Here is a 72,089-nt window from a genome sequence, read left to right on the forward strand (position 1 = left end):
CGACAGTTGTACTAAGTAATAGGGGTGAGAAATAAGCAAAGTGTTTGTATAACAAACTGCAAAGGATCTAAAAGTACAGCAGTATTGGAAAGAACCCTAAATACAGAAGGGAGTAAGAATTGCCTTTCACCACTGAAGTAAATGCTGTCTTGAATATACATTTATACAGGAAAGCTCAGGATTTCAGATTAAGAAATGGATTTGTGTGGATCATTTTATGTGTCATACAACATTTATTTAGAGAAAACATCAAATTAAAGTATTATCTCTCAAAAATTGCAAGTTCAACAGTATGGATGTTCCTTAAAAATCTAAAACTAGAACTACCATACAAACCAGCAATCCCACTACTGGGCATATACCCTGAGAAAAGCATAATTCAAAAAGAGTCATGTACCAAAATGTTCATTGCAGCTCTATTTACAATAGCGAGGACATGGAAGCAACCGAAGTGTCCATCAACAGATGAATGGATAAAGAAGATGTGGCACATATATACAATGGGATATTACTCAGCCATAAAAAGGAACGAAACTGAGTTATTTGTAGTGAGGTGGATGGACCTAGAGACTGCCATACAGAGTGAAGTTAAGTCAGAAAGAGAAAAACAAATAGCATATGCTAACACATATATATGGAATCTAAAAAAAAAAAAAGGTCATGAAGAACCTAGGTGCAAGATGGGAATAAAGATGCAGACCTACTAGAGAATGGACTTGAGGATACGGGGAGGGGGAAGGGTAAGCTGGGACAAAGCATGGACATATATACACTTCCAAACGTAAAATAGCTAGCGAGTGGGAAGCAGCTGCATAGCATAGGGAGATCAGCTCGGTGCTTTGTGACCACCTAGAGGGATGGGATAGGGAGGGTGGGAGGGAGGGAGATGCAAGAGGGAAGAGATATGGGGACGTATGTATATGTATAACTGAGTCACTTTGTTATAAAGCAGAAACTAACACACCATTGTGAAACAATTATACTCCAATAAAGATGTTAAAACACACACACACACACACACACACAAAGGCATGTTGTAAAAAAAAAAAAAAAAGCAAGTTCAGAGGCTTTCTTTATGAATAAATGTATAGCTATAGTATAGCTATACCTATAGTATAGCTATAGGAGAATGTTGTTTTATGAAGAGACTCCAGAGCTAAATCTCAGAAGCTAAACTGAACAGCAAAACAGATGTTACTCATCTCATTACAAATAGCTCAATTTCGTTTCTTTTTATGGCTGAGTAATATTCCATTGTATATACGTGCCACATCTTCTTTATCCATTCATCCAATGATGGACACTTAGGTTGTTTCCATCTCCGGGCTATTGTAAATAGAGTTGCAATGAACATTTTGGTACATGACTCTTTTTGAATTATGGTTTTCTCTGGGTATATGCCCAGTAGTGGGATTGCTGGGTCATATGGTAGTTCTATTTGTAGTTTTTTAAGGAACCTGCATACTGTTCTCCATAGTGGCTGTACCAACTCACATTCCCACCAGCAGTGCAAGAGTGTTCCCTTTTCTCCACACCCTCTCCAGCATTTATTGTTTCTAGATTTTTTGATGATGGCCATTCTGACTGGTGTGAGATGGACAGACCTAGAGTCTGTCATACAGAGTGAAGTAAGTCAGAAAGAGAAAGACAGATACCGTATGCTAACACATATATATGGAATTTAAGGGAAAAAAAATGCCATGAAGAACGTAGCAGTAAGACAGGAATAAAGACACAGACCTACTAGAGAATGGACTTGAGGATATGGGGAGGAGGAAGGGGGAGCTGTGACAAAGTGAGAGAGAGGCATGGACATATATACACTACCAAACGTAAGGTAGATAGCTAGTGGGAAGCAGCCGCATAGCACAGGGAGATTAACTCAGTGCTTTGTGACTACCTAGAGGGGTGGGATAGGTAGGGTGGGAGGGAGGGAGACGCAAGAGGGAAGAGATATGGGAACATATGTATATGTATAACTGATTCACTTTGTTATAAAGCAGAAACTAACACACCATTGTAAAGCAATTATACTCCAATAAAGATGTAAAAAAAAAAAACAAACAGATGCTACTTCACTGACTAGTGATAGAGATGAAATGGTTATATTTAGCTTTAAAGTTCTATAACAAAGCATTTTAATTTAAAAATCTGGCTTAGTACAGTAACTTTAGAGTTATATAAATTAATTTTTATGCAGAAAAATTGTCTTTCAAAAACAAAAAATTGTTTTATTTTCTGAACGATTTTATTATACTGCAGTCTTCCTTTTTTCATTCCATTTTTTGGAATTTTAATTGACTTTGTTATCCACACATTAATACAAATTTTATTTTTAGTTGAATAAAAATAAGTTGGATAAAATAATAAGAATAATTTGCATGGAATTTAAAAGTCATAGGGTTTCTCTCTTTCATATATCACCAACAAGTTTGTTTAGTCATGACCCATGCGTTGATCACTCACATGTATGGATAGACTTGACTGCTATCCGGAAGTGTAGGCATTTAATTTTTCTGGTCCACTTCCATAAGTGTGAAGCACATCTTGTCCCCAAGGGGCAAAAATGCAGAACCACGATGTTGACAGTGTACTGGTAAAGCTCCCATGACAAAAGTGATGAGCCTACTCATGACAGCTATCACACTTGCTTCTGGAAATATCTGTCCTGTCTAGTAGGTGTCTGCCTCCGAGAGAGAAAAATACAACTGTATAGTTATAAGAGAACAGTTGCATTTATTTATCTTCCCCCAAGAAAGCTTCAGTTTCATGAAGATTGTCTAGGAGAGCAGGCAAAATAGCAATTGCAAATGCTAAAAATAATAGTTTTTATTTTCTCAAGATGTAGCAATTCTTTAGCATCTATTATATTCTATTAAATACCATAAGTATTCAGTTATTGTCAGTCTTTGTATCTCTTCTTACATAGTTTATTGTAACTGAAATATACATTTTTAGTTATGTAATGTAGTTATGTAATGTAGTCTTGCTTGCATTTTTATTTTTATTTGTCTTTCTATGAATAGGATACAAATTGCATGTATATCTATATATACACCCATGTAATACATTCTCTCTCTTTGTATACACACACACAGAGAGAGAGAGAGAGAGAGAGAGAATAAAATAAAGCATGGGTGAAAACTACTGTTGCCTACCACTTACTCATGAATTGTGTTGAGTATGGTTCGTAAGCTTTCTCATGGGTAATCATGCCTTGCTATGGACCTTCATGAATTCAGGTTGTTCTAACTTTCCTTCATTAATGAACGCTTTTATTTCTAAGTTTTATATTTTACACTTTGAAAGACTGTTGTTGGAAAAAAGGTATTACATTTATGTAGGAAAATTAATATTGACAGTAAAAGATTACACATGCTTAAAACAAACAAAATTTTTACCACATTCATAATACCTAATGTATTAAGATATGTGGAGCTAGATGCTCTAACAAACTCGAATCTCAGTGGCTTAGCAAAACAAAATGTCTATTTCTTGCTCACATTACAGTCTTACATGCGCCACCTACTGATTCAAAAAAACCTGTATTTAAAAATATTGTTTTATTAAAATGAAATACATATTTAATATATAAATGAAATAGGCATAATATGTACTCTTTAATATCTGTACATTTACACATAAAATTGAACCTACTTTATATTAAAGTTTCTCCAATATTTAATTCATAAAATTCTTTAATATGAAATGAAGACATGGTAACTGAGACTGGGATACCACTGTCAAAGGTACAGTATAATATTTTTTCATCATATGGCTTACTTGCAATAACAAAATATGATAAAATAAATATTTTCATGCTATTATGAAAAAATTGATGGTAATACAGGAAACTATAAGTTTCCAAAGAACAATTTAATATAGTTCTGCAGGCAATTCAGTAGAATGTGATTCTTTCTTCAGAAAGAATTATAAAGTTACTGGAAGTGTGAAAATGATGTGGCCAATGTAATTTTTGCATCATGTTAGAAAAGTTTATTCTATCAATAAGACTACTCATCAATAACGTGAAAATGTATTATTCTGGTGTGCATTTGGAATATGCTTAGATTTATATGCTGAATAATGTATGATGTAAACTTTTCAAACTGAATAAACTGATATCCTGTGAATAATGCATAAAATTTTATAAACTTTTATTATATAACATAATTACTTCCTGATAAATAGCTTGAGTAAAAAGTTCACACTTTAATAATGAATTGCTTTAAAAAATCTCAGAAATCATATTACCCTCAGAGTGAACATCCTCAACCACCTATGCACTTTAAAATAAAGTACAGAAGCCAAATCACACAAAAATAAAGCTCATATGACATTTTATGCATAGCATTTTTTAAAGGTTTATCTTTAGTTGAGAATTATTGTTTAATATATTAGCATAATGTAGTCATTGGTAACAATAATATTTTATGTTTTCTAATATAATGCCATGTATTTTCAAAACAGAATAATTTTAAATTTATAAATACACACATTTACAAGTATTTTTATTCTTCAAAATGATATCTCTTTTTTTCCACCTGGGATTTAGAGATGAGTATGAAAACTACATTTATTTTCAAAAAATAAAATTCAGCCCAGTATAATGTTGCTTAGGCATTATTATGCTTTCTTAAGCCCTGCTTACTTATCTAAACTTCCATATTTGAAGTGAGCAGTTATGCTCAACATTGAATTAATGATTTGTGGTAACATGATCACCTTTGGAGTTATTATAGAAATGGTTATTTTTTATTTAAATAATTGAAATATATTTTCTGTAATCCAGATTATGAGTAATAAATATCATAATATGGGTACTTTAGCAATGTATCTCTAATATGTGTCCAGAGTCAAGTATATCATTCCTTCCTTTCTCAGGATTTAGCATATTGTTTTTAGGCTTCCAATGCAGAAAAATGCAAATACACAGAAATTGAGCAGCTAGTTAAAAAAAGAAAAAACACTCACTATTAAATTTTAAATTATTTAGTCTTGGCCAATCTTTTCAATTTATATCCCTGTTCACTGTCTTGTGCCCTTCGCTGAATTAGTTTAAGAAAATTCTAAGTATTCTATCATTTCACCTGTAAATATTTCTGTAGGCATGTCTAGACGATAAGGACATATTTAGCAACTACACAATCATTAAAACACCAAAAATTAAAAGTAATTTCTAATCAGTGCTAAAATTTCCCCAATTGACCTGTTTACTAAGTCAGGGTCCAAACACAAACATTATAATAATATTTTTAAGGTATTTTTAACGTCCTTAATCTGTAAATTCCCCAATCTCATTTTTTTTTCCTGCAATTCATTTCTTGATGAAACTTGATTGCTCTCAAGAGATTCCAAAATTACCACATCTTTGACTAATGGAAACTGCTTGAAGTTGACTGCTGCATCCTTTTGAAAATCCTTTTGTTTCTTTGTTTTCTAGTAAAAAAAGAGATCTCAGCCTCGTCTTGTACATTTCCTGCAACAGGTCTGGAATCAGCCATTTCAGCAATAACTTATAGAACAAACTATTATTTAGAAACTAGGAGCCAGTGATGCTCATTGAAACTACAATAGTCTTTTTTTTTAAGGACTTTTAAATATGTAGGCATATTGACTTTTTAATCAATCATAAGATCAAACAAATATTTAATTTGCCATAATTTTGAACTAAGATTTTTACATAGTCTCTGAAGTTATACATACGTTTTTTCTAACGCTGAAAGTATTGGTTCCTAATATTAGCATAATATAATTTAAATCTAATTCATCAGAATAACAATACCAATACAATTACTAAAAAAAAATTATACTTTTTTAAAAGAAATCTTTGTTTCACTAAGATATAAAGTTACTTTGTTTTAATGCCTCTGTGATTTTAACAGAAAGTGAATTCAGGTAGATTAATTTGTGTCATTCTGCTTTTTATATGCAGGAATTGAATTTTTAATTTAATTTCATATTTATGAAAAACATATTACTGTGTTTGTATCCTAAAACACAAGTTATATTTAGACAACCTAGCTTTTATCCCATCTCCTCCATTCAGTTCCTTAGCTACATGTAAAGGCAAAAGCTAAATTGTTTGGGGATTTTCTATCCATTTTTACTGTATCAATCTATATGACCACATGATTTTTCTTATTTAGACAGTTTAAGTTGTGAGTTATATTGACTTTTCAAATATTAAAACACCTTATTTACATTCTTGAAATAAATCCCAGCTAGTCATGGTTTATATTGCTGAATTCTCTTTGCTAATATTTTAGTTACAGATTTTTGAGTCAAGATTCATGAGAGATACTGGTATGTGGTTTCTGTATTTTCTTTCCCTTCTCTTCCCTTCCCTTCCTTTACTTTCTTTTCTTTCTTTCATTGTCATTGCCTGGTTTTGGTATCAGGTTAACACTAACTTCATAAAATGAATTTGGAAGCATTCCCTCTACTTGTATTTTCTGGAAGAGATTGTGTATAATTGGTATTATTTCTTTAAACATTTGGTTAAATTCTGTTTCAAAACCATCTGGGATTAAAGATTTCCTTTCAGGTAATTTATTTAAGTTATACATTTAATTTCCTTAATAGTTATGAAGCTATTCCTATTATCTATTTTGTATTGAACTGGCTAAGTTGTGGCACCTTGTGATTTTCAAAGAATTGGTCAATTTCATATAAGTTGTGAAATTTATGTGCCTAGAGCTGTTCATAGTTGTCCTTTGATGTCTTCAAAGCTCATAGTAATAACTCATTTCATTTGTATCTTCTCTTTGCTTTGTTTATTTTGCTAGAGGTTTGTCAATTTTATTGATAGCTTCAAAGGAACAACTTCTGTGTCACTGATTTTTTCTATTTTCTTTTCTTTTTCAATTTCATCAACTTTTGTTCTTATTTTCTTTCTACTTTCTTTAAGTTTATTTCACTCTTTTTCTGTTTCTTAGGTGGGAGCTTAGATTGTTGACATGAGGTATTTCCTCTTTTCTAATGTAAATATTTAATGTTATATATTTCCCTCTTAGCACTCTTAGCTGTGTCAAAGTTTTATATGTTGCATAGCATTTTAATTTAGTTCAACTTTTCTCTTTTTATTTTCTCTGAGACTGCCTTTATGGTCCATGAATTATGTAGAAGCATGTTGTTCAGTTTCCATGTGTCGGTTATTTTCCTGTTTTTGTTTTGGTTGTTGTTACTAATTCCTACTTTCCATCATTGTGGTTGGAGAACAAAGTATGATTTCAAATTTTTTACATTTGCTGAGGTTGTTTTATGACCCAGGATATGGTCTATCTTTGTATATGTTCCATGATTATTTGGAAAGAATAAGTATTCTGTTGTTGTTCGGTGGATTGTTCTATAAATGTCAACTGGATCTTATTAGTTGATGGTGTTGTTCAGTTCTTTATATCCTTGTTGATTTTCTAATTGTTTTATCAGTTTTTGAGTAAGGGATATTGAAGTCTCTAGTTATATAATTATGGGTTTATTTATTCTTTCACATCTATCAATATTAGTTTCATATCAAGTTTTACTTTTCTACACAAAATAACATTTATTCTATTTTTAAAAACTGATTTTCCAACAGTTAATATATAGATTCATTTCACTAGGAAATTTCTATTTAAAATAATGCAATATGTGTTAGGGCATTAAGAAGCTGTACTGAATCTAATAGTTATCTAATATAGTTGGTTACCAATTAAGGTTACTAAATTATACATTCATGTTATGGCAATGAACTCCAACTTCAAAAGTTTAACTTATTCTGACTCTGCTATTCAAGTCAATTAGAGTTTGCTAAGTGCTTGCAAGATGACAGACAGTTTACCAAACTGGATAAGACATGGGACTTAATGCTGAGTAGAAATATAACTTGCCCTGACTAGTCTTATTAAGTACATGATACCTAAAGAAGCAGCCAAAGTTATTACATACAAGTTTACATACTACTGAACTAAATGCCTCTCATTTGCAAATGGCCTTAATATGTTATATGCCCATTTGCAAATGGCCTTAATACGTTATATGCCCAGAATTATATGTGAAACCACTACAGATTTATTCTTTAGAAGAAAAAAGGGCAATTTTAGCAGAATATATTCAGGCTTGTCATCTAAAAAAAACAAGAACACAAATATATATTTTTGTCCCCATTATCATGACAAATATTTTTGTTTCCTTATGAAAATTGTAATTATAGAAAACATGCATGTATAATTGAATATAATAACATTACTATATGTATATGTCCTTTGCAATGTACATTCCACATATACTTTTATAGCATGTTTGCTATAAAATATATATTTATTATATAAAATATATGTTTCTAATAAATATATTTGTATAGCACATCTCCAATGTGCATTTCACATAAATAAACTGGTATATTTATCAAAAAGTTAAAATGAGGACTTCCCTGGTAGTGCAGTGGTCAAGACTCTGTGCTCCCAATGCAGGGGGCCGGGGTTCAATCCCTGGTCCGGGAACTAGATCCCACATGCATGTTGCAACTAAGAGTTTGCATGCCACAACTAAGGAACCCACAAGTCGCAACTAAGGAGCCCACAAGCTGCAACTAAGACCTGACACAATCAAATAAATGAATATTTTTTAAAAAGTTAAAATGGGTTATTTTACAATTGTTTTGCAATAGTAGAGGTTACTTCTCAAAAATTCAGTACAATCAATAAAGGATAATAAAATTCAAGAAGTAAAACTATTTGTATTGTTAAGTTTTCCAGAACCTATTACCAGGGTTATTACATCTAATAAGGTTCAAAGTTTTTATTTTAATGATGTCTATCTTCAGGAGAAGATGGTCAAAATTGTTTCCGGGCTTGTAAATCTAGGTAATATTGTGTGTGTGTGTGTGTGTGTGTGTGTGTGTGTGTGTGTGTGTAGTGTTACAGTAGTATTCCTAGGTTTAAATTCAAGGTTAAAAAAATGATTCAAAATACCATACAAAAAAGAAAAAATATATACTCACAGTGAGGAGAAATAACTTTACTGGTGCATGAAAGAAAAATGTTTTCATAAAAGAGCAATCTAAAGGAAACAGCAATCTCTAAGAATCCTATGACATAGTCTATAAATCTCTGTAGTTCATTTTTTCCTCTAGCTTAAAAAAAGAAACCTTCACTAAAAGTAAAAAAGCCAGTGTGATAAGAAAACTCAAAGGAAAAGCCAGGATTTAAAAGAGTTTAGATCTTTGTAAATTATTTTCAAATTTTTTAACACAGAAATTCATTTCAAATAGTATGCATTACTATTATAGAAAAATATGTACTTTTTTTTTTTTTACTTGTTGCCTGCTTGTTTTGCTGGACAATATATGTTATTCTGTATATAGCCCTCAGACCCTGATGCATTTTCTGCAAACACATATTAATGTGCAATTGATATTTATTATTATTAGTTTTCTATAGCTAACATTTTCAATAACTAGGTCCTCATAGACCAAACAATAGCCCATATAAGTGTGTGACTGCAGATGAACAGTAGATTCTCTGCAGAATGGGGAGGAAGCACGGTACAAGGAAAGAAGACTTCCCTACTTCTCTTTTACTGTACTAGTTTGGCTATTATTTTATTAATTATTTTTTTTATTTTATATTTATAATGGATATATATACCATCTCCCTTTTAAAATTAACTCAAAATTAAAAAAAATAAGATGGAGTTTTAGAAATAATTTGGGAAAATAACTGAGCTCCTGTTTTTCATACCTTTTAATAGTTTACATATGGCTCTAGTTTTAGTACCTCATTTGATTCTCACATTTAACATGAGAATGAGAACTACTGTGCTCTGTTAAAAAACAGTGTCTGGGACCAAAATTCTGAAGTATTTCAGGGTTTGCCTTTTCCTGACAGATAAGACTTCGGTAAAAGTATTGAAGCTCTGTAAGCTTAAGGTTTCAAACTTAATGACACAGAGATAATAATGACACCTAATTCACAGTATGGTAGTCAAATAAGTTCATATATGTTAAAGCAATTTGTAAACTGTTAACAAACAATAGCCAATATGCGCCTTATTGATCACCTAAATTCACATGGTTAAAATGTGATACAACGAGGGACAGGATTCAAGTGGCCTGACTCATCCAGTAACATTTTTCTTAAAAAACAGTGTCTCTCATCCACCTATATTCAAATATGATGCCATTCAAATATGATGCCAAATATAGATTAATTTACCCTTGAGCTCAAATATATATCATTCAAATATGATGCCAAATATAGATTAATTTACCCTTGAGCTCAAATATATATCATTACTCATATAGATGGCACTAATGGAAATAGTGGTAGTATTGATAAATCCATCTAATGAGTTTTAAAGATAATATTTTCCATTTTAACACTAATGAACCTCAACAAAAATTTATTCAACAAACATTTTATTTTTTGAACATGCTTATTCTAAGATACACTTGACACTATCAATTTGGCATATAACTTTGGATGTGTTTATCAAGGGTTACCAAGGTTTGAGAAATGTTTAAGAGATACAGGGCAAATATTTTGAACTTTCTGGAAAGCTTAGTTTCTTGCAGAACTAATCATCTATGGGCTAGTTTCTATTTTCTTTCTGATTTGTAGAAAATCTTAATATATTCTGAATATAATATTTTGAGAAAGCATATAAACATTTTCACTATGTTTGCTTATTGTCTTTAAAAAAATTATGGCATTCTTTACCAGTAATACCTTTTTGAGAGATTTAATAGAGCATAGTTAATTGTATCTGTTACTGGAGATCAAATGCCTGGTTTCAAATAGCATCTCCAATGTTTCTCACCTTTTGACAGTGGATAATTCAATTAATTCGCCTAATTATTTCCCTTTCCTTGTGGTCAATAAGTAACCAACACACACTGACCATATTCCAAAGGGCAATTTACTTAAAAGTGCTATGCCTTGTTTTCTAACATCCAACAATAGGAAAAAAAAACAGTACTTACCTCCCATTGTTATTATGAGTGTTGAAAATATCAATAACAAATTATGCACTTAGAATAAATCCTGGAATAATAAATAAGTGCTCAGTAAATAATAGCTGCAGTATAACTATATTATTATTTTATTACTATTATTGTTATTATATTGTTTCTGTTGTTGCTATTATTGTTATTGTTACCACATTTCCTCTTTGCATGTTTCCTTGTTATTTCTACTATCTGATTAGTCATATTTTCTTTGTTTTATTCCTCCTCACCACTTCAGCCTGGGCGACCTTTGTTTCGGTGATGAAAGGCATTAGTGCACCTCTCTCTTTGAATTGCTTCTTTCTGCCTCTCTGCTCCTGCAGTGGAGTTCTCAAACACTTTTTAAATTTCACTTAGAAACCCACACCCACACTACAAGGCCTTCCCACTTTCTTAAGAGTGTTAGCCTTAGAATTTAGACTAGGTCAAATGATTCTGGAGGGTCTCTTTTTTTGCTGAGATTGCAAGTTTGTAATGACTTTGATGATTACAGCAGCTTTTTTGTGTGTGTGGCTCTTCTGTGTTTTGACTTGGGGTAGGAATTTCTCTAAATCTGTCATTATCTTCACACTGGCCTTTTCCTGCAGTGTACTGATTGCACTATGGTTACTTCCACATTGTCATTATGACTTCTATCTGCTTTCTATTTACCAGGCATTCCCCAATAATTTCCGGTCTCTAGATGGCATTCATTCTTTTTCCTGTTATACTTATTAATATAAATTGTTTTTTATTTTAAGGGATTTTTGGTAGATTTTGGATCTAGATCCAATCTCTTACTTTACCTTATTCTTTTTTCACTCAGTAGTATATTTTGTTTATTTTTTAATTCTTAGAAATATTTTAATAAAATATTAAGATAAGCCCCCAGGCTATCAAATTATGCTGTTTATTGATGTCTTATAAATTAATCAGCTACTATACCTTGACAATCATATCAACTGTCTTCATAACTTATAAGAACACTGAGAAAATTTCCCTGGATGTAGACATTGAAAAGTGAAATCTCTTTTTAAATAATTTTTTATAAAAAGAATACTAGTAAGCAATAAAATTTTAAGAGACAATATTAGATTAAATTACAGTTTTGAAGAAAACTGTTCGGGACGTCTGGCCTTTGTCTGTACTTTGCTTTCTTGTCAATTTCTCACTGTTGATTTTATTGCATTTCTCTATTTCAGTGTCAAAAACCTAATGGCATGTATCAGATTCACCTTCAACTGATTTCAGCATTGTTTCCTTCAAAAGTATCTACAGCATTGTAAAAGTTGTTTTGATAGACGCAATTTCTTGTCTTTTAAATGTGTTGGTGACTGTGGCATATTGTATTTTTTATTCCTTAGCCCTTAAGGAAGGCCAAAAAAACTAAAATATATTATATCTTATGAATAGAGCTTTCAAAATATTTCTCCCACTGACTTTTCATTGCCTTGGTCTTTTATTATTCAATACACTTCCTCCAAATAGCTGTGCTTCACATACTCTGACTACAACGAACAGCAATAACCTAAAATGCTGCTTTAGTAAGATTTAGTAAGGGGCACTGTTGTTTCATTTAATTTATTATTAATTTACTGGAGGTATCTATGCTCTTCATTTGTAAAATAACTATAAGATTCTGAAGGCCAGGGAATGAAATTTCTGTAAATAAATCTTCCATATAGCAAGTTGATTATTATTACAACAATTTGTGGAATTTCATTGATTTCTACTTATATTTTCATGGAATATAGAAAAGAATACTACACTGCTACAGTTTCCCAGTCTCACTCCCTCTCCTAGGGACTCTCTAGTTTCTGAGACACAGCGATATTGAAATTATTAGGCCACTTAACAACCCTTCAATGGCTTCTAAGTGTTCAAGTGAAAAGCAGAGTCAACTGATGTGCCAAACATCATTGTCATATTTTAAGAAATTGTCACAATCACTCCAACCTTTAGGAACCACCACCCTCATCAGCCAGCAGCCCTCAACATCAAGGCAAAAAGATTAACAACTCCCTGAAGGCTCAGATGATAGCATTTTTTAGCAATAAAGTATTTTTTAATTAAAGTATGTACATTGTTTTCCTAGACATATTCTATGCACAATTAATAGACTACAGTGCAGTAAAAACATAACTTTTATATGGACTGGGAAACCAAAAAGTTTCTGTGACTTGCTTTATTGTGATACTTGCTTTAATGCAGTGGTTTGGAACTGAACCCACAAAATCTCTGAAGTATTCTGTATATATTGATAACATATATGCATATATATAGTAATATATAATATTTATTTAGTATACTTTCTCTGAGAAGCTATACCATGCTTTTGCAATGTATAGTTCAGTTTGAACTAAAACTTCCTCGTGCTCCATTGCCAACTGTAAAGTCAAGTTGTAGACAAGTACAATTCAATTATTAATTTTTTCAAGGGTATAACTTTCCAATTGGATTTTTGTTAATAAGGATAAAAATAAACAAATATTCAATGGTATTGCTGATTGGATTCTCCTAAAGTTAATTTACTAGCAGTCTATTTGACCTTTTCCATGGCAATGTAAGATCTTTGCATGCAAGGAATGGTAATTTGCTTATTAATATATGTCTAGAAGCTAGAACTATGTTTGATATATTTGGCACTCAAAAAACATTTACTGAATGCAAATTTAATCCTTAAAAAGTCTATTCAAATATTTCAATTTAATTGAGCATACAAGGTAGAAACTTTAAAAACTTTAGAGAAATTGCATCGAGTGTAGGGGAGAACAAAAGAAATTATAACAATGATAACTATTTCCCAGCACTCCCCTTTAGTATCCAATGTCTTGTGTCTCAGGATAGATAAACTGATGGGCCAAATATACATTTCTCAAGCTGTATAAGGCATATACAAATATGGTGTTAATGGTTCCTTCTGGATGACAACCAGGTATGTGGGTTCTATCTTGAATAACTAGTGGAAGCACAGAGAAGTAGAGTTATAGCTCAGATACCATCTGAATAGGATGGATGCAGCAATCACAGCAGAAGTATACTCCTGACTGTTCTTCATTTATATTATTCATAATTATTTCTCCTCACCACCATCTGCATTTTAATCCTGTTCATTTGAAGCAAGAGTGCTAACGACATATTGATCTCTCAACTCTAAAGCCATTATATCAGAAGGCAGATCACTAATTTATTCATTCAGTACATATTTATTTGGGCATCTAAACTCTACTAGGTACCTACTATACTTTAGGTTTAGCTATGTTAAGGCAAACAGGATTAAAAAAAACCCTTCCTTTAAATAACTTTCAATTTATTAGTGGGAAAAAATTATCTGCAAAGTAGATTTAAAAACTTATTAAGTTCTAAGAAAGAAAAAAGATAAAATGTTAAAGGTATATGTGCACATGGGAGGTGTCTTTAACTTGGGGGTTAATTCTGATTGATTTAATCTTTTAAGACCTATTTGGAGGGAAAGTATCTAATTATTATTGTTCTGATTTATTAAATTTAGAGTCATGCTGACTAATAAAACGTTACCTCTGAATAATGGTATATTATAAAAGTGAAACACATTAGTAACTGAACCACACAAAGGCCCATTATTCTCCAGAAGAAAGAAAGAACTACATTCTGAAGGACACTCCCAATATATAGGTTTGCATGTGCATTATCTTTTTGCAACTTCCTTATAGATATATTCCATAAAACTATATTTGTTCTAACAGTATTTCTCAATTCCATATTTAAGCTAATATGATTGAAAATGCCATGAAATGAAATGATCTCTCTACTAACTCACCTTAAACTAGGGAAAGGTTTATTAGTACATGTATATTATATCATATAGCTATATTATACATTAATATTACATATATATGCAATATATCTTGAGCTTCAGAGGGCATTTTCTGCAAAAAGAAAAGTGAGGTCTGCCATTTTACAATGTGAGATACTTAAATTCATGTTGAATCATTTATATTCAAGGTAAGGATATAGAAAATATTTCTTGTAGACAATATTATAAACAAGGGTTGTGATAGCATACTAAAAAAGATGCTAGTTAAAATTGGCAAAGAAATATATAGTAATGATAAATGTAAGATAGAAAATGGGGATAGGACCAAAGGAAAGAGATTAAAGAATTTTAATCTTTATTTAATCTTTAGTGTTGAATTAACAGTGATTCAATATTAACTCTGAGTTTTTTTCTGTTTGGTAAACTTTATTCTTTAATGTTATAGGGTGGAATTTTTTGCCTCAATATTAACTTCTTTCCAAATTATAGGTACTTACATTGGACATTATTTGGGATCAATTTGGTTCTAGGATACTAAATAAACTCTTCTCTCTCCCTCTCCTTTCTCTCTCTCTCTCTCTCCTTTCTCTCTCTCTCTTTCTGTTTTTGTCACAGGATTTGTGAAAAGATTACCTCAATTATTGCTTTGATAAAATTTAGTGATTTTAACATTTAACAGAACAAAGAGAAGAAAACATTTTGAAAAGTGAGACACTAAAATTCTGCTGAGCAACACTGTATCAATCATTGGTTTATTGTACAAAAATAGAAATGGAAGGGGCAGGAGTGAGGGTCAGGAGAATCAACAAATCAAATATCATTATATTTTTTGCCAGGAACTGAATACACAATGGTGAATGACGCACATAATTATCTTGTTCTCATTTTCTTAGATTCTCAGTGAAAAGACAGACAAAATTAAGCAATAGAGTAAAATAACTACAAATTTTATAAACCCTGGATTTTTCCATATTTCCCATACTGAATCAACTGTCACTCTGTGCTTCATTTATTGTCTTTCTTCACATCATTCATCATGTTTTAGTTTTTTTGTTTGTTTGTTTGTTTGTTTGCGGTACGCGGGCCTCTCACCGTTGTGGCCTCTCCCGTTGTGGAGCACAGGCTCCGGACGCGCAGGCTCAGTGGCCATGGCTCACGGGCCCACCCGCTCCGCGGCATGTGGGATCTTCCTGGACCGGGGCACAAACCCGTGTCCCCTGCATCGGCAGGCGGACCCTCAACCACTGCACCACCAGGGAAGCCCATGTTTTAGGTTTTTGCATAAACTATTGAGTTACTTCGCTTCTCAAGTCTCATTTAGATATCTAAGATGTTTTTGTGGCTTTCTGGTTTCAAAAGTAGAGAAAGAATGGTTCTGTGAAGGTGGGTAGCACAGAGATACAAGGAACATTAGAATTTTAGGGGTAAAACTTATATAAAAGAGATTTGTGAGCATAAACAGTAATGTGAAGAGAACACATAGAATTTGTCCTGGAAAAATGGACTCCTGTATTTGTCTGTGTAGGAACACAAACCAAACAACAGTTTTGGCAAAGGTAAGATATAACTCAGGTGTTTTTTTTTACTATTTCATTTCATTAAATTATTGAGCTATAACATGAAGTCAAACAAGCCTGGGCACTATATTACTGGATTAGAAGGTTATATTCATCATTTTTCTCCTTGTACAGAACTGTTTGGCCTTATAAAGTTATTAAATTTAGAGAGTCAGACTTTTGTCTATCTTTTTGTTAGGATTCTATCTATCTAAGTTTGAATCTGTTTAACATAAATATAAATTCCACTTTAAACATTAAATTTTAAAGCACTTTAAAAATTAGTAAGAGGGCTTCCCTGGTGGCGCAGTGGTTGAGAGTCTGCCTGCTGATGCAGGGGACACGGGTTCGTGCCCCGGTACGGGAAGATCCCACATGCCGCGGAGCGTCTAGGCCCGTGAGCCATGGCCGCTGGGCCTGCGCGTCCAGAGCCTGTGCTCCGCAGCGGGAGAGGCCACAGCGGTGAGAGGCCCGCATACCACAAAAAAAAAAAAAGAAAAAAAATTAGAAAGAAAATCCTTTATATTCCTCAAGTGAAACATGCACCATATATGTGGTCTAATCTGAGGCCATCCAATAAGACTGAGAAGAGTGTACACAACTGACACCAACTGAAAAGCATGATTTTCCTTCCTACCTTCTGAACAACAGCTATGGTAGAAGGAAAACTTTGGCTTGTGAACATTTGTATTTGCATAAGAGAATTTCTCTAAGTTGGTCAATGCAGTGGAAAATCCATACTGAATTTAGTTACCATATGTTATTATAAGTTCATTTTCCTAAATGATCCTGTTTAAAATGGATTCAAACAGATGGACAGAATTCCTCTGGCTGGATATCAGCTGAATAACTGAACCATGGCACTTACTTCGCAAACACATGGAGAAATACTAATTGATACAAATATCATAGATATCATTTTATATTTTCTTTAATAGTTTCTTATTGCTGAAAATTGGAAAATGAATATTGCAATGACCACCATGAAAATTATGGCCACTTGGCTCTTTATAATTAGCAAGTTGAGAATTCAGTCATATCAAACCATTTGTTTTCTTTTGTTTGTAATAGATTGTGAAAATAAGTTTTCTCACTGTTCAAGGATAATGGTGGAAAAAAAACCCAGTAAGAATAAAACTAGAATTGACTTCTGCATTGGATAATTTGAACTTGTTTGTAGTGCTACAGTCCAAAGTACATAATGTAGCAAAAATACACAGTTATAAATCACTACAACAGGGAGAAAACATATGATGAAATATTCAGTTAGAAGTGAAATGTTTCATGTTTTGTTTTGTTTTATTTTCAGTATGGTGGGCAAGTATTGATGCAAAAGGAATGCAGACCTGTGACTCAAGAAATTTAAGTTCTCACTCTGACACTGTCTTTCCCTGGACCACAGTCTGTTCTTTCTGAAAGACAGTGAATGGGCTATTTGATCTGCAATGTGTCTAGTGCTGGCATCAGGAATTTCAGAGTACAATTTCTTGTAGGTAAAATATTAATATAATTGATTTATTTGTTACCCATTTTAATCTAAGAGCATAGAAATTGCACATTTCATAAACAATTTTTAATAGATTTCTGAAACAGACTAAGAAATGGAAAAATGTTAATATATACATTTAAAGGCATATAGTTATCCTGTATATTGACTCGGTTGAAATAGCATTAAGCTGCATATATACTTAAGACATTTAGATAATTAACTTATAGTGTGATTTGTATTTATTTATTATTTGCATTTATTTTTGAATTACCAGACCTATTAGCTGTGGCTAAAAGTTAAATTTATGAATTTCACACAGAAGATTGCAAAGCAGAGTTTAGAACTAGAAGTAAGACTGCCTTAACTTTCTCATTTAATTATTTTGGAAGATAAAAATTATCCCTGTAAACACTAGATGGCTTCCCAGCAGACAAGAGGGAAAAAAGGTTAACAATCAGTGTTTTTTTAATGCTGTGTGAAGTTGCAAAACATAGAATTAATTAAATGTAACTTTATGTATTTTAAAAGCACTGCAAAATAATCAGATTACAGAAATGCATAGTGCAAAAGATAGAATAGTCTGTAATTATTTCTGGAAAAAGGAAACGACATATAATCAAAAACAGATAATTCTTTAAGCAGTTAGTCTGTACTTAGGATATAGTAGGGACCCAATAATTATTAATTATCATTATTAATATTTATTAATAGTGTTATGATTTAACATATTTAGAGCTACTTTAGAGGAAATACATGTTTAGGTATATAATAAATTTTCTTACAAAGGTTTAACATTAATTAATCATAGCTTAGTCTTATTTATATAACCATATTTTCTAATATCCTAAAAGACTTATTAAAATTAAATACACCTATATATGTGGTAATACAGACTTGATGGGATATTTTATGTGGGCAAAGCTTCGTTCAAAAGCTAAATTTGTTAAGTATGAACTGATACTGATACAATGTTTATTGATGATTTGCATTCATTTAGAAAACATCTTATTCCCAATATCTATTTGGTGACCAATTTATAATAAATTTCTTTCTTCTAAATTCTAAATGCAGATCTCTATCTAAATTTATAACTAAATTTTTAAATGTGGTACCATATATGTTGAAAAAGATTTACTTCCCTTTACAAATAATAGGATATTAGAATACCTATGTTAAGTAATATATATTAGCAAGAAACTTAATTGGTATTGGTAATTGAAGTATGATTTATAAAACCTTTGACTCTTTAAGTTTAATTGATACTGTCATTTGAGGATAAAACAAATAAAGTCATATTCTTTTTTCTTCCTGCTTGTTTTCAAAAAATTGTTTTGAACAAATTAGATGATGACTGTTTATTACTTAGTGACTTCTAGTATAAAATCCATCTCCTTGCTTTGCTGATAGCATTACATTTCTTTATTATGTGGTAATATTCTATACATAATTTGGAACTTGTTATGAATATGCTTCTTAAAATGCCATATTAAAATCTACAGGGTCTAAAGATTCTTTGTTGTACTTTTTCCTATTTTAATCAATCAAGAATCAATCAAGATTCTTTGTTGTACTTTTTCCTATTTTAGTCAATCTTTTCATCTCCTGAAAATTATAACAATTTTTCTCTCACATCATTGAATATTGGTTTCTACAGTGTTGAATAATCTTAAAATACTTATAATCTTACCCTTAGAATGTCTTTAAAATTTTACAAAAGATTGTGCAAAATGATTGTAACAGAGTTGAAAAACAGTTTCAGTAGAAAAAAAAACTGAATTAATGCAGGTTTGGTGAGTAGGAGTTTGGTAATTCTGGTTCTATGATCACTTTAATTTGCATAAAGATTATTCTCAATAAATCAGAACAACTTACTCTAATACTTCACTTGATTCCATGTATCTTTCTTTCTAATTTTCTAGAATATTATCAAACATATATGATTATATAAATATCTAGGATAGATGATATGATAAACTATAAGTTACACCCCTGGATAGGGCAACCCAGGCACTCTCACTGCTCAGATGCTACTGTAGAAAGATAACTTAGAGCTCCTCTAGGGTAACGGATTTTCAGGTATCCAACATAAACCAACCATTTAAAGAGAAAACCTCTGTCTTCTACTGTATATTTATAAGTACAAACTATATAAAGCAATTTAAATATTCTTAATTATGAAAGTCCTGGTCTCCAACATTTGGAAGTAGATTATCTCTCTGGTCTAATTCTTCATGTTTATTTCAACATTTGGTTCTACTTATCATTATCTTAGCTTGAGACTTAATTTTATCATCACTCTTAGATACTGAAGCTATAGTAACTAACTCTTATGTGAAAACTCCACTCCAGTTATTGTACTGTAATATGAATGTTGTTGAGCTTTCTTTAATGTCCATGTACAGAAACATGCTGGGCATACTTTTCAGTGTTGGGATTACTAAATCACTTACTCTTGCAAACTTAACCTAATTCCTTTTTTTTTCTTCTCTCTGATCTATCTCTGGTTATCTTTACATCTATTTCTTCACTCCATCATACATAGCTTAGAATAACTTTTCTCACACACCACTAACTATTCTGATTTTATCTTTGTCCTAAAATACAACATAATTTAACAAGCTAATTTACAATAAGGAAAAAAAAAATTGAATTATATAGGATCCTTAAGTTTCAGGCCTTGTTTGACTATTTAAATTTTGCCATTTGTTCACATTTATAGAATTATAAGATGTATACAAATATTAACAGTAAATAGGCCTTCAAACAACTTGAATATGAAAATAGTTATATAAGATTTATAAATAATGAATAATGGAATAAATTGTAATATTTTATGAAACTCATTAAGATCCTAAAAAGGCATTTGTAACTTAAGTGTATGACTTTGATAAATTATAAAATTTTTTTTTTTAAAAAGGTAAAAGTTGAGCACATGGATTTTTGCTCCTACTGGCAGCCAAAAAACTGTGTTCTTTATTAGACCTAAAGTGAATTATAGCTTGGCTGTTGAATTTGCAAATCAATAAGAACACTTGTAAATCTGTTACTTTTTATGGATGTGGCCAAACACCTACATACCAAGTATAAATTGGTTAATACCACTTTTGGCAAGATATCTTTGGAGATATTATCTTTAGCTGTGTAATAATATTAAGAGCAATCTAACTACATGGGAACAGTTAACCTTCCAGAACAAAAGTTTATTCATCTATTAATTCTGTTGATGCTTATTATGTAATGCAATGGATTTTCTGTGTTTAAAATTAGCTTTTGTACTGCTTTTACTAATGCATCTATGTATCTGTCTATAACATTAAACACTCCAGATAAAAAGAAAAGTATAAAAACTAAATTTTTGATATTCTGCTTCTCATTCCTGTATCATCCTTATGGCTGCTGAATTTAATATCAGCAAAGGCATCTGAACTTAATGCAAGCAAGTCAAAAGAATGTAATACACAGAGAAAATGCAAAAGTGCTAAGTTAATGAAAAATACATTCTCTATTAAATTTATTTGTAATCCGTGTGTAGTGGAGGCTAACAACATTGTAAAGCAACCATACTCCAATAAAAATTAATAAAAGAAATTTTCAGCCATATGGATTGAAAAAAAAATTATTTGTAATCTAATGATATAAATGTATGTTCTTTTGCCCCTTGATAAATTATACACTGCTTATGTTGCCTATATGTGAATAAGCATTCAATAGGTATAATAATCTTACTTAATTTACTTAAAATTGATCAAAGCTATTGTTATTAAAAAGATCGTAAGTTATTTTTATGATTTTATTGGGTGTAGTCAAACAGTAGTATACTTTGACATGGTTCCTGACCTAGTTATATTTAGCAGGTCAACATTTGACAACTCTGTTGTAGATATATGACACTAAAATTTTAGGGATTGGCATTAGGTATTGCTTGAAATACATGAGCCAACTTTTCAAAAGCGATGAATAATAGTATAAAGCTTCTAACTATGCTATAATCTTAGAAGCAAGATTATATGTTTATGGTTTTGTGTTGATAACACTACATAAATGTATAACAATCAAGGAACTTCTTTTACCTGAAATGCATTCTTCATCTCCACAAATGGCTTTTGTAAACATCACATTGGAATTATAGTCAGGAACTGAAAAAAGAAATTGAAAGCTTAACTCTTGAAAATGAATAGATGAGCATATCAAAGTTACCAAGAAATTTTGCTGCACTAAAATTTCAAGACATAGCAAGCCATTCCTGAGGTAATTAAATTAATAACTGATATATTAAAAAAGAAGAGATGTATAAAAAAGGGAGACTACCACAATTATTCAGAAAAGCTAAATGAAACGAAGGCAAGAGCGAGATACACCAGACAAATTAAATAACAAGAAAGCAAGGATTGGGTTTTTCTACCAACCAAAGAAAGACACTCTATGTTAAAATACACAGTGTATGATAAAATACAATAGTTATAAATATCTATGTATTAAATAAGCAATCACTTGTAGAAAGCAGAAATTAAGAAGATAAAGGAATCCTATAAAACACGTTGGTAATAGGAAAAAGTAACATGCTACTCCCAGTTCAAGAGAGGTCAAGTGGAAAAACAGGTATAGCAACTCTTGCTGGAATGAAGCATTGTTTTCAGAGGCAAATGGGCAATGAAGCCTGTGGAAACTGATATGAGGTTCCAAATTCTAATCCTGCCATTTCTTAGTAAGATATTTTTTGGGGAAACATAAATCTTTGAGGTTTCTTTTGCCAACTAAAAATTGTAGCTAGCCATCTGGTTCTATAAGAATGAAGTCCCTAGCCACTGCAGTTGCTGACCTTCAACACACCCTGAAAGGAGTTTAGGGCAGAGATCAGGAATGAGGCACTCTGTGCTCTGGGAAAAAAATGGCAGAACAGGCCTTCAGATAGTTAGATATATTCAGGAGAAGACTTTATAGGCCCAATTTTTTGCATCTTCTCATATCTAAAAAAGCACTAAATCATTAACGGAGGTATCTGCTCCTCATGACTAGTAGCAAACTTCTTGTGACTAGCAGCAACCTTCTGACGAAATGTGTGCTTAACTGCATGTATCCTCATTCCCTAAAATCATATATATACTGACCATTCCCCTACCTCTTTGGAACAGTTCCTCAGAGCTATCCGAGAGGTGACTCCTGGGCTATAGTCCTAATTTGGCCCCAAATAAAACTTAACTCACAACTCTTGCATTGTGCATTATTATTTTTTCAGTTGACACTTTCTTCTTGTGTACAAGGGAACAACAATAAAAAAATCTTATGACTTTACTATAAGGAATATATGTGATAATGCAGGTAAAGGATTTAGCCTGGAGCCAGGAACATATAAATTTTTCAGGAAGTATTAGCTGCTATTATTCAAATACGAATATTGTCTCTTTGTTTAGCTCTTATTATAGAAATTTTCAAACATTCAAGAGGACAAAAAAATTTTTCTTTCTATGATTCAAAAATCTAGACACAATTAGGAGTTTTAAAATTTGACTTAAAAAAGGTATGGCTAAAAAGAAGCAATCAAAGAAAAAACTATAAGTTATATATAAAGACAAATGTCAAACTTTGTAAAATACCTACAATGCATATGTTATAAACTTAGAGTTCACTTGAGAGAAACATCCCTTTAGGTGGCTAATTTTAATACGTTCCTACTAAAGATTACAGAAGCCTAAACTTTTCTAAACCTTATCCTCTAAGTCTTAGTATTTCCAATGTCTCTCAAATATGCCAGTAGTCATTTTTTTTTAACAAATGGAAACTAATGTTAACTGAGGTTTAACTAGTAAATAGTTAAAATAATTTCTTTTATATTCTGCAATATTCTGCTGAATCGGAACCTGGTCCCATCAGGGGAAAAAAAAAATCTAGTAACTCTAATCTTGCTGAGAAATAAAGAGATGAAGTCAGAAGAGCAAAAACTGGGGACAGATAATGGAGAAATGTGTAAGAGTCATACATTCTAGTACCAGTTCAGTTATCTGTTTTCACCGAGTCCATTCTGATTATTTAGAGTTGCCTAATTTCCTTGTTTTTACTATTAATAAATATTAAGTTAATTTCAAAAAATGTTGATGCCATTGACAGATTTCTGTAAGTGCTTTGGAGACTTCACAGCAAGTATGTTACTCTGCTGTCTAGTTGACAGTCAATTATTAATATATTTATATCATCAATTTATTATAACAAACAGTGGTGGATGATAAATAAATAGTAGGGTTAATTAGTGAAAACTAATTTTGTTCTTATTTAGCAAAATGGCAATTGAAATTCTGAAAACTCACTGACTAAATATTAAAGTCAAAATAAAACTATTGCATACTGTGCTTTTCCTTTTGATAACCGTTTATGAAATCCATTTATTCTTAGCACATGCAATTTCAAGCTGGGTCTATTTTAGATTTTAAAAATCAAACCCAACAAGGTGGAACTTCAAAGCAGTGTTTACTAATAAACACTGAAAAATGGACCTTGAATACTGTAACAGAATTTAAATAACAAAATAAAAATATTGTTTTAATAGATATTTACCCGTAAGAAGGTAGTTAGAAAAAATGTCACGTTTCTTCACAGATAGTACATGTATACTTACTATCTTTCCATGGGTCTAAATGGAAGATACTCAAGTAAACAGTTTTTCTTTTAAATTAAACTTACATTTAAGCGACAGTATTAAAATAAGTACACTGATATCATTATCAACTAAAAGGAGAAGCTGAAAAACTTTCAATTATACTCAGAATCTTTAAGGCTGCTGTTTGAAATTATTACATGAATTAATTACTATAAAATTTTATTTTGCAGTTTTAATTTTATTTGTACCTAAATATCTGTGCATATGTTTGTGGGTGTTTTCCAAAGTCACAGATTTTCACTGTAGAGTTCATGGCTTTTTAAATGTGACTAACCTATGACTCTAATAGGAGCTCAATAAATACTTGGTGACTAAAATATGGTTATATCTAGTAAAATGTAAAGAAATATGAATAACCAGGGTGACATTTATTACTTAGCTCAAAATTACTAAGTTCTACATTTTTAGCCCTTGGGAGAGTCTGACTGTGAGTCTGGTGTGATCTTCCTCAAAGTAAGAACATGCTGGAGAAAGTAAAAAGTCTCATGTTAGATCTTGAACTCAATTCAGAAGCCACTAAGTATATCGTCTTTTATGTCAGAAGTGTTTATTTAGCTAAATGATCTATACCACAGCAAAGGATGTGGCAATTTGATATTCCAAGTGCTCACATGTTCACCAAGTGTAAGTATCATATGTAGGAATTATTAATGTGGGATGTGAGACAGAAGACAGAAGGAGCAAAGTTAAAAGTGATAGAGATGCAGCTAAACAAATGAAAGGTATCATAAACTGCAATCAATTTTGAGTTTCAAGTGTCCTGTAAGTTAAGACCACTTTTAATGAGAAAAACTAACTTTTCAATGTGATTGTGTTTATTCTTACACCTTATTCAATTATAAGACTTCAAATCTACGAATTTAAAGCTGAATTTTAAGTAATGTTCATGTGTCAAGTGTTTTACATATTTATGTGCTATATTAACAGACAAAATATAATGTACAATATTACATTTTAAAGTATTTAATTGAAACAGAAATAACAGTAGATATTTATATTTAACTTCATATTCATGTGAAGAATAATACCAAATGGCCATAGAATATTACCAACATACATCTGACCTATTATTCATATTACTTAGTAGTTATATGCATAAAATAAGCAATATTTGTTAACATTTATGATACTATTAAGGTATTTTATTTCATACATCCTATACTATAAGTGTACGGAGAGTTGAACAAAAATTATAATGTTCATATTTTACTAATGAAACTATTATTTATGAATAACATTATCAACCATATCAGACTACAATTCGTGATGTACTAAAACTACAGAAAAGGCAAGCACTTAACATGACTTAAACAGTTAAAAATTCAGTGTATTCTGTGTCCTTAGTATTGAGTTATCTAGATTAATCTATGTGTTTTTTTAATATGTCATCATTAGCATTAATTAAGTCTGATTAGTGATCTTAATAATGCAACAATTTTTCTTTAGACTAAGAGAAGTAAATCTCTTTTTAAAAAATAATAATATTACAACTAATGATGATAATAAAGACAGAAATGACATATGAAGTCTTATCATAGATAGTTTATTGAGCTACCCACTTGACAGAATTCTGGAATACCTTGCAAATTCCTTAGACATCTTTTTTATTAGAAGAAGTATCTTTTTAAAATATTTCTAGAAATGATAACATCCTATGGGCATGTATCCAGTTCAGGAAAATATCTTTGATTTATATTGGACCAAATAAAGAATTAAGTGAAACTGTCAGTAAACACCTAATTTAGCCCATCTAACTCATTTATGTATTTATTCTACAAAGAATCACAAAAGCTTATCCAGATAAAATATGTTGACTTCAGTTTTGGTGCCATTCCTACACTGAAAATATTGTAAGTTCTGTAAAGTTTCTATTTAATAAATGTATTGTTACAGAGCAACATATATTAGCACAAACAGAACACCTATTTTGCATAATGGAACTGTAAATGACAGCAATATGGGCCTCTATATGTTACATTAGTCTCTTTTCTCATTTGCACTCCCCATTCAGCCAAAGGACCACATAATGACTTTCACCACAGAAACTCATTAACAAAAGCAAGTGCTCAGATATTTATCTCTGGCCATTTAAAAACTTTATCTAATGTGTCCTGATCAGAATCAAGAAGAGAGACAATAACCTACAGTTTTCAAACACAAACACAAATGTAGGTTTAATCATTTAGCACCTTGAATTATCATGTTGTTTTAATACAGAGAATCATATGATGATTTAGGATACATTGTCTTCATGAAGACCCTTTTTTGGTTAGAATCCCAGAGATACATTTCTTTTCAATCAAACCATATACATTTTAAAGCCAGCTTTCTGATGTTTGAAAAAGGAGAATTGTATTGAGGCTGGGCACTTATCACAAAACAAACAAATGAACAAACACACGGAGTATTATATATGTATATTTACTGGCATTATTTATTTATTTTTTTTTTGCCACACCACACAGCTTGTGGGATCTTAGTTCCCCAACCAGGGATTGAACCCCGGCCTTAGGCAGTGAAAGTGCAGAGTCCTAACCACTGGTCCACTAGGGAATTCCCTCTATTGGCATAATTTAAAGGTGTTGTGTCCAGAGATTGAGAATCCCTCTTAGCCATATGCGAAAACAAAATTGTCTGTTATATTCCTGATGTCCATTTAGTTCAAAATCATTATTACTTCTGAAGATTGAGTATGACCTTCTGAAAACATATAAAGATTGGGAGGTAGATGTTTTTGAGGTTGTTCTTTTTTTTTTAAAGAAAATATACGTAAAATTGAATATGTATGGAATTAACTTCAATAACCATCCATAGAAGTCATAAACAATAAAACAAGTTTGGTAGTGATAATAGGAGAATTTCCAAACTCTGCTTTATTTATTTTTATGCATATTTAATATTAGAAAGTTTTCTTTTAATAACCATCAGCAGACCTAAAACACACTTTTTAAAACAACATCACCTGCTAATAATTTTGCTTAGTTGTTGAAAGTGTTTAAAAGTGATTTAAAGTCTTTATTGCGTTTTCATGCTTCTGGAGCAAATTTTTAGTATTTGTGAGGCAAAATTCTGTCCTTACATAACACCAGTGAAGTTAAAACACAGTCAATTATTTTTAATAACAATAAAAATGAGAAATAAAGTTTTAAAAATTATTTACCCACATATTCATTTCTTGATTTCTTTTTTCATATATATATATGAATGAATATAATCTATATTTATCCAGTATTATTTTACTTCTGCTTGAAATGTTTAATGAACATTTCTTAGAGTGTATAATTCTATACTGTGTATAGAATGCTTGGCTGAGGATATTTTTTGTTTTCAGCATGTGATGATACAATTCTATCAGTTTCTGGATTGGGTAGTTTCTGATGAAAAGTATGCTGTAATGTGCTTCTTTGTTCTTATAATGTGCTTTTATCCCTTTGTGCTTTAAGATTTTATTTTTGCCATAGGTTTCTATAAATTGGTTATTTCGTGGTTTAATGTTGTTTTCTATGTGTTAATCTTAATGGGATTTTCTTGAGTTCCTTAGATTTGTAGGTTTTTAATTTCATCAAAGTTAGAAAAATCTTACCTATAAATCCTTTAAATATGTAAGCACACTGACTCCTTTCTTTCTGCATCTTCAAATAAGCTTTGGTTAAACTGCTTATTATTTTACAGGTCAATGAAACTATTATTTTTTTCATAATTATTTTTTCTCAACATGCTTCATGTTGTCTAGTTTCTATGGTGTCTGCAAATTCATTAAGATTTTCTTTTGTAATACCTAATCAATAGTTAAACCCACTCCAGGGATTTTCAAATTTCAGATACTACAATTTCCATCTTTAGAGGTTCCACTTTTTATATCTTCCCCTTCTGGGTTGCATTTTATTGCTTTCTGGAATGGTTAGTAATATTTGTGTAGATGCTGACACATTTAATTTTCTCTTATTGAATGTCTGGAGTTTGTTGTCTTCTTCTAAAGAATATTGTGCTTTTTTCTTCTAGGCAATTCATTACATTAAGTGTCAGCTTGAATGTCAATTGTTGTTTTAAAGCTTTGTCAGGGAATGTTTGGAGTACCCTACACACTGATGAGCAGTTAGCCTTAATACTAAGCCATGGCTCTCATGGAGTATTATTGAATTCTACTCCAGCATGTTGAAACTCAATTTCATTACAGCTATGTGAAACTCTGGAAACCATTCCACTCATACGTTTCAGCTCATTTTTTTACCCATATTTGTGGTATTTTACCCATTCTATTTGGTTGAGTTTTCAAGAAAAATTCAACAGGATCTAATGTGCATTTACAGAGCTCTTTTCTCTAGAGCTCCCTTTTCTCTGAAACTGTGCCCTGAAATGTTCAGACATGCCATCATCTTTCCTAAAATCTGATCACTGTTCTGAAACGCAGCAAGACTACTGCTTGGGATATTCAGCTTGCTCTGTGCTCTAGGTGTTCCTCCAGCCATTGAGCCTGAAAATCAATGGGTTCATCTTGTTTGGTTTAGTTCTCTCAAAAACCACAGTCCACTTTTGGCTTTTCAATGTCTGAAAACAGTTATTTTTTTAAAAATTTTGTCCAATTTTAGTGTAACTCTGGTTCCTCCAACTCTAACATGGTCAGATACATGGTCACATGCATATTCACAGGCTGACGTTTTCCAAAAAAGAGCTCAGAGTGTGTCATTATTTCAACCAAAGTCCATTTCCATTTTGTAAATGGCAAATTAATTATGTTAGATATATGTTTGTTGTTACAGTTCTAATGATTATGAATTTTTGCTCAATTTATTAGCAAGTTTTAACTGGGTAAAGTTTTTCTAGATTTACAGGGGATAAACATTCTACAGTTCTTGGCCTGTTGTAGATAAGCAGACTCATTTGTGGTTTTTCTTTCATACAGGGCTCTTACTTGAAAGTCACAACTTCCCATGACTCATTGCTTATAATACACTCATGTTTTGCTTCCAAGTACTTTTCTCCAAGGAAATACATATTCAAAGCTGTTTTGCTGGGACTTCCGGGAAGATGGCGGAAGAGTAAGACTCGGAGATCACCTTCCTCCCCACAGATACACCAGAAATACATCTACGCATGGAACAACTCCTACGGAGCACCTACTGAACGCTGGCAGAAGACCTCAGACCTCCCAAAAGGCAAGGAACCCCCCACGTACCTGGTTAGGGCAAAAGAAAAAAATAAACAGAGACAAAAGGATAGGGACGGGTCCTGCACCAGCGGGAGGGAGCTGTGAAGGAGGAAAAGGGTCCACACACTAGGAAGCCCCTTCGCGGGCGGAGACTGCGGGTGGCGGAGTGGGGGAGTTTCAGAGCCGCGGAGGAGTGCACAGCAACAGGGGTGCGGAGGGCAAAGCGGAGAGATTCCAGCGCAGAGGATCAGGGCCGACCGGCACTCACCAGCCGAGAGTCTGGACCTGCCGAAGAGGCAAGAGACTTTTTCTTCCCTCTTTGTTTCCTGGTACACGAGGAGAGGGGATTAAGAACGCTGCTTAAGAGAGCTCCAGAGATGGGCGCAAGCCGCGGCTAAAAGTGCGGAGCCCAGAGACAGACATGAAACGCTAAGGCCGCTGCTGCCGCCACCAAGAAGCCTGTGTGCGAACACAGGTCACTCTCCACACCCCCCTTCAGGGGAGTCTGTGCAGCCCGCCACTGTCAGGGTCCCGGGATCCAGGGACAACTCCCCCGGGAGAACGCACGGCGTGCCTCAGGCTAGCAACGTCATGTCGGCCTCAGCCACCGCAGGCCCGCCCCGCACTCCGTGACCCTCCCTACCCCCTGCCTGAGTGAGCCAGAGCCTCCGAATCAGCGGCTCCTTTAACCCAGTCCTGTCTGAGCAAAGAACAGACGCCCTCTGGCAACCTACACGCACAGGCGAGGCCAAATCCAAAGCTGAGCCCCTGGGAGCTGTGAGAACAAAGAAGAGAAAGGGAAATCTCTCTCAGCAGCCTCAGAAGCAGCGGATGAAAGCTCCACAATCAACTTGATGTACCCTGCATCTGTGGAATACATGAATAGACAACGAATCATCCCAATTTAAGGAGCAGTGTGGATGAAAGGCTCTTGGTGCTGCAGCCAGGAGTTAGTGCTGTGCCTCTGAGGTGGGAGAGCCAACTTCAGGACACTGGTCCACAAGAGACCTCCCAGCTGCACATAATATCAAATGGCGAAAATCTCCCAGAGATCTCCATCTCAACGCCAGCACCCAGCTTCACTCAACGACCAGCAAACTACAGTGCTGGACATCCTATGCCAAACAACTAGCAAGACAGGAACACAACCCCACCCATTGGCAGAGAGGCTGCCCCAAATCATAATAAGTCTACAGACACCCCAAAACACACCACCAGACATGGACCTGCCCACCAGAAAGACAAGATCCAGCCTCATCCACCAGAACACAGACACTAGTCCCCTCCACCAGGAAGCCTACACAACCCACGGAACCAACCTTAGCCACTGGGGACAGACACAAAAAACAACAGGAACTACGAACCTTCAGCCTGCAAAAAGGAGACCCCAAACACAGTAAGATAAGCAAAATGAAAAGACAGAAAAACGCACAGCAGATGAAAGAGCAAGATAAAAACCCACCAGACCTAACAAATGAAGAGGAAACAGGCAGTCTACCTGAAAAAGAATTCAGAATAATGATAGTAAAGATGATCCAAAATCTTGGAAATAGAATAGACAAAATGCAAGAATCAGTTAACAAGGACCTAGAAGAACTAAAGGTGAAACAAACAATGATGAATAACACAATAAATGAAATGAAAAATACTCTAGATGGGATCAATAGCAGAATAACTGAGGCAGAAGAACGGATAAGTGACCTGGAAGATAAAATAGTGGAAATAACTACTGCAGAGCAGAATAAAGAAAAAAGAATGAAAAGAACTGAGGACAGTCTCAGAGACCTCTGGGACAACATTAAACGCACCAACATTCGAATTATAGGGGTTCCAGAAGAAGAAGAGAAAAAGAAAGGGACTGAGAAAATATTTGAAAAGATTATAGTTGAAAACTTCCCTAATATGGGAAAGGAAATAATTAATCAAGTCCAGGAAGCACAGAGAGTCCCATACAGGATAAATCCAAGGAGAAATACACCAAGACACATATTAATCAAACTGTCAAAAATTAAATACAAAGAAAACATATTAAAAGCAGCAAGGGAAAAACAACAAACAACACACAAGGGAATCCCCATAAGGTTAACAGCTGATCTTTCAGCAGAAACTCTGCAAGCCAAAAGGAAGTGGCAGGACATATTGAAAGTGATGAAGGAGAAAAACCTGCAACCAAGATTACTCTACCCAGCAAGGATCTCATTCAGATTTGATGGAGAAATTAAAACCTTTACAGACAAGCAAAAGCTGAGAGAGTTCAGCACCACCAATCCACCTCTACAACAACTGCTAAAGGAACTTCTCTAGGCAAGAACACAAAAGAAGGAAAAGACCTACAGTAACGAACCCAAAACAGTTAAGAAAATGGGAATGGGAACACACATATCGATAATTACCTTAAATGTAAATGGATTAAATGCTCCCACCAAAAGACACAGATTGGCTGAATGGATACAAAAAGAAGACGCATATATTTGCTGTCTACAAGAGACCCACTTCAGACCTAGAGACACATACAGACTAAAAGTAAGGGGATGGAAAAAGGTATTTCATGCAAATGGAAACCAAAAGAAAGCTGGAGTAGCAATTCTCATATCAGACAAAATAGACTTTAAAACAAAGACTATTAGAAGAGACAAAGAAGGACACTACATAATGATCAAGGGATCGATCCAAGAGGAAGATATAACAATTGTAAATATTTATGCACCCAACATAGGAGCACCTCAATACATAAGGCAAATACTGACAACCATAAAAGGGGAAATCGACAGTAACACATTCATAGTAGGGAACTTTAACACCCCACTTTCACCAATGGACAGATCATTCAAAATGAAAATAAATAAGGAAACACAAGCTTTAAATGATACATTAAATGAGATGGACTTAATTGATATTTATAGGACATTTCATTCAAAAACAACAGAATACACATTTTTCTCAAGTGCTCATGGAACATTCTCCAGGATAGATCATATCTTGGGTCACAAATCAAGCCTTGGTAAATTTAAGAAAATTGAAAGTGTATCAAGTATCTTTTCTGACCACAACGCTATGAGACTAGATATCAATTACAGGAAAAGATCTGTAAAAAATACAAACACATGGAGGCTAAACAATACACTACTTAATAACGAAGTGATCACTGAAGAAATCAAAGAGGAAATCAAAAAATACCTAGAAACAAATGACAATGGAGACACGACGACTCAAAATCTATGGGATGCAGCAAAAGCAGTTCTCAGAGGGAAGTTTATAGCAATACAATCCTACCTTAAGAAACAGGAAACATCTCGAATAAACAATCTAACCTTGCACCTAAAGCAATTAGAGAAAGAAGAACAAAAAAACCCCCAAAGTTAGCAGAAGGAAAGAAATCATAAAAATCAGATCAGAAATAAATGAAAAAGAAATGAAGGAAACGATAGTAAACATCAATAAAACTAAAAGCTGGTTCTTTGAAAGGATAAACAAAATTGATAAACCATTAGCCAGACTCATCAAGAAAAAAAGGGAGAAGACTCAAATCAATAGAATTAGAAATGAAAAAGGAGAAGTAACAACTGACACTGCAGAAATACAAAAGATCATGAGAGATTACTACAAGCAACTCTATGCCAATAAAATGGACAACCTGGAAGAAATAGACAAATTCTTAGAAAGGCACAACCTGCCAAGACTGAATCAGGAAGAAATAGAAAATATGAACAGGCCAATCAAAGGACTGAAATTGAAACTGTGATTAAAAATCTTCCAACAAGCAAAAGCCCAGGAACAGATGGCTTCACAGGTGAATTCTATCAAACATTTAGAGAAGAGCTATCACCTATCCTTCTCAAACTCTTCCAAAATATAGCAGAGGGAGGAACACTCCCAAACTCATTCTACGAGGCCACCATCACCCTGATACCAAAACCAGACAAGGATGTCACAAAGAAAGAAAACTACAGGTCAATATCACTGATGAACATAGATGCAAAAATCCTCAACAAAATACTGGCAAATAGAATCCAATAGCACATTAAAAGGATCATACACCATGATCAAGTGGGGTTTATTCCAGGAATGCAAGGATTCTTCAATATACGCAAATCAATCAACGTGATACACCATATTAACAAATTGAAGGAGAAAAACCATATGATCATCTCAATAGATGCAGAGAAAGCTTTTGACAAAATTCAACACCCATTTATGATAAAAACCCTGCAGAAAGTAGGCATAGAGGGAACTTTCCTCAACATAATAAAGGCCATATATGACAAACCCACAGCCAACATCATCCTCAATGGTGAAAAACTGAAAGCATTTCCACTAAGATCAGGAACAAGACAAGGTTGCCCACTCTCACCACTCTTATTCAACATAGTTTTGGAAGTTTTAGCCACAGCAATCAGAGAAGAAAAGGAAATAAAAGGAATCCAAATCGGAAAAGAAGTAAAGCTGTCACTCTTTGCAGATGACATGATACTATACATAGAGAATCCTAAAGAGGCTACCAGAAAACTACTAGAGCTAATCAATGAATTTGGTAAAGTAGCAGGATACAAAATTAACGCACAGAAATCTCTGGCATTCCTATACACTAAGGATGAAAAATTTGAAAGTGAAATCAAGAAAACAATCCCATTTACCATTGCAATAAAAAGAATAAAATATCTAGGAATAAACCTACCTAAGGAGACAAAAGACCTGTATGCAGAAAATTATAAGGCACTGATGAAAGAAATTAAAGATGACACAAATAGATGGAGAGATATACCATGCTCTTGGATTGGAAGAATCAACATTGTGAAAATGACTCTACTACCCAAAGCAATCTACAGATTCAGTGCAATCCCTATCAAACTACCAATGGCATTTTTCACAGAACTAGAACAAAAAATTTCACAATTTGTATGGAAACACAAAAGACCCCGAATAGCCAAAGCAATCTTGAGAATGAAAAACGGAGCTGGAGCAATCAGGTTTCCTGACTTCAGACTATACTACAAAGCTAGAATAATCAAGACAGTATGGTACTGGCACAAAAACAGAAATATAGATCAATGGAACAGGATAGAAAGCCCAGAGATAAACCCACGCACATATGGTCACCTTATCTTTGACAAAGGAGGCAGGAATGTACAGTGGAGAAAGGACAGCCTCTTCAATAAGTGGTGCTGGGAAAACTGGACAGGTACATGTAAAAGAATGAAATTAGATCACTCCCTAACACCATACACAAAAATAAGCTCAAAATGGATTAAAGACCTAAATGTAAGGCCAGAAACTATCAAACTCTTAGAGGAAAACATAGGCAGGACACTCTATGACATAAATCACAGCAAGGTCCTTTTTCAGCCACCTCCTAGAGAAATGGAAATAAAAACAAAAGTAAACAAATGGGACCTAATGAAACTTAAAAGCTTTTGCACAGCAAAGGAAACCATAAACAAGACCAAAAGACAACCCTCAGAATGGGAGAAAATATTTGCAAATGAAGCAACTGACAAAGGATTATACTCCAAAATTTATAAGCAGCTCATGCAGCTTAATAACAAAAAAACAAACAACCCAATCCAAAAAATGGGCAGAAGACCTAAATAGACATTTCTCCAAAGAAGATATACAGAGTGCCAACAAACACATGAAAGAATGCTCAACATCACTAATCATTAGAGAAATGCAAATCAAAACTACAATGAGATATCATCTCACACCAGTCAGAATGGCCATCATCAAAAAATCTACAAACAATAAATGCTGGAGAGGGTGTGGAGAAAAGGGAACCCTCTTACACTGTTGGTGGGAGTGTAAATTGATACAGCCACTGTGGAGAACAGTATGGAGGTTCCTTAAAAAACTACAAATAGAACTACCATATGAACCAGCAATCCCACTACTGGGCATATACCCTGAGAAAACCATAATTCAAAAAGAGTCATGTACCAAAATGTTCATTGCAGGTCTATTTACAATAGCCCAGAGATGGAAACAACCTAAATGTCCATCATCGGATGAATGGATAAAGAAGACGTGGCACATATATACAATGGAATATTACTCAGCCATAAAAAGAAACGAAATTGAGCTATTTGTAATGAGGTGGATAGACCTAGAGTCTGTCATACAGAGTGAAGTAAGTCAGAAAGAGAGACACAAATACCGTATGCTAACACATATATATGGAGTTTAAGGAAAAAAATGTCATGAAAAACCTAGGGGTGAAACAGGAATAAAGACACAGACTTACTAGAGAATGGACTTGAGGCTATGGGGAGGGGGAAGGGTAAACAGTGACAAAGCGAGAGAGAGGCATGGACATATATACACTACCAAACGTAAGGTGGATAGCTAGTGGGAAGCAGCCGCATAGCACAGGGATATCAGCTCGGTGCTTTGTGACCGCCTGGAGGGGTGGGATAGGGAGGGTGGGAGGGAGGGAAACGCAAGCGGGAAGAGATATGGGAACATATGTATATATATAACTGATTCATTTTGTTGTGAAGCTGAAACTAACATACCATTGTAAAGCAATTATACTCCAATAAAGATGTTAAAATGAAAAAAAAAAAAAAACAAAGGTGTTTTGCTTTTGCTTCTAAACTCTTAACACATTTTAAGTTGTATACAAGGGGTTATAGTCTATGAATAGAGGTAAATAGATTTTTATGAAGAGGAAGGTAGAATAAATACAGCTGATTCTGAAAATAAGCTTAATTCTGGGAGATGGGGTGAGAGTAGGGAAGAATATCTGATATTTTTACCTTTAGAAAGTAAAATTATAACAGGATACATTTGCATCAAAGTTTTCCCAGTCTTTTTGATGGCACCTATCCATAAGTGATGCAAGGAGTATTGTCGAATTATACAGGATTATGATTATCAATCAAACTCTATCATTGTTAAAGTTAGTGAACATTTTCCTCAGATATAACTAATGCTTGTCTGATTCCAGGGTTGCTGTCTACTTTTGTGTTATCTTCACAGATATTTTAATGGGATTTTGAATCAATGCAAAAGTTTACAAACACAAACTATATATCTGCTATGGTGAAATCTGAAAGTTTGTTCTTTAGACATGGTAGGAAATATGAATTCATTTCTTGATTTGGAAAAAAAAGCATTAAAAATATTATTGTTGATATCTTATATGTGATATAATTTAGCATTTATACAAACCCCCCAATATAACAAAATAGCTTTATATTAGCAGAATCAAGTAGATCTAATCATTATTAAGTAGTAACTTTTATTTTTGGATTAAATTATGTAAATGTTAGAATTAAGTCATGTGTTCTCTTCCTGTAAAAGATTTAGAGTCTTATCAAATATTTTTTCTAAATAATTCTGAAACATATTACAAGAAAATATATTTAGGGATTAAAATTAATTTTAATATATTCCTATATTGCTCAGTGGTAACTTTAAAATTCACCATTCAAAAAATTTTTTTTCAAAATTCCAAACAACTAGTTTATTTTAGTAATTTCTGTAGAATTCAATTCTATAGAATCTGAAAGGAAAAATTCATCTCAACTTTGTGTTCAGAGGTGGAAAACAGACCAAGATAAATGTTTAGACCCAAGTAAAAATAAGAGAGTGTGGGGAGTTTAGTTTGTTTTCTAACTGGAAAACTACATTTCCCAAGATTCCTTTCTCCATAATTATATGTTAAAATTAGCCACAAGATAATTTTGCATGAGATTTGTAAGGTAGAATTGAAGCAACCTCATGCTCTGTAGGTTAATTTAGAGTGGCAAGCACCACTGTAGTCTAGCACATTGTTACTATCTGTTGATTAACTTTATTGATGAGGGCAGCAGACAGGCCTTCACTTACCCTGCCCTCCGCCCTGTACACAATGTACAAACTGCACAAAACGTTCTAGTTGTCCTAATGGGCTCCGATTTCCTCTCATGTTCCAGGATTTCATGCCCAGCTTTTCTTCCTGACTACCAGCTTACATTTAGCAATTCAGGTCTATCACCAGATTCAGAGGCTACAGCTCTTTATATATATTTTAACCAGTCCCCCAACTAATCAAAGTCTGATTCCTATAATATAACCCTTACTCCATAATGCTCTTGGTATTTCTGCTTCCCTGATTAAAACCTAACTGATACAGAGAGAGATAGGGATATTATTACTTTACTTGCAAACCTCAGTTTTCTCACCTGTTATATGTGTAAATTGTCATGTTCTCATAGACATGTTCATGTTCTCATAGATATAAATGTAATAAGATATGTATAGCACTTAGGACTGTATCTGTCAAAGTAAGCACTATATATATATGTATATATATATATATACTGTATAATAGGAATAAGTAAATATGATGCTTGACCCACTGAATTTCATGTTACTTATATTTTCCTTAAAATGAATACTACATTTGCATATTTAAGCACAAGTTTCTCATCTCTGTACTTATTTATTATGCCTCTGTTGTGAAAGTGGCAAGTCTGTTACATTTAATTCTGTTAAATCCACTTTCATTTTTATATAGGATAATTTTAAAGTGGAATAAAGCCAAATTTATAAAAATAATTAAATGAATAACAAACAATATTTACAATTTTGAGACAAAATAATTCAGTGGTTTGTTTTTCAAATGTTTATAAATACTTAGAATAGAACTTTTCATGTGAACAAGTAGCATTTGATACAAATGTCATGTTTTAGAGTTGAAATACTTTATTTCTATTTTTAACTATAAGGATAAATAGAAATATTCATGTAAAAGTACAATCTATGCTATCTGAAATAAAGGAGAATTTAAAATTTTGCAATTTAAATTTACATGTATGGAAATATAATACTTGTCCCGGCTTCTGATTTTATTATATTCAATTACTTAAACAGTCATTTTGACAAGTATCTTATTCATAGAAAATTTCCTTTCTGTTAGGTTTAAATAATCCAAATATTTTTAATAGATAAGGCATCTCTTTTCCTTTGTTTAAAAAAATTCTTTAAGAAAAGCTTCAGTTTCAGAACCCCAGAAAGAACTGACAAAATTCCAAGATTCCTAGAATGAACATTTATATTTTCCTTTTCAACTTTATATATATTAGATTGTGTATTAAATTCTCATTAATTTCAGATTCATTAAATTGTACTCTAAAGAAATAAATCCCAACTTATATACCACATTTTAAAAATATAATAAAATTAAACTCTTGATGGAGAAGATGACTGCCCAACAAGAGACCATTAGCAATTCCTTCTTATGCTCTACAATAAAACATGCTGTGTAGAAGTGACTGCCTTTGAAGTTATTCGTACCTTTGAATGCAAACTACCCAACCGTGAAAATGAGGCTTCCATTTGTTACAAAAATAAATTAAGAGGCAATGTTTTGCTGGCAAAGTCATTTGAGCATCTCAATTCATAACTATTCATGGTAACATAAACAGATGTCTTTGCTCATACTGTGAGCTGCTGTATGATATTGTTTTATTCAACATTACTTTATATCTAAAGTGACTGTAGGTGACTTGTTTTAGGATATTAAAAAAACCACTCCTGATATAGAGATCCTGAGGGAAATTATACAATAATGTTACCACCATAACTAATTTTCTTCTTACGAAATCATGATCCCACTACAATTTTAGAGCTAAAGAAAATATTGTTTAACATCACCATTTCCATGTTCATATCTCAGTAAATCACAATAAGGTAATTTTTTAAAATAAAAACATACTTTATGTTTCTATAAAAAACATAAAGGACTGCCTTTGGGAAATATGTTTTCATTTCTAAATTAAAAGTACCGTGAAGACTGAATAAGTTACATACTGCTTATTGACACTCTAATTACTTCTCTTTTATTAGCAAAAAATACATTTCTCTGAGAAAATATCATAATAGTGGTGCCCAGCACATTTTAAGAGAGTTTATTCAAGAGAAGAATAAATTCTGCTGAGTATGCATTTGTTTAAAACTCCTGGGAAAAATTTAAGAATGCAAAGATATTACCTTAAATGTAGCAGTCCTTTCTGCCCAAGTACATGCACTCACATTCATATATTGATTTATACGTTGGAAACAGTATAATGTAATGGAAAGAACAAAGATTTGAGGTTTAAAAAAATCTATTTTTGATCTGAATTCAAACGGCTATATAAGTTTTTCATTTAATATTCAAAATTCATTTTCTCATCTATAAAATGGGAATAATAAAAACTACCCTCTACGTTTTTGAGGATTGCATTTTTAAAGGTTGAATTAGAGAATGATAATGAAAATTTTAATTTAGTGCTACACTAAACTTATTACCATAAATTTGCATTTAAAAATGTTTCTTGGTATTTAATAACACTTGAATTAATCCAGTGTCCTTATATTGGGCCCCCCAAAATAAGACACTCAATTAAACGACCCTAAAGACATCTCCAAAAATACTGACTTATGAAAAAAAAAAACTCCAAAGCAATCTTTCAGATGCTCCTTTTTTGTTACATTGGACCCAGTGATATATTAATATCAGGCATTAATGGCAATTTTAATGGCAATTGTTTGGTAGTAAGTGCTCCTAACATTTTTTTCTTTTCACAAGAAAGGTAATTATGAGAAAAAAAAATTAATTTGGGGCATGGGGAAAATCATAGCCTTCTTTCCATTATATTGTTCAAGATATTAAAGCACTTTTATGAATTTAGTTCACTTATACTAAATGCTACCAATAATCTATCACTACTTATTTGCCAAATAATATACAGTTTAAATTTTATCTCCTTTCAAGATGCCATTTAACATTGTTGCTCAGGTTGACTTTCCTTGAGATTTCATGAAAATGTTTTAAGTGATACATCCATATATATTTATTCTCTGTGTATCTGTCAGTTTCTATGTACTGTAAAAAAAAATAATAATAACAAACACTTCAGTTAAATAGAGTTTGGAGACCAGAAGGGGGAACTCTCATGCATTGCAACCATAGCAGAGCCCAATAGAAAGACCCCTCCTCTTTCCTGGCAAGGACAAAGCCAATGAAAAGCCATAAACTCTTTGTTTACTATAGCCCTCTCAACTTCTTTTTACCCTCTATAAAAGCACAGTCCTTCCCTTGCTGTGCAGGGACGTGCGCATAACTTGACATGGTTGCAGACCCTGAACTGCTGATCCCAAATTCTGTTGATCCCAAATAAAACCCACTTTTACAGAAGAACTATCTGGCAGTCTCCTTAGTTCAGGTCAATATTTTGGTGGCCCATATGGGGCCCTGAAGGCTTCAGGGCTCGTGAGCCACAGGTGTGGTACCCTGGAGTATACAGGTATGGCTTTCTCCCAGATCTGAGCTCACACCCTCTTTACATTTGAAACTCTCCAAATTTTATCTCAGATCTATTTTAAGGTTTTGTCTTTCAGGTGAAGGTCTAATTCTGTATTCACGTACTCCTTTGGCACTTCAGTCTGATTTTAAATAAGACTGTTTCAACTGAAGCTGAAAACGCACTTGATCCATTCCTTCAGAATTCCTGCTTCACTAAACCTGTGCTGGTTTTTCAGCCTTGGTGTATTACTGTGGAATAAGTTATTCTCTGGAAACTGGCTGAAAAAAAGCCTTTGGCCTGGCTCCTTCAAGACCAAGCTGTTTCTTTAGAACTGGCTGCTATTAGCTTGCAAGCTGTTTGTATTGAGCTGTTTGCCCTGTAAAATGTTTAAACTGTTTGAAAATTGTTCTTTTACTCTAGAGAAAAACCTCTGAGAAATGAGATCCAAATTATCTAAGTATTTTGAGGGCACCCACCCCATAGGGACTCTGGCAGATTTCATGCTTAAACACCTTGGTCCTTTCTCATGTGCATTTCTAACTAAATGGATTGACCTGACCAAAGGCAATTTAGAATATCAATGGCCATTATGGGGAACTTTTGAAATCCCCACACTTAGTTTCCTTAAAGCTGGATTGTGTTATAACAGCTCAGACATTTCCAGAATTGAGTGCAATGCCTATTTTCACTGGTAGTTTGAGGCTTCACGATGTTATCAGGAGTCTAAAATTGCCTTTCTGCAAAATAAGATTTTAAGATGAACTGAGGCAAACAAATGACAAAAGAAAGAGAAAATGGCAGCCAAGGCCTCAGGCTCTTCTTTCTTGGCTCTTTGTCCCAGGCTCTACTTCTGACTCCCCTGTAGCCTCACTTCACCCACGCTAGTCACCTTGCTGAACTTCCTCTTTTCTCTGAAACCCTCCTCACTCCTTTTTCCTCTGAAATTTTCAGAATCTGTCTCTTTAAAAATTAAGTCTTCTGAGGATCCAGAGGCTAAACCCTAATTTTTCACATTTCCTGGTAGAAAGCTGAACCGTGAGCCATAGAAAAAGATTTCCCCAAAGTAAAAAAAAAATGCTCACAGAATTGCTGAGGAATTTAATATAATCATTTGAACTTATCAACCTAGTTTCTCTGACTTATATCAGCTGGTTCATGTGCTTGTCAGAGAAGACCAGGCCCAGCACTGGATGAAACTGCTAATGGGAAAAATCCTGAAAGGTTTCTGTAATTATAAGTGGTAGACCAGCGCGCTAACTTATTATATGATCAGACTAGAGTAATCGCTAGGCAACTTCATCAAAGCAATTCCTAGAGCTTTTCCAAAGCCTGTGGATTGGAACAAAATTCAGGTTTGCAAACAAAAATCTGATGAACCTGTTCATGACTATTACAATTGACTTCAAATTATTTTTAAAGAAAATTCTGATGTACCTTCAGATGTTGATTACACTTAGAGAAACTTAATACTACGGTTACTAATAGGCTGAACCAGGACCTTTCACTTCTTGTAAAAAAAAGGACTGGGATGGAATGAGAAACTATGTCTATCCAGATTTAGTTAATCTGGCAAACCAGCTCTCCTGTACTCTAGATGAGTGACTTCCAAGGAAGACTGCCGAAATTCTTAATCTTCAACTCCAGCAAATGAAGGCTTATAAATAAAACCCAAACCCCCTAGTTTCAGCTTTTATTATCAAAAGCCAGGATATTGGAAATGAAATTATTACAAATCTAAGCGCATTAGGCACTTAAATAACCAGACTTCCTAATGTCCTCCCAACTCGCAATGACAGGGCTCCACGGAACTACAGAGGCTCTTTCCAATTCTCCTTCTTCGTCAGCTTGGAGAAACATTTCTCCAGATTGGAGATGAATCCCTTCTATTTCTAACTAACACCAAATCCACACTCTCAGTGCTCAACCCCACTACTACAAAAAACAAAAAACAAAAAAACAAACCTTGCCTCAGAGTACTAATACAATTCAAATAGTGGAGACCTCTAATAAACCAGTCTCTGAACCTATTCCCTTTTGTTTAGGCTCTTTAAGAGATAGCCACCCTTTTCTCCTTAGTTGCTCTGCCCTTACCCATTTATGAGGCCAAGACTTCTTAGAGAAGTGTCATTCCAGAATCTCTTTCTCCAGATGGTGGAATAATTTGAGAATTTGATAGTAGTCATCAAAGTAATCAACCAGGAGAATTAAATGACCCTTTGACATCTTTTTATTTGTTTCATCTCTAACAGTACTACAGCTCATTCTGGAAACACTGATAATTTGTCCCTAGTGAAATAGCTACCATCTTCCTCATGGGAAAAAAAAATCTCCAACTGATGTTGGCAAAATTCACAGCACACCTCCCATCAAGATTCAAATAGACCCTTCAAAATTTCTTTCCAGATTAGTTAATACCATATAAATAAAGAATCCCTTCAAAGCATAAAGCCTGTAATAGAAAATGTTAAGGCTTAAGACCTCAGAATCACTTGTACTAGACCCTGTAACACTCCCATTTCACTGGTGAGAAAACCTAAGGGCCAAGGGTGGAGATTTGTCCAAGATCTCTGAGCAATAAATGACGTTATTTTTCCTAGACACTGTTGTTTCTAACCTTCATACATTACCAACATCCATTTCCATTAGAAACAAATTCTTTACTATAATTGATTTAGCAGTGCATTCTTTACTATTCTAGTTGAGGAGGCTAGCCAATATCTTTTGCCTTCACTTGGGAAGAAAAACAATTCACCTGGACAGTAGTGCCTCAGGGTTTTATTGACAGTCCTTTTTATTTCTAACAAATACTGAAGGCTGATTGAATGAGATAAAGTTCCCTACAGGTTCTACTCTGTTGCATTATGTGGAGGATTTGCTGCTTTACTATCCTTCTCAAGCCTCCTCACAGGAAGACAGCATCCACCTGCAAAAACTTTCAGTCTTAAAGGGACATATGTTCACCAAAGAAGAGTTGCAGTTTGCCCAAACCCAGGTTTGATATTTAGAGCAACTGGTATCAAATCATGGTTTACACCTAAATCCAGATAGACTTCTTCGTGCCCTAAGTTTTCCAAAACCCAAAACAAAGCACCAGCCATGACGTTTTCTTGGGCTGGTTAGTTACTGTCAAAATTGTATTCCAAATATCCCTTTTATGGCCAAAACTTCATATGTTTGTTTTACTAAAGGAAAACAACCCCAACCCAATTTATGGGAAGAACAAGATGACATGAACTTTAAGGTCTTAAAGGAGAGTTTGATGAATCTACCTGCCATTAAGAATCTCAATTATCAGATTCCTTTTTTCTTTTGGTATATGAAAGGGAAAGGAACAACTTTGGGGTACTCACCCCAAAACACAAGGACCCATAAGATATTATAGCTAGCCACTGAACCTTATGGCATGTGGATAACCCCCTCACCTTAAAACTATTATGGCTACTGCCCATTTGATTAAGATCATCAAGAAAATCACTGTGGGAACCCCTTTAACCATTTTTGTACCTCACGCATTAGAAGCTCTTCTGAATTCTCATTACACTGAACATTTCTCAGTCAGCCACGCAACCTACTATAAACTCCTTTTGTTAACTGCTCCTCACATTACTCTTTTATGGTGTAGTAACCTTAACTCTGATACTCTTTTCCCCTCTATCACTGGTGAAGTCCTTCACAACTGCTTAAAGCTGATGGATAACTTTCTGACTCTTGTGATGATCTACAGGAAATTCCTTTGGTATTTCTGACTTCTCATGGTTTGCTTATGGTTCTTATTTAAAAGGTGACAATGGCAAATATTGTGTTGGGTATATTATTGCAACTCCTTTTGATGTCGACAAGCCAGTATCTTTATGGCTACTTTGGTCCAACAGGCTGAATTATATGCTCTTACACAGGTTTGTACTTTACCCAAGAACAAAACTGCCAATATTTATTTTGATAGTAGATATGCTTTTGGAGTAGCTCATGATTTTGTAATGCTGTGGAAGCCACAGGTCTTCCTTACTTTCAGTGAAAATAAAATTTAAAACAGCCCCTATGTTCAAGAATTATTAGATGCAATACTTTTGCCTGCCACTTTAGCTATTATAAGATTCCAAGGCATTATAAACTTGATTCTCTGGAAGCTAAAGGAAATCACCTTGCTGATATTTCCAGAAGAAATGTTATCGTTATGTTTTTGTCATGGTTTATGTGTTTTCACACTGGACTGAAGTCTTCCCTTGCAAACAGGCTACTGTCTCTTCTATGACTAAAGTCTTTTTGGAAAAGATCATTCCCTACCTAGGAAACATCTCTCCAACTTCATAGTGATTGAGGAATTCATTTTACTGGCCAGGCAAATTTGTGCTGTTTGGCTGGTTTTACAACACTTTCACTATGCTTATCACCCTAATCTTCTGGTTTAGATGAACACACTAATAGCATTATTAAGATTCAACTGGGAAAATTTATAAAGTTCCTCCAAATGCCTTGCACAAAAGCACTGCTGTCAGTCTTTCTAAATCTTAGACCCACTCCTTTTGGACTTCATAAACTCTCACCCTTTGAGATAGTTGCAGAACACCCAATGCACTTGGTTCCTGCTTCTTTTGAACCACAACTGATAAAAGGAAATATACTTGAATATTCCAAAGGCTTGATTGCTTCTATTAGAAATAACCATGTTTTAGTAGAGCAATCTTTTCACAGTGTGCCCTTGGGAAACAAAGACTTTAGGCATCACACCTTGCAACCTGGAGATTTTGTTTATTGAAAAAGACACCTCCAGAAAAACTCTCTTCACCCTCACTATAGAGGCCCCTATAAGGTACTGCTAACGAACACTTCTGCCACCAAACTCTAAGGAATAAATTCCTGGATCCACATGACACACCTAAATAAAGCAACAAACCTTAGCTAGAACTGCGTATTATCTGGTGACCTGAAAGTAAAGATTTTCCAGAATTCAAGTAGACAACATCTGATGAGACAGTTTTCCCAACATATCTGGACCAGGCCTGTTGGAAGCTTGTCACTAAACCTTTGGTGATGACATACCACTTCAGAAGATCTCCATGTCTATGTCCTTGATAGCATACAGATGTTAGATAAAAAGTATCTGAGACTTCTCTCTCCTACCCTTCCTTTTCCCTCAAATGTGACCTCAAATTTTCATCTGTACACTTTCCGTCCAACATGAGACACACTCTGAGGAAAAGTTCTTCTTGACACTGAGGGACAAAAAGCAACTGAAACTAGAAAACCTGACTTTGGATCAATAATGCTTTCAAGGAAAGATCTTGATCAAAAGAGGGAAATGTAAAAAATTAATACACAAAAACCTCAAATAAATAAAGTTGGGAGACCAGAATGGGAGCTCTCATATCCTGTGATGATAGCTTAGCCCAACAGGAAGAAGAAAGACTCCTCTTCTTCCCTGGAAGGGACTCAGCCAATAACAAGCTATTAACTCTTTGTTTACTGTAGCCCTCCCAACTTCCTTTCCCTCCATAAAAGTGTTCTCCTTCCCTTGTCATGTAGGAATTTGTATGTGGCTTGCCATGGTTGCAGACCCTGAATTGCAATTCTCTGCTGATCTTGAATAAACCTATCTTTGCTGGAGAAATATCTGGCAGTCTATTTAGTTTATCTGAACAATATTTATATAGAAGTACAGAAAACTTCTCATATCCTTAGGAATCATATAATCTAGCTATTGAAATAAGGAAGATTCACACAAAGTAATTTCCTAACAGTATGAGTATAAATTTACATTGCATCTTTGAATGAATAAACCGTAAAACTAATTAAAAGAGTAAGCAGAAAAATAATAATTTTAGGTCAAATAACTTACCTGAAATACTGCAGAAATTTAACAAAGCTTAAAGGTAAGTATTTTGCATTTATGACAATTAAAATATTAGAATATCTATGTTGTACTTATTTCTATTGCATCATCTTAAATTTAAATTGTTGGATATATAATAACATAGTTGAGTAGTGGCCCTGTAACATTTTTAAGTAGAATGTATTTATTAATTCATTAAAAATATTAATTGATGTGCTACCACTCTTCTTGTCTTAGGATACAGATCAAAACTTGTAAAGATCTTTGCCCTTTACATTCTGAGGGAACAAATAATCTGATAAATTTTATTATATAAAATTATGTAATATTTTGGAGTACAATAAATACTGTAAAAAAATACTCAAAATAAGAGGAATAGTGTGTGTCCCTTAGGCTAATGGTGGGGAGGCAAGATCCTTTTTTTTTTAAACCACTTTATTGACATAAAATTTTAAATAAAATTCAATCTTTTTCAAGTACACGATTCAATAACTTTTAGTAAATATGTAGTTTTGTGTAAACCACACACACAAAAAACAATTTTAGAACATTTCTGTGATGTCAAAAAAGAATATTTGTGTTTACATGCAGCCATTCCATTTTCGTACCCCCGCCTAAGGCAAACATAAATCTACTTTATGTTTTCTTTCTATAGGTTTTCTTTCACTAGAAATTTTACATAAGGCAATTGTACAAAATGCAAAATGCAGTATTTTCTATCTGACTTCTTTCATTTCAGATTTTTTGAGGGTCATCAATATTATAGCATGCAAAATTATTTCATTCTTTTTTAATGTAAAACAGTATTCCATGGTATGGGTATGTAAGCAGCTCTTTGCGGGAAACCTCCCTTAGCAGGAAACGCCTTTTCTGGACACTTTAGTAAAACTCTATTGTAGCTAACTTTTAAACCAGGCACCCCAAACTCTACTCATCTCAGGCACAAGCACACCTTTCAAATCTTCTAGTCATACAATACCTTGTCTAACTTGTCGGTTCTTTCCACAGATCAAAGTGGTAGAAATGAAGAAAAAGTAATTAACAGATGACCATACCTCTTTCCTACCTTCCCATTCAGTAATCTTCTGAACAAACTGTGTGAACAAGATAATATCTAGAGGAAGATCATAAGAAGTCCATGAGCCCATATGCAGTGGGGGGATGGCAACCACTTTGACCCCCTATCACAATAAGTAACTGAGATTGCTTCCCTCCTTCCCTTTAAAATTCCATGACCAAGCAGAATGGAGGTGGTTTTGGGGGGACGTTGAGTCCACCATCTCCCCAAATTGCTGGTATTCTGATTAAAGGCACCTTTCCTTTACTATCAACATTTGTGAGTATATAATTGATTTTGTAAGTGGCGAGCAGAGGGACCCCATTTGATAACAGGTATACCACATTTTGTTTAATCATTCACCATTTGATAAACATTTGCATTTTTTCCATATTTTGTCTATTATGAATAACGCTACTATAAGCATTCATATTATATGTCTTTGTGTGGACATAGGCTTTTATTTTTGTTGAGTAAATACCTAGGAGTGGAATTGCTTAGTCATCTGGTAAATTTGTGTCTTAATTTTTAAGAAACTACCCAATTGCTTTCCAAAGGGGCTGTACTATTTTACATTCCCACCACCTAGGAGAGAGGCATGGAACAGATCCTTCCCTAGCACCTTCAGAAGCATGGTGGCTCTTACCCACAACAGGATTTTGGACTCATTCCCAAAACTGTGAGAAGTAAATTTTATTGTTTTAAGCCACTCAGTCTTGTAAATTTTTAAGTTAACCCAAGGAAACTAACACAAAAGGGGAGAGCAACATGATTCAGCTGACTGTTTTATTAAAAGGTAGCACTGACAGCATATTTGTATGCTAATAGAGATGCCTCAGGAGAAAGGAAAAACTGATGATATAAAGAAGAGAGGCTTCAGTGTCTGCTCTGACAGGAAAAATACTTGGTGATCATCACCCTGCCCTTGCAAGAAAAAGGTCAACCTAAAAATCAACAACTTCTCTTGGAATCATCAGAGAACTGAGGCCACAAGGTAAAGGACTACCCTGAAATCTGGAGAGCTGGGCAAATCCAGTTCTAACTGAGATGTTTCCCTAGAACAGAAGCCAGTGAAACCACACGCTGGTGGGAACACGAAAATGATAATTTTCCTGAATTGTGGGAGGCTAAATGTGAACGAGTGTGTAAGACAAAGACTCAAGACTCTTGAGTGCCACAGTCCAAGGGGTTAACCCTGTGATTCCATGAGTTTTACCTTCAGGAGCCCCAAAGGGTTCACACAGTGAAGAGCCAAAAAAGATCTCTTCCTGTATCTGGCAAGGGGAGAGAAAAAATAATCCTTTTGAAACATGAATCTTTTGCATTTTGAAAAATGCAAAAATTGCTTTTTTTTTTTTTTTTTTTGCGGTACGCGGGCTTCTCACTGTTGTGGCCTCTCCCGTTGCGGAGCACAGGCTCCGGACGCGCAGGCTCAGCGACCATGGCTCACGGGCCCAGCCGCTCCGCGGCACGTGGGATCTTCCCGGACCGGGGTACAAACCCGTGTCCCCTGCATGAGCAGGCAGACTCTCAACCACGGCGCCACCAGGGAAGCCCCTGCATTTTTTTTTTAATAAGAAAATCTTACTCTCTAGAAGAAGCCTTTATCTGAGCAGTATCCCACTTTTCCTGAACTCCATTTCCCTAAATTAGGCTTCCAGTCTCAACAAAAGGGGTGAGTTTTAGAAACATTCGTGAAGGTCTCAACTGAGAGACACAGGTTCTTAACCTTAAAAGACTCAGATTTAATCATAAGATTAGAGAACTCTTTCCTTTCCCCATACCTTATCATAACATCAACAGCACTCCAGTAGGAAAGTGGATTACAGCTGGAAGAGCTGCAAGCCACAAATTGTATTTAATGTATTCTTAGGGAACTCAAAAACAGCAGTAGAAGTAAGGACACAGGAGGAAACTGAAGGCTCTGGCATGTACAGTTACAGCAAATGTCAAATACAGCCCAACTTTATTAGCATAAAACTGTAACCAAGCAGGACCCTATGGGGCCTTCCCGGGTCAGGCCTTCCCCCATATCCTCTGCTTTAGCTCCTCTCTGAAGTACAACAGTATCTGATGCACATTTCCTGAGATGTTTTACAGCTGTGAAAAAAACCCAGCAAATGGAAAATATTAACTACTTGATGACCATGAGCACACAGCCCCAGGCCTTCTGGAGCCTAAGGACTGATAAAGTTAACCCCTGTGACACTACTCTGCTCCCTCACCATCAGCCAATCAGAGAATCGTGCACGAGGTGATCACACATACCCTGTGACCACTGCCCCCCTCATCTGGCTTTTAAAAATGCTTTGCCAAAACCCTTTGGGGAGTTCAGGGCTTTTCAGGGCATGAACCACACGTCTCCTTTCATGGCCCTGCAATGAACCTTTCTCTGCTCCAAACTCCAACATTTTGGTTTGTTTGGCCTCACTGTGCATCGGGCACACAAATTTGCACTAACAAAACCTCACACTAAAGACCTACTTATCTCAGTTCTTATTAGCCAATATATCAAGCCTAGCTTTTAACAAAACATTACGAAGAAAAAGAGTATTTCTAGTAATGTCCTTAGCTAGAATAGAAGGTATAAGATGCAGTGCACAAGTGGAAGGATTGTTTACTGTGGGAACATAGAAAATTGATGTATGGCCAAGAGGTCTGGAGGCAGAGAACCATACGTACAGATGCTGGTAGTGAGTAAAGGAGATGTGAGAGTTTATGCAAGTTCTTTTCTAATTGCCCTAGTTCCCTCAGGTAAGTAGGAAGCAACAGCATCAGCTTTGATTGTGGACAGGGCATCAGAGTCATAAGATCTTGAAATTTTGCCAAGAGGCATGACGCAAAATATTTAGAAGACTGAGAAAGTAAAAGCAAAGGTAAATGTGGTAAAATAGCCTGATGGCAGTGTAAGATTCCCATGATGTTTATGGTTTAAATTGATGTTTATCAATTTAAAATAAGACTTTATGGCTTGATGGTTTGTCTGCTGGATTATATGCTCAAATTTGCTCTACTGATGGTTTGGAGATCATTAACCTAAAAGATCAATTATTTGTACAAAAGCTAAGAGCCTGTCAGAGTGCATAACACTAGGTTGTTATTTTAGCATATATTAAAGTCCTACCTTTAGAAAGGAAACTCTTGAAACTAGAGCCATGATTTGCTAACAGTGAGACTGAGGAAACAATTAGAAGCTAAGTGAAGGATTGTCCCGCTTCCTGAGGCAGGAGATAGATGGGTTCCAGGCTAGGCATTTACAACTGGCCTCCTGTTTACATTTCCTGAGGAAGGAGGCAGGTGGACTCTAGGCTATTTAATCGGCCTTCTATTTGCACTTCGAGATGGAAATAACAACAGGAACAGGGTAAATAGCTGGACGTTGCTTCTTGTGGACACTTTAACAGTCATGGCAGGGACAGAGAGGGGCTAAACCCTGTTTGAGTAAAAGATCAAGAGGTCACATATTCCCCATTTGGGGGGCAAGGGAGACACTGCACATGTGCAGAAAGTCTCCTTGTGGGTCAAAAAGGAGGAAGCACTACCCCATTAAGGTGATGCCAAGGCCCCCCATAGGCCTCTGGGCTGCAATCCATCTTGGAAAAAAAGTAGGGCATGCATGTTGGGGAGGGCCCTAGGGCAGGTCAGGTGTGGAAAAAGAAACCAGATAATTGGTCAAAGGTAAACAAAGACCCAGAAGAACTGCCTTGTATAAATGATTTAACTGCCTCTTTACAGCTCTCCTAGGGAGGATGCCCACATCCTTTCTTTCTGGGTGTGTATCTCAGCTTTGCTTCTGTCTACAAACTGTTTCTCTGTGTGCTCTCCCACTTGTACTGTGTCTCTAATAATAAACTTGAACCTGTTTTTATAGTCTGTGCCTCCTTTAGAAATGCATTTTTCATTGGGGGCAAGGGCCAGGGAAATTTTGCTTCTAGCCTCTAGCCCCTGGTGGACTAGTGGCTAGGATTCCTCGTTTTCATCCAGGCTACCCAGGTTCAATTCTTGGGCAGGGAACTAAGATCTCGCTTCAAGCCACCACTCACTGCTGCTTCTCCTAGATCATTCCCACTACAATTTAACCCTCTGAACATATTTTAATTGTTGCCTATAAAAAGTCAAGAATATGCATTTTGAAAATGTAAATGATTTATACATGACCAATAAATGTTTAAAAAGAGCTCAGTCAAATCATTTAGAGCTAACTACATCATCTTTTCTGACTGATGATTTTATTTATCACTGAAATATGTTGGTATTTCACAAAATAAAAAGGAATTTTTTTCTTAAGTAATCCATGCTGCATGGCTTAAGCTATCAACATTTGGCTTTTTCCTCCTTTCCTGCCATGTCCCTGCACTCTGCCCGTACATCCTCAACAAAATGCTGTTTTGTTGATTTAATAGCATCAATTACATTGTAAAAAATTAGTTTCTCTTCTTTAATGCTAAACATTTCAACACTTGTGATTTTGATAGTGTCGGCAATGCTACGATTTGAAGAATGATGTTGCATTTACTCATTTACTTACCAAGCTCTCTGTTGATCTTTTCTTCTTTTTAGTTCATCACCACAATTCATCTAAAACGGGCTGTCCAATTAACAGTGATACTTAGCAGAAGCAATTTCCTTTATGTGTTTGATGTGTGCCTACTAATACGGTATCAATCACAATTAAGCAAAGGTATTTTTGAAAATCTAATGAGTTTCTAATAATTCAAGTGTCACATGCTGATACTAATTATCAGACTAAAAGTATATTCAGTTTGCAAAGAATTTTCCCTCTTAAAGTAGATGCAGCTGACAATTTGATGCATGATGATTCTATTTAAATATGTAATAATTCATTACTCATTGAATTATATTTTCAAATGTCATATATGTTTGAAACATTTAAAAAGGCAAATATAAAATCCAAGTTATTTGAGCCTGTGTAATCAAACGTTATGCTGTTTTAAAATATTATCTAGGGCTTCCCTGGTGGCGCAGTGGTTGAGAGTCCGCCTGCCGATGCAGGGGACACGGGTTCGTGCCCTGGTCCGGGAAGATCCCACATGCCGCGGAACGGCTGGGCCCGTGAGCCATGGCCGCTGAGCCTGCGCGTCCAGAGCCTGTGCTCCACCACGGGAGAGGCCACAACAGTGAGAGGCCCGCGTACCGCAAAAAAAAAAAAAATATATATATATATATTATATAAAATATTCTACATGACTTTTTTTAAATCTAGAAAATGTAATAGCTCTCTGTAACATGAATATATCAATTTAAAAGAATTAATTATCTTAATTCACATGAAGCAAAATCTAAATTTTAACCAAGTGTCAAGGGCATATAACAAATGGACCAGTGAATTGAAGTTTCTGCTGTTTCATCTGAATTCTTTAGTTAATGTTTCATTTGTCCTAGACATTCTGTAACTGCATATATATATAGATATACATACAACACACATATAAACACATATATAAATATATATTTATTTACACACCCACACATACTCCAATAAAATTGTTTACTCATTAATTTTATCTTCAATACATGTAGCAGGCTTTACTCAGACTATGAATGAGGTAGTATAAAACTTAATAATATTCACACCTACACATACTCATATAAAATTGTTTGCTCATTAATTTTATCTTCAATACATGTAGCAGCAGGCTTTACTCAGAACTATGACTGAAGTAGTATAAAACTTAATAATATTCAGATCTTTATTATTTTAGAAATTATGCCTGCTTCAAATTCATGTTATCTTAGTTGTGTATCATTTATTGACAGCTAACTGCTGCAATTTGCTTACATATGAAAACATACTATTCATATTTCACATTTTATACAAAATTGAAATTTACTCAAAATGGATAATAGACCTAATGTAAGAGTTAAGTTATAAAGACTATACAAATTTAAGCAGCAAAAATAGGAGAAAATCTTTTAGTTCTTGGGTTAGGCATAGAGTTTTATAAGCAAAATCAAAATAATCCATTAAAAAAACCCAAAATAATACATTGGACTTCCTCAAATTCAAAGCTTTTGCATCTCTAAAGAGATAAGAAAGACATAGAAAACAAGCCTCAGAGAGGGAGAAAATGTTTGCAAATAATATATCTGACAATGGATGAAAAATAAGCAAATTAAGAAAATGTTTGATATTATTAGTAAATAGGAAAGAACAAATTAAAACCACAACATAAAAGCACTGCACACACACACACACACACAAAGCACTACACACACACTATATGGCTAAAGTAAAAAAGACTGATGATAGCAAGAGTTAACAGGGATTTGTAGAAACTGGAACCCTCATACATTGCTGTAAAATGGAACAACCTTGGAAAGCAATTTGGTAAATTCTTGTAAAGTTTAACATACACTTAGATGTCAGCAAGCAATTCTACTCTGAGGCATTTATGCTCAGAAAGAAAGAAAAATGAAGCTGTAGTCCAAAATAAAACTAGTACACAAATACTCATATTAGCTTTTCTTGTTAAGAGTCAAAACCTAAAAATAATCGAGATGTTCATCAATAGGTACATAGATAAACAACATGGGGTATACCTGTATAACTGAGTATTTTTCAGCAATAAAAGAAATGAACTACTGCTACGTTCAAGAACATGGGTGAATATTAAAAAAAGAAAAGTATGCTGAGTGAAAGAAGCCAGCAGAAAAGAATACAGACTGTATGACTATAGTTATATAAAATCTGAGCAAATGGAAATTAACCTATAGGGATGAATATGGAGGAATACATGGATTATAAAAGGGCTTAAGGAAATTTTGGAGCTGATGAAAAGTTTTGTCATCTGAATTGATGATTGTTTCATGAGTATACACATATATCAAAACATCAAATTATACACTTTAAACAGTATTTTATTGTATAGAAGGATTTTTATCATTTTCAACCTCTTTTTACAGCAAAGTAAACAATGTAGTATAGAATTTATAATGTAGGAATAAAATGTAATGTGTACAGAAATAAAATGTAAGACAAGAACAAAAGGACAGGAGAGCAAAATGGAACTATATTGTTGGCCATATCACACTATTGAACTCAGATTAGCAGAATTTATAGCCAACAAATTTTCCTAAGATGAAGTGTCATGGAGTTTGTATTCATAAATAGTAACAATTGTAATTATTTTCTACATTGTTTCTTTAACAAAAAAAAATTAATTTACCTATAGAGAGATTGTATTTAGAGTAGGACAAATGGTTGAGCTATATAATATTTAAATAAGCAACCAAAACACAGACTGAGGAAAGGAGGATAAGAGAAAGAGAGGTTATCAATAATTATCAATAATTAATGTGTGATGTGTGTGTCTCTGTGTGTGGTGAGTGTATGTTTGTGTGTAATTACAGTTGATATGTTAAGCATTCATTCTCAGTCCTGAAAGTTTTGGGGGAAAATAGCTAACTTTAACTAACATAATTATTTCTGAGTTTATATTAATAAATATAATAACTACTTCTGGTTTATATTAATTTCCAGAAAATATTTTTATTTGCATCTCCATGGCTTAAAGCAATCTATTATGATCTCTATTTTTATTTAATTCACATTAAAAATATAACCACATAATATAGAAATTTACATTTTGACATTTAATGTTAACATAATAAAAATGATGGACTGATGGTGTCTACATCACTTGTATACAATAAAAAAATTATAGAATTATTTGTAATTTGTCTGGAATTATGATCATTATCCCTTTTTTTGGGTGTTCTATGAATGTGTCTATTTGCAAAATAGTTATGTCTTTGTATCTTTATAAAAGCATGTGTACTCTGCTATTTCATAACCCCTGAGCATTTGTGACTGACTTTTTGTCCATGGATTTTACAAAATCCTAACAATGTAAAGTCTAATATTATTGAGCACTAAGAATGCTGCACTCATTATTTCATTTAGTCATTAAAATAACTTGATGAGGAAGAGAACTTGCTCCTTTTGCTAGGGAGAATGCTCATGTTGCGTGTGGATAAGTCATTTCCCCAAAATCCCTTTTCTGATAAATGCATGGATGACTTGAAAGCCTGTGCCTTTATGCATTAAGGTATACTACATCCCTGCACTGACATGTTCTTTTATTTTTCTAGCCTTATTGTCCTTTTTTTTTCACTTCTAGAACTTAATATTTCTTTTATTTAAAAAAATAGTTTGAACTACAATTGATAAAAACAATTTATTGAATACTATTGCTAGGACAGTAAATTTATTGATCATATATATGCATATATATACATATATAACGTATATAAATACTATATAGATTTTGCTTTTATGAAATTATTTATTTGCAGTATGATTAATGTTTTATCAGTAAGTAGCAAAGTGATGGAGACACTAGTTGGTTAATAATTGAAATATTTGCACCCAATAGTCATAAATTGATTTTTACTTACTCTCTTTTAAAAATTTAATTTAAATTTAATGTCCATGTCAGCTTACCCCTGGGATTCTGAAAATCCCATAATCATTTGAAATATAATTTCATTGTTCTCCAGGAACCCTTTCAGCAATCCTCATATTACTTTTTGGATTTATGAATTAAGATGAGCTCTATGTCAACTCATATCAAGACACTGCATTTAAGTCCAGTAAACAGAATTGAAGAGAAAATAAGATGGTACTTAAATAGAGCTATTACACATTTGTATATTATCATTTTAATAATTGATAGTATTAATTAAATTGATACAGTTTTATTCTCAGGAAACATAAGAATGCTCAGAGACTCTGTAACGTAACATCTGTCTGGTGTAGTTTTTAATCATTTCTTCCATTTAAGACCTAAATCTTGCTTACATTTGGAAGACTTCATAATGATGTATTTGTTAGGCATAGAGCAAAGTATTCAGATAGAAGTTGCTTGACATTCATTATTCAATATTGAAGGGGATTCTGGAGCTGAGAGGAGCCTAGAAATACAGTTTTAGTAGAAAAAATTATTAATCTTACTGTAGATTTTAGAGTTTTGCCTTGTGATGATTTTTCCCAACTGACAAACTACTTATACCCAGGAGGCTTGATTAGATCTTTAATTAACTCAATCTGGAAGCTCAATGACCTCTAATTAAATTAAAGTTTGTTTCTTCTGGCAGCAAAATAATGAACTTATTCAAATGAGTTTCACAGCTATTCAAAATCAAAACATATTAGAAGCTAATAATGAAGTATGTCAACAGGTATACAACAAACTAGAAAAGCAGCAAGTTCTCCTCTACTTATTAAAATTATGAGGGTTAAACATTTGATTAGTATAAATGAAGCAAACTGTAAACATCCATATGTAGTTAATATGAATAAATGAAATGTATCTTCGCCAAAGCACATCAGGAAATCATAAAAATTGTAATTATTTTTCTGAATGGTTTCCCTCAAAATCAATTTAGTTTGCTATTGCCTGAAACACTTTTATAAGTGCTATTTTTGAATTGCCTACAAAATCAGTATGTCACATTTGAAAATCGACTATGTATAATCATGCTACGTCCTTTTTTAGTAGGATTTAAACATAAATGTATATGTATGAATAAAATGCTATGTTCTCTGATGGATCTATTACTCAGATCTAATAATATGAAAACCTCTAATAAACCAATATGTAAAATAATATCAGAGAGAAATAATGCCAGCCTCTATCCATTAAATAAAATGTTTTGTCTTATTGTTTGTGACCTTAAATATATTAATTCTTTATTATAGATATTTTTATTTATACTCATTAATTAAGAAATTACTGAGGATAGTGTATTTTTCAAATACTTTAATATTTTCATCTGCTTTATTTGGTTTTTGACTTTAAAAATTACATGTGAATATTTAAGCAAAATATAAAACAAAGAAATATATTTTAAAAGTTTGTCTCTTAATGCCACAACCCAGATACATTGTCCTTTTATTTAATATTTTAAATGCTTAGTTTTATTTACAGAAATTTTTCTTTTAGTAAGATTCTTACGAGGGGAGATACACATTTTATATGTACATGAGTGAGTTTGAAAAAAGCATGTCTATACATGATCTATTACACAATAAAATATTTCCATCTTTCAGAAATTTACCTAGCTCTTCAATGATTGGTCATGTGTGTAAAAGAATCTACAAAAATTCTTGTATTGGCCCAAGCAGGTCACTTGGACATTTTCATAGCCCTATGCCTTATGATGAGTAACAAGCCCATCGCGCAATTAATCATTAGAATGGTCTATGTCTGTGGCTTGATATACCAACAAATTGTAATATGCTGGCAAAATACAAACGCTAATAACACCAGTTCATGCCATTTTTTTCCCATGTAACTGACTAACCTGAATGAAGTAAATATTTGTTTGCATAGCCAAGGAAATATGGATCTAACACTTAGAAGAGTAAAATACAGCATCCTGAAGCCACATGCCCATATATAATTCATTAATTTGGTCCCAGATTTATATCTTGTATATGTTTATCTCATTTAAGTTTATCACCACTAGTTATTTTCACTATTCAGAAATACTGTGAAATTTTGTTCAATACTTCTTCATTCTAAAAATCCAATCATCAAAAAGATAAAAGGGCCTTAACTTCTCTCATATCCCTTGGCATCTCCCCATTCATATTGGAACTGCTTTAATTTTGGCCCCCATCATTTCTCACATGGACAAATATCTGCTTCTAGTCTAACTCATTTCTATTCAGACCTCTCCAGTTCTTCGATAGTGATCATTATAAAGCACAAATTCAGTTATATCATTTTTAGAAAGAAATCTTTCAATAAATTCCCATCATAAAATACAATCTTCTCAGCATGGCCTATATAATCTGTCCACCACCGGTCTCTCCACCATTATTTCTTGCATCTCTCCTATGGTCTCAGCGTTTGAATGATGTATCATTACCTCAAATGCAGGTGTCTCTATAAAGTCTTTCTACTTGTAGTTTATTTTTGCATTTGCTATTTCTGTAGAAATTATCTTCAGTCCCACTACCTCTAGAATAGTCCTGAGTAATGATATAGGAAGAGTTTATATAAATCAGTTAAGTCTGATGTCAAAAAAAGAACAATGTGTTTAAAATAGAAGACTTTTTAGGAACATCATAGAACCTGTAAGAGTTTTTAGATCCACGACCCCCACCAAAACATATAAAGTTGTACCTATTATTCATAGATCATGAGGTTTTAAAATGTACTAGTTTACACTTTACAGTTCATAAATGAACTTGTGAATTCACATGGTATGGTTTTTATTATTGAAATAGGTATTTCAGGTTACAATATAATTCAATTTTTTTTACATGTCATTGCAAAACAGTTAAAAGATAGTCAAGACATGGCAGCTTACTCTTCACTTTCTACATGTATCCATTATGTTTTTTCTGATTACATGTTTATGTCCCTAACTTTTTTTTTGATATTGTAATTTATTTTTTTTTAATTGGAGTAAAATTGCTTTACAATGTTGTGTGAGTTTCTGCTGTACTTTGAAGTGAATCAGCTATATGTATACATATATCCCCTCCCTCTGGGACCTCCCTCCCACCTCCCCTGATCCCACCCATATGATCCTTGAATCTTATAAATGTTTTCTTTGGAAAACAAGATTATCCAAACAGACATATGTTATAATTCACGGTTAAAAGCACTGAAGCTTAACCACTATATGCGCTTCCATATGATTTAGAAAGTAGACTTCTCTTTATTACTTTCCTTCTCATGCAGTCTTTAAAGAACTTTGACAAGGAGAATTCCATATCTGTTTCATAAAAAGGGCACAGATATTTGTCAACCCAGGAACAGGCATTAGCGTTAGAATATGCTTTAATCCAAGCTATAAGACCTAGGACAAATGAACTTTTCTAAGTTACCATGTTCTCACCTATAAAATGTAGAAAGTTAATAATACCTACTCATTTTGAGCAAACAAAGCCCAAGCCAAGCAGTGCAATAGAAATTTTAATGTGGGGAACTATTTTTTAAGTGTTGGAAATGGGTAAAAAGACATAATGTGACAGTGAGGCAACACTTTGATCAGCCATAGCAAGAAGCCAATGCCCTAAGTAGAGCTGTGGGGTAGAAGAGAAGGTGAAGGTTCCCTGTCTCTACATCTTGTCGTTGTCAACACTTGATATCTTTTGTCTTTTTAATATTCACTCTAACAGATGTGAGGTGATATCTCCCTGTGGTATTAACTTGCATTTCCCTGATGATTAGTGATGTTGAGCATTTTTTCATGTACCCATTAGCCATTTGTATTTCTTCTTTGGAATAATGTCTATTCTGTTCCTTTGACCATTTTTAATTGAATTATAGCTAGCAACACTGTATTACATACTTGAAACTTGCTAAGAAACTAGACCTTAAATGTTTCATCACAAAAAGAAAAAAGAGAGAAGGTGAGGAACAGAGCCCAGGAGTCAGAAGCTGTTTGTTAAGAGCTCAAACTCTGGAGAGGATGTCACTGCCAGAACCAGTGCCTGCAGCAGAAAGAAGGGGGAGAGAAACCCAATCTCTTCACCTCCTGCACTCCAATTTCCTGCAAGTGCTCTCAGAGGCAAAACTTCACCAGAAGCCACTTGGTGAGTGCTGGAAAAATATGCTTTAGAGTTGTATCCTCTGTAATACAGATTACAACAAGGGAATATGTAGGCGATGGATTTGAGCAGAAAAACAGGCGCACGACGAGCACAGCAGGATGTTCAAAATTTCATGCAACCATTTTCTTAATGACAGGCATTCACTTTCTTTCCTTTTGCCACTCTGAACAAAGCTGGATTAAATATGTTTCCATTTATGTGCTTTTTCTTTCAATTCTATGTTAATGTTTCAGAGATGAGGACTTTGGGGATCATAGGATATATTTCCTTTTCAAAATTTAATAGGTATAGATTTTCAAGCATCTGTCATAATTTACTTTTACTCGAGCAATGCCAACAATATTATATATTATCACTTTAAAAATATTTTTCAGGGCTTCCCTGGTGGTGCAGTGGTTGAGAGTCCGCCTGCCGATGCAGGGGATACGGGTTCGTGTCCCAGTCCGGGAGGATCCCGCATGCCGTGGAGCGGCTGGGCCCGTGAGCCATGGCCGCTGAGCCTGCGCGTCCGGAGCCTGTGCTCCGCAACGGGAGAGGCCACAGCAGTGAGAGGCCCGCGTACCGCAAAAAAAAAAAAAAAATTTTTCAAAATATTTAAAGTAGTATTAAATTAATGCTATGGTTTGCATTTTATCTGAACTTCTCAGAAAGTTAAATATGTTTTCATAAGTTTTATGACCATTTAAAAGTTAATCTAAGAATTGTTCATTTTTCTTTTGGCTTCCGGCCTTTGTATCATCAGTGTATACTCAATTAACCCTTTATCCCTTATATGTATATTATTATTTTCCCAATATTTCTTGCCTTTTTAGGTTATTTTGACCATATCCAAATATTAACTGTATTATTAAATATATTCATTGTTTTATAATCTGGGCCTTTTGTCTAGAAATGTTTACCCATTTTTTAATTTAATATTTAAAATATTTTCTTAGGATTTTTACTATATAGAGTTAATTTTCAAGATTATTTTTGTATAGTAAGAAAAATAGTGAGTTTACAATTATTTTTAAAGGTTTTTAGAGTTTTGTCAGTTATTTTTAATATAACCTTTATTTCCCTCTAAATTAAAATATCACCTATTTCATACATTATATGTTCAAATACCTAGGCATTTATTATTAGGTATTCTCTACTGTTTTGATTATCTATTTGTCTATACATCTGTTAATCTCATTATTTTAAAAGGTTTATGTAGGCATAAGTAACATAGCATAACATTCAATGATTTTTCTATTATATATGGTGTCGTGAAACCCTCAACACAATATATATTAGAATATTTCCATCTGCCCAAAATAAATTCGTATTTCCTTTTGCAATCCACCCCTGTTCCTAGGACCAGTCACAGGGAGTTACTAATCTGCTTGCTATCTCTATAAAATTGACTTTTCAGGATATATCATATATATGGAATTATACAATGTGTAGTTTTTGTGTCTAGAATCTTTCACTTAGCACAATGCTTTTGAGATTCATCCATTTTGCAGCTTCTTTCAGTAGTTTAAACAATTTTAATATTGCCGAATGGTATCACATTTTACGTATATACCATCTTTTATTTATCCATTCACCACTAAATAGGCATTTGGATTGTTTTAAAATATTAGTTATTATGAATATCACATTAGTTAAATTAGTGTACAACTCTTTGTGTGCACATGAGTTTTGATTTTTCATAGGTAGACTCCTAGGAGTGGAATGGCTGGATCTTAGGGTAAGTTTATATTTAACTTTTTAAGAAACTGCCAAAATATTTTCCAGAGCTGGTGTCATTTTACATTTCCTCCAGCATTGTAGGAGGGTTCCAGTTTCTTCACATCCTGGCCAATACTAGTTATTATCTGTCTTTTTAGTATTGCCATTCTACAGAGTGAAGTAGAGTCTCATTACGGTTTTAAGTTGTAATTATCTAATTACTAAAAACGCTAAGATTCTTTCCATATGCTGATTAGTCATTCAAATTTATTTGGTGAAATGTTAATTCAAATATCTCGCAAATTTTTATTTTATCTTTTTTTTATGATCTGAGTTGGATATATTCTTTAAATGCTTTAGATACAGTCCTTTAACAGATATGATTTTCAGGTCAGTGACTTGTCTTCTCGTTCCTCTAATTGTGTCTATTAAGGCATATACTTTTTAAATTTAGATGAAAAACAATTGATCAAAATTCCTTTTATGAGTTAAGAACTATTTGTTTAACCCAAGTTACAAAGATTTCTTCCTATGATTTATTCTAGAATTTCTAAAGTTATAGCTTTTACATTTAGGTATATGATCCATTTTTAGTTAATATTTATGTATGATGTGAGGTAAAGGTCTAAATTATATTTTATTTATGTATTTACTTATTTACATATATGATGTCCAATTGGCCCACAAAACTCTACCATTTGTGAAATAACTATCTTTCCCACATTGAATTGCCTCAGCAACTGTGTCAAAAGTCAATTGGCCATCATTTTGGTTTTAGGATCAGATTGTAGATTTCTGCAAAAAATAACTGCTGAAACTTTAATAGGGATTGTGTAGACTCTATCAATTTGAGGAAAATTTCATCTTAACAATATTAAGTATCCCAATTTTTGAATATGTAATGTCTCTCTATTCTATTTATTTAGATTAGAGGTTGGCAAGCTATGGCTTACTATCAATTTTGTTATGTGTTTTTGCATATTTAATGCTTAAAATGATTACTTACATACTTTTATAATAACCTTGATTTTGCTTCTTGGCTGGAAAAGTCTTCAGTTTGTTTGTTTTCTCAGGACTTTAAGAAAATATTTGCTTAAACTGGATTTGGATCTTCCTTAATTTCTTTCATAAATGCTTTGGGGGTTACTCTTTATAAGACTTGCTCACATTTGTTAAAGTTTTCTTAAGTATCTTATTTTTGGATGCTATTGTGCACTGAAAAGTTTTTTTTTTAGTAGATTTTTTGTTGTGTAAGCAGCTTTTGGCAGGAAAAAGCTCTTTTCAGGAGGCTCCTTTTGTCTTGTCACTAAGCTTAAATCAGGCACCACCATGCTCTACTCATCTCCAGCCAAAGCACACCTTTCCAAGCTTTTGATCATATAATTTGTTGCCCAACCTGTTGGTTCTTTCTGTAGCTCAAAGGAGGAGAAATGACGAATAAGTAATTAACTGATGACCAGATCTCTTCCTAGCTTCCCCTTCAGTAATCTCATGAACAAACCACGTGAACAAGACAGTATCTAAGGAAAGATCACAAGAAGTCAACAAGCCAGCAACGCAGTGGGGGATGCAACAACTCTGATCCTCTATCTCAGTGATTAACTGAGATTACTTCTCTTTTTCCCTTTAAAAACTTTCATGGCTGAGCAGAATCTTTGAAGATGATTTTTGGGGGAGACCAAGTCCACCATCTTCCCAGATTACTGGTATTCTGATTAAAAGGAACTTTCTTTTCTACCAGCATTTGCCTCTCCCTCGGGTATTGATATGAGTGGCAAGTAGCCGGACCTCAGCTTGGTAACAATTGTTCAGTGCTAGTGTATAGTAATGCAATTGGTCTTGTATACTGATTTTGTATCCTGAAACTTTGGCGAACTTTTTTCTTAGTTTTAGTAGGTTTATTTATTTATTTATTTTTCGTGTGTGGGGGGGTTGATTCCTTAGTATGTTCTACATGCAGGATGAGGTTGTCCGTAAACAAGAAGTTTATTTCTTCCTTTCTAATATGGATGTTTTAAAATTATTTTTTTCTTTTCTTTTGCTTTTAGTTTGTTTCGTTTAATTGCTCTTAGTGGAACATTCAGTACAACGTTGAACTGAGTGGAGAGAGAAAATATCTTTACCATGTTTTCTATTTTAGCAGAAAGCATTTAATCTTTGATCAGTTAGTATGGTATTATCTGTAGGCTTTACATAGGTGGTCATTATTAGCTATCTTGAACTTATTTATACTTATTTCTTTGAAGTCTTTGTCTGCTAATTCTAATATTAGGGCTTCTTTCAAATAGTTTCTGTAAACTACCAATACTTCTTTCTTTCATATGTCACCTTGTATTTCTTCTTTGAATTATCATATTATTTTGTTTAAAATTGGACATTTTAGATAATATAGCAACTATGGATTCAGATATCCTCTGGAGTGGTGGTGGTTGTTGTTTGTGTGCTTGTGTTTTGTTGTAGTGATTTCCCTCATTTAATTCTGTAATGTCTGTCTCCAGCATAGCTTGTAGTGAGCCAATGACTGACCAGAGTTTGTGTTCAAACACTGTGAGCCAGTAAGGTTTCTACCCACTTCGAATAGATCTGTTCATGGATCAGGGAATGCACTCAAAATTCAGGCTGTTGACAAATCTGCACAACCTTTACTCTTTGCTGAGATCCTTCTTGTGCTGAACCTCTGCATGCATGGGCTTCACATTGAGTCTGGGATATGTGAATAGCTAGAGCCCTGTGCTAGGCTGAATAGTCCACCCAAAGATGCCCATGTTCTAATCCCTCAGAATCTGCTAATATGTTAACTTACATGGTAAAGAGAACTTTGCAGATGTGATCAAGTTAAGGATCTTGAAGTGGGGAGATTATCCTGGATTGTCCAGGTGGGTCCAATGTCATCACATAGATCCTTAGAAGAGGGAGGCAGGAGGATCAGAGTCAAAGAGAAGAAGACAATGTGACAGGAGAAACAGATTGGAGTGATACCACCCCAAGCCAAGGAATGCCCAGAACATTTACAAGCCGGAAGACCTAAGGAATGAATTTTCTGCGGAGCTTCTGAAAGGAACTAACCTAGTAACACCATGACATTAGCCTAAGAGACAGATTTTGCACTTATGACCTTCAGAACCAATAAGACAATATATTTTTGTTATTTTAAGACCTGTGTTTGTGGTAATTTGTTAGAGCAGAAACCGGAAACCAATACTGACCATTTCTGTTCTCTCCTGTCCTTGGATGTACTTTGGCACATGTGCGCAGCTTCTCAGATCACTAGAGATATGTGGGGGTTATCAAGGTCAACTATAGCTACCATATTCCCTGGATATTATCAAATGGTAATTACAGATATTTAATAGTATGTTTTAATTTTCAGTAATGTAAATTCAACATATTACTCATACGTGTTATTAAGCATTGACTTTGACAGACATATATTTATCTAATGATTTTTAGATAAATTATTTTCTGACTATTATGATGTATATATGGGCATATTTTGGTCACAGTAATGGTCCTAGTAATTGTTGGTCTGTTATATAACAGAATATAACAAAAAAAGATATATATATATATATATATATTTTAATCATAGTTCTGTAGGCTGGGAAGTCCAAGATGCAGATTCAGTGTTTGGTGAGAACCTACTTTTAGTTCATAGATGACTGTCTTTTCACTGTACTCTCACATGGTAGACTGGGCAGGGAACTTTCTTGGATCTCTTTTATGAGGGTACTGATCCCATTTATGAGGGCTCTACTCTCATGACCTAATCACTTCCCAAAGGGCCACTTCTAAATTCCATCCTTTTGGGGATTGGGCTTCAATATATCAGTTTTAGGAGGTTTCAGTTTATAGCAGTAATGCTTCAAAATGGCACTATATGCCCATGTAGTCAAAACCTAAAGCAGTTCCAATACATTAAAGTCAATAAAATCACTTATCTTTGAAAGTACCAAATAATTCAGCAAACAATCGTTCTACTGACTTTGTTTTCAACCAATATAATTTAAATGATTTTCCTGTATATAGATTTATTAATGATATGGTCAGTAGATATGCCATCTAGAGAACTAAAAATCAAAAAGAATGATACTTTAAAAAAGCCTATGTGGATATAAATATATATTGACCATTGTAGAAGAAATTGTACTTTTAACTCTTCAAATGGGTTACAGTTTGTTAATGAATAGACAGTTAGGAAAAGCTCTTAGTAAAAGCAAATTAGACTAAATTTTAGTAACTAAGACTCTTTGAGAGCTTTAGAGAAAGGTTTTATCTTTAACACATACTTGACATATAAGGAGAGAAAACATTTAGTAGTCAAACTGTGAGATTAAGGGAGATAAGAGTAAAACATAACATGAAGAGACACATTTTTGTCATTCAATTTTACTATAAAAATCGTAGACTTGGGCCCTTTTCTTCTGTACTTTTACCCTTTATCTACATGAAATTATTTAACTCCATGGTTTTAAGAAACATCCATGTAATATTGGCTCCCAAATTAATTTCCATCCCTCTCTTCTTGAGGTTCAAATCAAACTGTCTAGGTCATTCATGTATAGATGCCCACGGTAAGAGCCTCTGATGAGACCAACTGGAAAAAATCTACTAATCCAGTCTGCACCATCCAGACTGCTGCCTGGGCCAAACATCACACTGGGCATAGAAAAACATATACCATTATATCCTGGGCACAAAGTAAAGGACTCCATGTTTCAATGCAAAGTCTACAACTGAATGCCAGATTGGGACTACTGCCAAAATTTAACCTGTTTGTCTCATGATGGATAAACCCACATTACATGTGGCACTGCCCCCAACGTCTTCTAGAAGATAAACTATGGTAGGCCATTGTTCCCTCTCAGGGCTTTTTTTTTTTTTTTCTGCGGTATGCGGGCCTCTCACTGTTGTGGCCTCTCCCGTTGCGGAGCACAGGCTCCGGACGCGCAGGCTCAGCGGCCATGGCTCACGGGCCCAGCCGCTCCGCGGCATGTGGGATCTTCCCGGACCAGGGCACGAACCCACGTCCCCTGCATCGGCAGGCGGACTCTCAACCACTGCGCCACCAGGGAACCCGCTCCAGGGTTATTAATGGTGCCTCACCTCTGCTGACTTATTTTCATGTTATGATGTTGCTAATCCAAACCAATTGGCCAATTTCTGTCACAAACATATGACCACTGAAACTCATCTCTGTCATCTGTTTGTTTTCCCAGACCATTTGCAGCCTGACATGGTATGCCTATTATCACCAAAGCCACTCAGCAATGGGTCACAGCCAAGATATAATATGAACCCACCACAATCTCTACTATCCACAAGCACTTGGTATCTCTGAGAGTTTGATCTCCTCAAAAATCAACTCGAAAGAACTTCTAGCCTTTCTACCCTCACCTCTTTCTCTTCCACACACCTTACTAATGACATTTTTATTTCAATTAATGTGGCTGTCCCAGAAAGCAATCATCTCCTTTCAGGTGCTTCTCAGGTAATTATCAGAATGAAAGAGATAGGGGATAATACACTTTGAAAATTCAGGGGTTTATGCTAGCCATTGCTGGGCATAATGCACTTTTCTTTCCCCCAACTTAAACCCATGGCCACACTGTTGGGCCAAAAGGAAGCACAGAGGATTTAAATTTCATTCTGGATACATTTTCTAAAAATGCAGTTATAATAACTTTGCACTTGCCTCATCTACCTGAAAAGTCTGGGTGTAAATAGGTGATTGAAATTACAGGTAATGCATGAGAAACACAGATTTTGTGGTGGTGAATGGTGTAAAAGTAAATAAAAATCGAACATGGTAAAGAAATAATTTCCCTGTTGAAAATGAGATCAACCTTATTTTCTTAGGGACTTTTTTAGAAAATATGTGAATTGTAAGTTATTTCTCTGTCTCTTTGCAATGTATGTAAACCTTTTTAAAAGGTAAGTCAGGCTCTTGCCAGCTTTATGGCTCAGAAAGTCTTTTCTCAAGGGCCTATTCACCATCTCTTTCAAATGCAATCATTAAAGAAGCTAGACTCCCTATCTTCCAGTTTCTGTGGGAGGATAGGAGCCTAACTTCTTTAGGTGCCTGCCTCCAAGATGCAGAACTATCTCCTATCACAAAGATACCAAAAGTTTATTTTTCCTTTGGATAAAGTCAATTAGCTAACATAGATGGTCACCCCAGTTACCAAGTAAAGTTAAGACGAGCTGTGTGTGATAAATGGTGCTGTTGAATCCTCTTACATATGCATTCTCAAGATCAACAATAACTAGTTCGAGTAGTAGGACTTGTATCTGCTTGGTATACAAAATGGTGAGATTTATTTGTCTTTGAAAATTTTTAGCAGATTGCCTCTGATGTGCATCACATTCTGGTTTAATGCTTATTCAATAATAAAACTATTTCCTTCTCTTCTACCTTTGTAAAGATATTTTCTGTTTGGGAAGGAGATTTTAATTTTTATTATATTTTCCAAACAATGGAGATAAAAATTCTGGCAACTAGGGAGGAAAGAATATGTTATGCCCCAGGTGGTAAGGGAGTGAGAGAGTGACATTCATAATCTCTTTTGGAACGGCTGCTGAAGCCTTTCTCGCAAACGAAAACACAATGATGTCTCTTTCTCAAACCATTATAAGCATCTTAAATTTAATGGAGTGCTGGTCTGTCATTCTTTCCAGATGGCTTTAACAATGATTCAATCACTATTCCTCTTAACTTTACCAAGAAGTATATTGAAAATAGCAGCAAATAGTGTCAAATTCTGCACCTCTAACACAAAGTACTTGTCAATAGCACCAGGTGTCTTCTCTACCCCCACTTACTGTTTCCCAATCACTTTGTAGGGTGGACAAATGCCCTTTGGCTGGTGGCATGGGCAAATAGAACAGATTTGACTGATTTCAGTCAGGTAGTTCTAAACACAAGAACCAAGCTCAATAGTCCGACGTAAATTGAGAATCCTAAGTCTCACCATCTGGCTTGGAGGCCACACTGGATACATTGGCATAACATGCCTTCCAACAGACATAGCTCTCATTGTGGGTCCTCGTGAGTTATACATAACAATATCTTTCCAATGGCACTGTGTATGTACATGGGACTTTACATTATGTGTTGAAGCCAGGCGTTAACTTCTCTTCAAAACATTGGGCCTTAAACACTATGTGTGGTCATAAGAGACCTTAACTGTTTAAGAAATCCAATGAATCGTGTAATACTAACATGGTTATGGCATTAACTCTAAAATTAGGCCACCCTTCTGTACCTGGATTAACGTCTCAGGTCCAAGGGAAGAGTCAATAGAGAAACTTAAGGTTAAAGCTATCTGGATTTCTAAGCTAAATCCTGAGGTTTTATGGGATTTGTTCAGCTGGTTGGATCTGGGATGCTGGGTTGCATTGCCGTGGTCAAAAGTGCAAGTTGGTTTCATCCTTAGCCACTTGAAGCCAGGTTGAGAGTAGCTTTAATTAAATGTTGTTGGTCAGATTATCAAAGTGTCTGAGGGAGAAGTACACTCATAGGAAAATTTGTCAGAAACCAAGACGGCACAGAAGTGAGGGTAGATATTATTGGGAAAATTCCCCAGGGATCTCTGGCATGTCTGTACATCTTGCAAACAAAGGCACTCCTGCTCTTTTGTTCTGGATTATCTTTCAAATATAGTTATAAAGGGCAGATTTGTTTACTATCTAGTATAGTAAATATAAGTCTCCTTCTGGGAAAATGGTCAGGCAAATTTGTTGCAGCACATTATGAACATTTGGGTTCATTAAGCCCAGGGTTCCTCAACTGTGATGTAAGTCCACTGCACATATAGCATCTACCTGGGCTCCTCTGCATCACCTCACGTAGGACTTGGTGGTAAGGAGACCCAACAGGAACATGACACTCATATTACTTGCTATGCCATGAGTAATACAGTTCTTGTCTCCAATCTAAGAGTCTCCTGTATTCTTCCAGCATTCATCAAACTGTTGCAAGTTTACCTTCTTTAGACTGAAGTAGGGCGAAATCTGAGACCCTTCACAATTCCCACCAACTCTCCGATGGTAAGCTTAAAAATCCCAATAAATGTTCCACAGAGGAAGATTTTAAATGCTATATTGAAAATATTACATTTCATTACTTAGGCAGGAAAGCATCGCTGCCTATTTCTAATATGGGAACTAATCAACTTCGCGTTGTGCTTTCAGAAGATTCATGTACTAATGGTAACTAGAAGGATATGGAAAAAAAATGAGACTTGGGCTTCCCTGGTGGCACAGTGGTTGGGAGACCACCTGCCGATGCAGGGGACACGGGTTCGTGCCCCAGTCCGGGAAGATCCCACATGCTGCAGAGCGGCTGGGCCCGTGAGCCATGGCCGCTGAGCCTGCGCGTCTGGAGCCTGTGCTCCGCAACGGGAGAGGCCACAACAGTGAGAGGCCCGCGTACCGCAAAAGAAAAAAATGAGACTTGCCTTATGGATAACTGTTAGAAGACATTTGCTGTAATCCAGGATAGAGTTAACAGTGGTCAATATAAACCATAGTTCTAAACAGAAGGAGCTCCTCTTCCATTTTACTTTACCTTTTGTTATATAAAACATGATTTAATGAGATGAATAATTGGTATTGAAATGATGTGTTGGTGGGTTCATTCATACTTAGTTCAAATTCCTAATAAAACATGATGGCTCTTTACATACATTAGCATGATTGATATAGCTGATTCAATTAGCTGAAGCATTTCATTACAAAATTTAAATGTAAATATATCATTTTCAAAAGTTAGATTTGCATCTGTTGTTTTGAATATTTTACACCCCTTGGAATAAGTTCATGCTATCAGATAAACAGTAAATATTCTGAATTCAGTTGACTGTTATCTTTATTAAATCCAACTATGACTAAATTGTCAAAGATATGACCCACTATACACCCCCCAATAAATCATTACAATTAGTCACAGATAAAACTCACATGCTCTAATATCTTTGAGTAGTCACCTAGTTTCAACTTATTGGTAAAGGGAGTAAAATAAAAGGTGTTTTGTGGAAGAAAAACTGAGAATATCAAAAATAGATGAAATACAACTATGATTAAAGAATAATAAACTTTAGCAGTAGGACTTATAATAATATCTATGGAATCAGTAATTTATTCCTTGTGTGTTTTCACTACATGGAAAACATATTGTACATCAGTAAAAATACATCAAAAAAACCTGATGTGGTTATATTGTATTTTTAAATCTGTTTTACTAGGCTTTTGGAGAAGTAGTTCAATTGAGTCATGATAAACTTTTTTTGCTCCTCAAAGTTTCTCTATTTTTTTTTCATTATAAGGAACAGTGCTTCCTTACTCCCTAATATATAGTATTGGATAGTATGCTTCATATTTATGAAAAACATAAACTAGGAATAGAAGGAAACAATCTCAACTTGATAAAGACTACAAAAAACCTAGAGTTAACACCATACTCAATGTTGAGAAACTCAGACGTTTCCCACTAAGATCAGGTAAAAAGTAAGGATGTTTACTTTCCCTGCTCCTTTTCAACAATAAGCTGAAAGTCCTTTCTAATGCAATAAGGCAAGAAAATAAAGTTATAGAGATTGGGAAGAAAGGATAGAACTGTCTTTGTCTACAAATGACATAATTATGTACATAGGAAATCTGAAAAAATTGACAGAAAAACTCCTGGAACTAATATGCAATTATAACGAGGTTGCAGGATACAATATTAATATACAGAGGTCCATATCTCTTGCACCCATGGCTGCCAGCTTTCCTGCACATTTGGTGCCACCAGGGCTCCCATGATCCAAGCAGTCATACCACCTCTGTGCCCTGTCCTCTACACGACAGACTCAAGAGTCCCAAGACAGCCTCAGGACCAGACTCCTGTGTGTGGACCACACACAGAGGTGGGGATAAAACCAAAGCTGAACCCCAGGGATGGGGCGACTAAGGAAGATCAAAAATCTTTCCATCAGCTGTACAAGCTGTGGATTAAATCCCTGTGATCAGCTAGGTAGACCCTGTGTCTATGCAATATC

The sequence above is a fragment of the Pseudorca crassidens genome, chromosome 4 (genome assembly GCF_039906515.1).
Source record: "Pseudorca crassidens isolate mPseCra1 chromosome 4, mPseCra1.hap1, whole genome shotgun sequence".
Taxonomy (NCBI): Eukaryota; Metazoa; Chordata; class Mammalia; order Artiodactyla; family Delphinidae; genus Pseudorca; species Pseudorca crassidens.